The sequence below is a fragment of the Glycine soja genome, chromosome 12 (assembly GCF_004193775.1).
Source record: "Glycine soja cultivar W05 chromosome 12, ASM419377v2, whole genome shotgun sequence".
NCBI lineage: Eukaryota > Viridiplantae > Streptophyta > Magnoliopsida > Fabales > Fabaceae > Glycine > Glycine soja.
In genome coordinates this window covers 14539723-14611811 of record NC_041013.1, presented here as the reverse complement: position 1 = coordinate 14611811, position 72089 = coordinate 14539723, and the positions used below count along the sequence as shown (strand labels likewise).

At 33.0% G+C, this 72089-nt stretch overlaps 3 protein-coding genes and 2 pseudogenes across 3 annotated transcripts; 2 read left to right on the top strand and 3 right to left on the bottom strand.

The window, feature by feature from the left end:
- Window positions 1-27593: 27593 nt before the first annotated feature.
- On the bottom strand, window positions 27594-28212 carry LOC114378798 (annotated as a pseudogene).
- A 457-nt stretch (window positions 28213-28669) lies between these two features.
- Window positions 28670-37612, top strand: LOC114378797 (annotated as a pseudogene).
- LOC114380236 (GABA transporter 1-like) lies at window positions 33365-34231 on the bottom strand. Its single transcript, XM_028339240.1, has 4 exons — window positions 34096-34231; window positions 33860-33990; window positions 33514-33750; window positions 33365-33370 (listed from the first exon to the last, which is right to left on the bottom strand). Exons 1-4 carry the CDS (start codon window positions 34229-34231, stop codon window positions 33365-33367), a joined length of 510 nt encoding a protein of 169 aa, XP_028195041.1.
- Window positions 37613-39597: 1985 nt separating the features above from the next.
- LOC114378052 (chaperone protein dnaJ C76, chloroplastic-like) lies at window positions 39598-44909 on the top strand. The gene is made up of 9 exons (XM_028336561.1): window positions 39598-39944; window positions 40596-40724; window positions 40832-40961; window positions 41297-41417; window positions 42278-42359; window positions 42775-42828; window positions 43251-43289; window positions 44048-44144; window positions 44550-44909. The coding sequence occupies exons 1-9, from the start codon at window positions 39726-39728 to the stop codon at window positions 44675-44677; spliced, it is 999 nt and encodes a 332-aa protein (XP_028192362.1). The 5' UTR covers window positions 39598-39725; the 3' UTR covers window positions 44678-44909.
- Window positions 44910-53943: 9034 nt separating this feature from the next.
- Window positions 53944-54870, bottom strand: LOC114379116. The gene has a single exon (XM_028337698.1). The coding sequence runs from the start codon at window positions 54772-54774 to the stop codon at window positions 54049-54051; it is 726 nt and encodes a 241-aa protein (XP_028193499.1). The 5' UTR covers window positions 54775-54870; the 3' UTR covers window positions 53944-54048.
- Window positions 54871-72089: the final 17219 nt, after the last annotated feature.

The following is a 72089-nucleotide window of genomic DNA, read 5'->3' as shown; positions in this document are numbered from 1 at the left end:
GTGAAGGATTCGACCATCTAAGGTTGGGATGATTCCTCCACCCGGGATTGTACCTGTTGCTGGAGAGGTCATAATTGTTCTATTGTGGCTGATTTTGCTGCTGAGGTTGAGGAGGTCTATTGTAGATGTTTGCAGCATAAGCTTCAGGTTGTTCAATTACTTCAGATTGTTGCACAGAAGGGAAAAGGTCTATGTGGTGGTCGGCAGAGGAGCATAAACCACAGAGTCTGGCGACAGGTGCAGATTTTTGATTCATGGCCAGTTGGGTTACCAGGTTAACCAAGGCATCTAGTTTACCTTCAAGCTTCTTAGTCTCAGCTGATGAAGATGAATTCGTGGCTACTTCATGCACTCCTCTAATGACAATAGCATCACTTCTGGCACTAAATGTCTGGGAGTTTGAAGCCATTTTCTTAATTAAATTTCTGGCTTCAGTAGGAGTCATGTCTCCTAGGGCTCCATCACTGGCAGCATCTATCATACTTCTCTCCATGTTACTAAGCCCTTCATAAAAATATTGGAGAAGGAGCTGCTCAGAAATTTGGTGGTGAGGACAACTGGCACATAGTTTCTTAAATCTCTCCCAGTATTCATATAAGCTCTCTCCACTGAGTTGCCTAATTCCTAAAATATCTTTTCTGATGGTCGTGGTCCTAGAAGCAGGGAAAAACTTTTCTAAGAATACTCTCTTGAGGTCATCCCAGCTCGTGATGGACCTTGGAGAAAGCTAATATAGACAGTCTTTTGCCACTCCCTCTAAAGAATGAGGAAAAGTCTTCAGAAATATGTGATCCTCTTGGACATCTGGGGGTTTCATGGTGGAGCAGACAATATGGAATTCTTTCAGATGTTTGTGCGGGTCTTCACCTGCAAGGCCATGAAACTTTGGAAGCAAATGGATTAGTCCAATTTTAAGAACATATGGGACATCCTCATTAGGGTATTGGATGCACAAGCTTTCGTAGGTGAAATCAGGTGCAGCCATTTCCCTTAGAGTCCTCTCACGGGGTGGAGGTTGTGCCATGTTCTCAGAATGTTCAAAATTCAAATGTTCAAAATTATAATGTTCAAAATCAGGATGCTCAAAAGGTATAAAATGATGTCTAACTAGGATCAAAGGGTTGTAGGTCAGATGGATTGCCTCTAGTCATATACTACATTCAGCATGCATAACTAGTTGCCTTCTTATGCAAGTAACAGTGTAGGTTTAAACTACAGCTACCCTCAAATGATATCCAAAATGACTTGAAATTTTGTGAGCAACACCCTAAAATCATGACAAGATGGATAAAAAATTTTCAGGCAAAAATTCAAAGTCTAACTATGGAAACTACATAAGGAAAGTTTAAACTAGTAAACAGGCGAATTTGGCTAGCCAGAGACCTCATCTGGCCTTTGGCTAGTTGCTACGGTATGGGAAATTCTTTTCTACCCCAAATACATATATAATAATAGTCATTCTGATACCTGGAGCAAAAGTTATGGCCGTTTGAAGTTTTGATAAACACAAGTTCTCAAATTTTTTTGAATCTCTCAAATCTGGCCACAACAAGTGTTCCTGGTATTTTTCACACAAAATATGAGTCAAAAGAACCTACCACACCAAAATTCAGCCAAAAATAACAAACCTAACTAAAAAAGAAATCGCCAATTAAATTGTCAACAGTAGTCATTAATTTAGTTGCTAAGGGATTTGCACTACTACTCTGTTTTCCAGATTAGCAAAAATGGTCGCTAAATCCGTCGCAAAGTACTCTATTCACAGCAAAACACAAAAACTGAAACAGGGGAAGCACTGAACCGAAAAACTAAAACAAAACACCACACTAAACAAAATAACAAGACACTAAACGACACTAAACAACACTAACACAACACGAAAACTTAAAACAACTAAACATAAAACACAAATCACTAGCTATTATGAACCTTTGGACATTGCTCCCCAGCAACGGTGCCAAATTTGATCGAGGTCGTACCGGAATCAAATAAACATTAAAAATGCAGTATCTAGGAAGTGATCCTAGGTCGTCTCCCAACGAGCAATGGTCAACCAATCGTTCATAACAGATAGAAGGAAAATAGTAACGAATTGGGGGGGGGTGTTTGCTTTTGTAAATTAAACAGCTAATAGATGTGAATTAGAAAATGTCAAAATTAAAACACGTTGCTTCCCCTTAATTCACAAGCAAGTCTCTTATCCTAGGTTATGAGAGTTTATCCTTTATCAGTTCAACCACTTAATCCAACCCTAAATTAAATTACTAAGTGAAATTTAACATAAGGCATTCATTATGTGATTAAGCAACACATACACCAATTAATCATAAACGATCATTAAGCATAAACGTAAATTAAGCGCAGAGGCAATTAATCAAGCACTAAGCATGCATGAATTGATAGCAACAAATACAAAGTAATTGGTGAAGAGGAAAAACTGATCAAAATTTAATATTAATAATAGAACCTCAAAGAGAGTTGTGCTTGATCTTCAAGAGAAAACAACGCTGGAGACTTAGCCTTCCATTAATCAATAGAGAACGAAATTTTATTGCTAAAACGAAAAGTAAAAACTGGAATTGCAAAACGAAAAAGTGTCTAAAAAAGAAGAGAAGCCTAACACTAAAAACGAAAGAGGAGAGAGAGAGAAGAGGGGCCTAAACTAGAACCTTGGTGCTGTTATATAGTTTTCCAACCCCAAAGCTTACAAATCTGTTTTAAATCCAAGCCCATAAATAAAATAAAATAAAATCTAGATAAGATAAGATAAGATAAGATCGAGATGAAATAATATCTAGATGAGATCAAATCTAAATAATATCTAGATAAGATAAAGTCTAGATAAGATAAAATTTTGTAGAATAAAATAGTCTGTCCTCTTCAAGTCCAAGCCCAATTCTGGATTCAAGCCCAATGCTTCATTAATTCCTAAAATTAGATTAAAAACATCAAATTAGCTGAATGAGCCCAAATAATAAAACTGCCTAATTAATTTGACAATTAAGACTAATCAATAATTAAAATGGTGCAAAAAGGGTTAAGAAATAGGAGAAAATAATGGCACATCAGGTCCCAAAAGGATCTTCAATTAACACTAACACATAAGGACCCAATATAGTTTGGGTACCTAAGTCACAAACTTGATCATGTAGATATCTTTGAAGAAGAGATGGTACATAGATAGTGGATGCTCAAAACATATGACGGGAGATGCATCAAAATTCACACATATCTCTCCCAAGAAAAGTGGGCATGTAACTTATGGTGACAACAACAAAGGTAGAATTCTTGGAGTTGGAAAAATAGGTATGAATTCTTCAACCTCCATTGAAAATTTTCTACTTGTTGAAGGCCTTAAGCACAGCTTGCTTAGTGTTAGTCAATTATGTGATAAAGGCTATCTAGTATCATTTGATTCTCAAAAATGTCTCGTTGAACATAAACATGATACTAATATAAAGCATATAGGGTTAAGAACCAATAATGTTTACATGATAGATTTGAATAAAAAACCAAATCATAATCAATGCTTTCTTAGTAAGGATGATGATCCATGGTTATGGCATAGAAGGATTGCAAGTATAAACATGGAACATTTAAATAAGTTGATTTCAAAAGATTTAGTTATTGGCCTACCAAAACTAAAATTTGAAAAAGATAGATTATGTGATGCATGTCAAAAGGGAAAACAAGTAAGGGTTTCATTTAAACTTAAGAATATTGTTTCAACAACTCAACCCTTACAATTATTGCATATGAATTTATTTGGCCCCTCTAGAACTATGAGTTTTCGAGGGAATTATTATGCCCTTGTCATAGTTGATGATTACACTAGATATACCTGGACATTATTCATTACTGATAAAAGTGATGCATTCCAAGCATTTAAGAAACTTGCTAAAATTATACAAAACAAGAAAAATCTTAAGATTGCATCTATTAAGAGTGATCAAGGGGGTGAATTTGAAAACAAAGATTTTGAATTATTTTGTGATGAACATGGCATTGAGCATAACTTTTCTGCACCTAAAACCCCTCAACAAAATGGAGTTGTTGAGAGGAAAAATAAGTCATTGGAAGAGATTGCTAGAACTTTACTAAATGATACTCTTCTTCCAAAATATTTTTGGGCTGAAGCCGTTAATACTGCATGTTACATCATGAATAGGGCTTTAATAAGACCCATTTTAAAGAAAACCCCATATGAGTTATATAATGGTAGAAAACCTAACATCTCACATCTTCATGTATTTGGTTGCAAATGTTTTGTGCTAAATAATGGTAAAGATAATTTAGGAAAATTTAATGCTAAGTCTAATGAAGGTATCTTTCTTGGATATTCATTGCAAAGTAAAGCATATAGAATATATAACAAACGAACTATGATTATTGAAGAATCCATTCATGTTTCTTTTGATGAATCTAATGCTATTTTGCCAAGAAAGGATATACTAGATGATATTTCAGAATCATTAGAAGAAATGCATATTCATGGAAAAGATCATAAAGGAAAAGGAGAAAGAAACAATGAAGACTCTCAAGTTGATGAAGTCAAAACAAATGACGATCTTCCAAGAGAATGGAAAACTTCTACATATCATCCTCTTGACAACATCATTGGTGATATATCAAAAGTGGTAACCACTAGTCATTCACTTAAAGATATATGCAATAGTATGGCTTTGGTTTCTTTGATTGAACCTAAAAATCTGAAAGAAACCATAATTGATGAAAATTGGATAATACCTATGCAGGAAGAACTAAACCAATTTGAAAGAAATAATGTTTGGGAGTTAGTTGAGAAACCTGAAAACTACCCAATCATTAGAACAAAATGGGTGTTTAAAAATAAATTAGATGAAAATGTCATAGTTATTAGAAATAAGGATAGATTAGTCGCCAAAGGATATAATCAAGAAGACGGGATAGATTATGAGGAAACATATGCTCTAATTGCTAAATTAGAAGCCATCAGAATGTTATTAGCCTATGCATCCATAATGGACTTTAAACTTTATCAAATGGATGTAAAAAGTGCATTCTTAAATGGCTTTATTCAAGAGGAAGTATATGTAGATCAACCCCCTGGATTTAAAAACTCAGACAAGCCTAATCATGTTTTTAGATTAAAAAAGGCTTTATATGGCTTAAAGCAAGCCCCTAGGGCTTGGTAAGAGCGTCTGAGTAAGTTCCTTTTAGAAAAGGCTTTATATGGTTTAAAGTAGATACTACTCTTTTCATAAAGAGAAAATTACATGATATTTTATTGGTTCAAATTTATGTTGATGATATTATTTTTGGATCTACTAACGAATTATTGTGCAAGGAATTCTCTTATGACATGCAAAGTGAGTTTGAAATGTCAATGATGGGAGAACTTAATTTCTTTCTTGGATTAAAAATTAAACAAACCAAGACTGGAATTTTTGTCAATCAATGCAAGTACTGCAAAGAATTAATTTGCAGATTCTGGATGGAAAATGTTAAGCACATGGCTACACCAATGAGTATTGCTTGCTATTTAGATAAAGATGAAACTGGTCAGTCAATAGATGTTAAGCAATTGATGTGTCATTATTTTCTCCTATTTCTTAACCCTTTTTGCACCATTTTAAGTACTGATTAGTCTTAATTGTCAAATTAATTAGGCAGTTTTATTATTTGGGCCCATTTAGCTAATTTGATGTTTTTAATCTAATTTCAGAAATTAATGAAGCATTGAGCTTGAATCCAGAATTGGGCTTGGACTTGAAGATGACAGACTATTTTATTCTACAAAATTTTATCTTATCTAGACTTTATCTTATCTAGATATTATTTAGATTTGATCTCATTTAGATATTATTTCATCTAGATTTTATCTTATCTAGATTTGATTTTATTTTATTTATGGGCTTGGATTTAAAACAGATTTGTAAGCTTTGGGGGCTGGAAAACTATATAACAGCACTAAGGTTCTAGTTTAGTCCATTCTCTTCTCTCTCTCCTGTTTTCGTTTTTAGTTTTAGGCTTCTCTTCTTTTAGACACTTTTTCGCTTTGCAATTCCTGTTTTTACTTTTCATTTCAGCAATAAAATTTTGTTCTTCAATCCATAATTTCGTTCTCTATTGATTAATGGAAGGCTAAGTCTCCAGCGTTATTTTCTCTTGAGGATCAAGCACGGTTCTCTTTGAGGTTCTATTATTACTATTAAATTCTGTTCAGTTTTTTCTCTTCACTAATTACTCTGAATTTGTTGCTATTAATTCATGCATGCTTAGTGCTTGATTAATTGTCTCTGCACTTAATTTACGTTCATGCTTAATGATCATTTATGATTAATTGGTGTATGTGTTGCTTAATCACATAATGAATGCCTTATGTTAAATTTCGCTTAGTAATTTAATTTAGGGTTGGATTAAGTGGTTGAACTGATAAAGGATAAACTCTCGTAACCTAGGATAAGAGACTTGCTTGTGAATCAAGGGGAAGCAACATGTTTTCATTCTGATATTTTATAATTTCACATTTATTCGTTGTTTAATTTACAAAAGCAAACAACCCCCCCCCCCCCAATTCGTTACTATTTTCCTACTATTTGTTATGAACATTTGGTTTATCATTACTCGTTGGAAAACGACCTAGGATCACTTCTTAGTTACTGCATTTTAATGTTTATTTGATTCGGGTACGGCCTCAATCAGTAATATCGAGGTATGATCGGATCCCTTCTTTATTTATCTGCTAGCAGACCTGATAATAATGTTTAGTGTGTGTATGTGTGCTAGATTTCAATCAAATCCCAAACAGTCACATCTTAGTGTCGTTAAAAGAATCATAAGATATTTGTTATGCACTATGAATATAGGTTTATGGTATCCTAGGAATTCCACATGCACCTTAACAGGATACTTTGATTCAGACTTTGCCGGTTCTAAAATAGATAGAAAGAACACAAGTGGAACTTGTCAATTCATTAGATCTGCTCTAGTCTCTTGGCATAGTAAGAAACAAAATAGTGTTGCTTTATCCACTGTAGAAGCGGAATATATTTCTGCCGGCAGTTGTTATGCACAGATTTTATGGATGAAGCAACAACTCTCTGACTATGGAATCCTTCTTGACCATATACCCATTAGGTGTGATAATACAAGTGCAATCAATCTTTCCATAAATCCAGTTCAACATTCTAGAACCAAGCATATAGAAATTAGGCACCATTTTCTGAGAGATCATGTTCTAAAGGGAGATTGTGTGCTAGAATTTGTTGATACAAAGAATCAGCTTGCTGATATCTTTACAAAACCTCTCCCAGAGGAAACATTCTTTGCCATTAGAAGAGAATTAGGCCTCTTAGATGTTAGTGATTTGGATAAATAAGGATTGATTGGTTGATTGAAACATTTATGTTTAATGATTGATTGATTGTGTTTTTGATTAAGTATGTTATCGTGCTTGATTTTGCTTGAATACTATTAAATTCTTGTTAGTATGATTGATTGATAGAGTTTGATGATGATTTTAGACATAGACTTAGGAATTTTAAGAGAAAAGGCTCATAGAGTATTCTGGTAATCGATTACCACTCTGTGTAATCGATTACAGTAGAACATCAGCCTTGTAATTGATTACCAGTGGTCCTCTCTATAAAAGATGACATGAACCAGTAGTGCTGCGTAGCCACACCTTTCCTCATCGCGCCTCTTCTTCCCCAAACTTCCAAACACCATATCTCACTCGTTTCTTCACCAAATCAACTCCCACAACTTCGAATCTTCTTCTTTTTCGATTCTCTATTGATTCCACTGATCAAAATTCTCAAAACACAATAGAATGGCCGAATCATCCAAGAAAATAAAGGGATCTTCCTCCTCCGCTATGGCATCAAGAACTCAACGTCCCGTAGCCACCAGAGTGTCCCCGACATCAATTCCACCCTCCTTGTCATCCTCTACATTGTTTTCATCTGATGAACAGCGTATTCGGTACTCCTCTCTCTTTTCATCTCGTCAAATTTTTTATCCTAAATATCTCGACCTAGAATTCTTTGATGGGCAAACATTTGATTGCTATCAAATGTTTCAAAACACTAGTCTGATTCCTTTTATGTCATTAAAATTACCATATTATCCTAAGTTAGTACAAGTCTTTTACTCAAATTTGAAAATTCAGGACGGAACTTTAATTTCTGAGGTGCATGGTATCCCTATGATTATTGATGAGTCTCTTTTCTTTTCTCTGACACAACTACCCAGTCAGGGTGCACCTTTTGAGGGCACCATTGTTGATGACTGGAAGTTTGATTACTCCAATCATGATGCCCGCCGCATGGTCTGCATTGACCAGGGGGATATGACCGATAGACTGCTTGCCGGGTCATTGACATTTGATTGTCGCATCATGCACTATATCATTGTTAGAATTTTGATGCCTCGTTCTTCTAATCTAGCTCAAGCCTTTGAGGAGGACTTGATTCTGATGTGGGCTTTCTTGACCGGTCGTCCAATCGACTGGGCCCATTTGATTCATTACCACATGCATAAGGCATTGCGGTCTAGTGCACCTCTACCTTACCCTCAGCTTGTGACTTTATTTCTTCGACATTTTGAAATTCCCTTGAATTCCTTCGGCTACCGTAAGGACATGGATGGGAAATGGTTGAAGAAGGATGCGCAACCTCCGCAAGATGAATGCACTCCCTCTGCTCTGCCTTAGAGAGATGACTCCTCTGCCCTCATGAATGAAGTTCTCTCAGAATTACATGGTCTTCGCACCTATGTTGGTGAGCGCTTTGATTCCTTGGATGGTCGTATCGATACCATTGATACTCGTTTTGCTGGGATGGAAACTCGTATCACACAACTTGAAGATGACATGAGCTTCATCCAGCGTTGCTTTGATCCTCATGTGGATTCATAGATTCTAGTTATTTATGTTATAGTTTCTGCTTTTTCCGTACTTATTTTCTGGCCTTGTATTTTGGCTTTAATTAAGACTTTCGACTTTGGTTGTTTTGCTTAGTTATTTATGTTGTTGGTTAAATGAGAGTTTTCTTTAGAACATTATGTTTGACTAATTCTGGTTGTGACTGAATTATGTTTGATTACGAATAAAGAGTGGCTATGGCTATGTTAGTCTCCATGCACTTTGGCTTTTTGATGTTGCCAAAGGGGGAGAGAAACGGGGCTTAGAAGCTTAGAATTCAAGAGATCATAAATTCCAAAACATAGGGGGAGTATGGGATGATTGAACGTTCTATCTTGTATATATTCTATCTTGTGTCTTGATTTCAGGAATTGTCATCATCAAAAAGGGGGAGATTGTAGAAGCGAAGATATTTTGATGTTTTGATGATGCCAAAGGATCACGCACTTCTCAAGGTTTATTCAAGACTAGAATCCAAGAAAATCAAGATATATGATCAAGATAATCTCTAGTGTCTTAGGAAGGAAATTCCAAGTTGAAACAACAAGAGGATTGGCCAAAGAATTTAAGTTAAAATGTTTTTACCTGAGATTTACTCTCTGGTAATCGATTACCAGAGGATGTAATCAATTACCAGTGGCCAAATTGCTTCCTGAAATGCTTTAAAAAAATTTTTGAAAATTTTGAAAACATGTAATCGATTACAAGCATTTGAAACTATTTATAACAACTATTAGAAATTTGAATTCAAATTTTACAATATGTAATCGATTACACTTGGATGGTAATCGATTACTAGTAGTTATTGAACATTTTATAATAGTTAGAATTCAAATTTTAAGCCTATAATCGATTACACAAGTCTTGTATCGATTACCAGAGGAGATTTTCAAAAAATAATTTCCAAGAGTTACATATGTTCAAATGGTTTTTGAATGGCCATCAAAGGCCTATATATATGTGTCTTGAACTCGAATTTGCTTAGAGTTTTTCTGAACAAAAAGTCTTATCCTCTCAAAAGAAAAATTGTTTTATCCTCTAAAACATTCCTTGGCCAAAATTGTTATTTGAGTGCTTCATTGTACAATCTATCTCTTTCAAGAGAGATTTCTTCTTCTCTTCTTCTTACTTCTGAAAAGGATTAAGAGACCGAGGGTCTCTTGTTGTAAAGCGATCTGAACACAAAGGAAGGGGTGACCTTGTGTGGTTCAGAACTTGTAAAGGGTTTTTACAAGATAGTGGAACTCTCAAGCGGGTTGTTTGGCGACTGGACGTAGGCACAAGGGTGTGGCCGAACCAGTATAAAACTGAGTTTTCACTTTCTCTTCCCTTAAACTCTTTTATTTATTGTTGCTTTACATTTACATTCAAATTGTTTGATTTGAATCATCATTTAGAAATTCATCTTTAAGGGAACTTGGTTGCATTGAAATCAAAGTAGAATTTTAATTGGGGAAATAGTTTGTAATATCTTAATTCAACCCCCCTTCTTAAGATATTTGAGGCCACTTGTCTAACATACATTCATGAAAGGTTAATTGTGTAGATACCATTACTGATATTATAATTTGATGAGAGGTCAAATTATAATTATCAAATTTGGGGTAACCAATGGCAGTTACCAATACAAGAGGTTAGTGACAAAACATAGTGCGTAGTGCATCATTACTATATATATATATATATATCATTTTAACTGTTTAACATTTAAATGAGCTAATTCAATCAAGATATCACTAAAGTGACCTCTCTTGTGTAGATTGTTCATGAGTTGTTATTGAGAAATGTAAACGTGTGTGATTATTTATGTGAATGGTGATTGGCCCAAAGAAAAGTTACCATTTAACTAATTTACATACATACCTATGATGTTAAATGTGTGATAATTATGAGGTTTTGCATGTGAATTATAAGTCACATTAAAAGATGGGCTTGTTATTTGATATGTTTTTATTATCCATGTTTGAACATTACAACAAAGATATCACTAGCAATTAATACCATTGTCTAAAGACTTGATGTTAATGGTGCACTAGATATCTTGAGATGGGATATATCATTATTTAAATGCATTGATGACTGTTATGTGAGCTTATTGTATTATTTGTTTTGATCTTTTCAGTTGTTCTTCTATATCTGCTGATCTGAATTCGGTTCTGATTCTTAATGGTATAAATTTTAAGGACCGGAAAGAGAACATGCAAATTGTTCTTGGTTGCATGGATCTAGACCTTGCATTAAGGATTGAGAAACCCCCTTCTCTTATGGATTCCAGTACCTCTGAAAAGAGGAAACTTCATGAGAAGTGAGATCACTCAAATTGCATAAGTCTTATGATCATTAAGCATGGCATTCCTGATGCCTCTAGGGGTACTGTTTCAGATTATGTAACTAGTGCCAAAGAATTCCTTGCTGAAATTGAAAAGCGCTTTGCAAAAAGCGATAAGGCGAAAACAAGTACTCTTCTTTAGAACTTAATTTCCATGAAGTATCAAGCCAAAGGAAATGTCAGGGAATACATTATGTGAATATCAAATATTGCTTCAAAATTAAGGGTAGTAAAGCTTGAGCTACCAGAAGACTTGCTTATTCATTTAGTGCTAATTTCTCTACCTTCATAGTTTAGTCCGTTTAAGATCTCTGTCAGAAGGAGAAATGGTCTTTTAATGAGCTCATTTCATACTGTGTGCAAGAAGAAGAAAGGCTGAAGCAAGAAAGGACTGAAAGTGCTCATGTTTTGAGTACCTCCAAAGATAAGGGCAAAAGAAAAAGAAATGAGGAGCCCAAGAATGAAGTTGTGCTGCTAAGGGTCTAGCACAAAAGAAACAAAATCAAGGTGACAACTGTTTCTTTTGCAGTAGGCCTAAACATGTAAAGAAGAAATGTACCAAATATCATGCTTGTAGTGCAAAGAAAGGTATGTTTCTTACTTTGATCTGTTATGAGGTCAATTGAGCTTTAGTACCTAGAAACACTTGGTTGTTAGATTCTGGTGCCACTACTAACATCAGTGTTTCAATGCAGGGTTGCCTAAGCTACTAGAAGCCAATTGATTCTGGAAGAGATGGATCTATGTTGGAGATGGTAAATCGGTGGAGGTGGAAGCTATAGGGCATTTTAGATTATTATTATGTACTGGTTTTTATTTGGATTTGAAAGACACTTTTGTTGTACCGTCATTTAGATGGAATTTGGTTTCAGTTTCTTATTTGGACAAATTGGGTTATTAGTGTTCATTTGAAAACAATGTGTTTAGGTTGTCTTTTAATTTAGATATTGTTGGAACTGGTTCACTCTTGGCTTATGATAATCTATATTTACTTGATACTGTAGCTTCCTATGGTAAATCCTTTGATGTGGAATTGCATGGTACTAAGCGTAGAATTGATAATACAAACTTCGGAGCATTATAGCGTAAGCACTTAGGTCACATTTCTAAGAACAGAATTGAATGACTTGTGTCAAATGAAATCTTGGATTCCATTGATTTCACAAGCTTTGATATTTATGTTGAATGCATTAAAGGTAAACAGATCAAAAGCAAGAAATTAAGTGCATATAGAGCTACAGATGTCTTGGAATTGATACATACGGACATTTGTGGGCCATTTCATACACCTTCATGGAATGGTCAACAATATTTTATATCATTCATAGACGATTACTCCATATATGCATACTTGTTTCTTATACATGAAAAGTCACAATCTCTAGATGTGTTCAAAACATTTAAAGTTGAAGTTGAAAATCAACTCAACAAAAGAATCATGAGTGTTAGATCTGACCGTGGTGGTGAATACTATGGCAGATATGACGGTTCAGGAGAACAATGTCCGAGGTCTTTTGCCAGGTACCTAGAGGAATGTTGAATCGTCCCACAATACACCATGTCGGGGTCACCTAGCATGAATGGTGTAGCTGAAAGACGAAACAAAACTCTTAAGGATATGGTAAGAAGCATGATTTGTCATTCTAACTTACCAGAGTCACTCTGGGGAAAGACACTAAAGACTACAACTTACATTTTAAATAAAGTGCCAACCAAGGCAGTTGTTGAAACACCTTATGAGCTTTGGGTTGGGCACAAGCGTAGTCTGAAACATTTTCATGTATAGGGGTGTCCAGCTAAGGCAAGGCCTTATAAGCCAAATGAAAGGAAATTGGACTTCCGAACAGTGAGCAACTACTTTATTGGTTATTCTGAAAGATCCAGGAGCTATAAATTTTATGATCCCAAATTAAAAACAATTTTTGAGACAAAAACTGCCACATTCTTTGAGGATATTGAGTTTGGGGGGAAGAATAAAGTTAGAGACTTTGTCTTAGAGGAAGAATCAGTAACGATTCCATAATCGATTTGTACAATTGCTTTTGATAAAGCAAATTCGGAACCTCTACAAGATATTGTTATTGAATCTCCCACTCAAGATAATTTGGTCGTTCATGAAGAACAAACTCAAGATCCTCAAGAACCCATGCTTCATGAGCCAGTACTTTTGCAAAGATCTACAAGAGAAAGGAGAAGTGCTATTCCAGATGATTATGTGGTATATCTCCAAGAACATGAGAAAAATAATGGTATGATGGAAGATGACCCATTCAACTTCCATCAAGCCATGCAAGATTCCAACTCAGAAAAATGGATTGAAGCTATGAATGAGAAGTATAAGTCCATGCAAGACAATAAGGTTTGGGAACTTGTCCCATTACCAGAAGGTGTGAAACCCATTGGTTGCAAATGGATATTTTAGACCAAGCAGGATTCCAAAGGTAATGTGGAGAGGTATAAGGCTCGTCCTTTGGCGAAGGGCTATACCCAAAAGGAAGGGATTGACTTTAAATAGTCTTTCTCTCCAGTTTCATCCAAAAACTCTTTTAGGAAAATCATGGATCTTGTTGCACATTATGATTTAGAGTTTCATCAAATGGATGTCAAGACAACATTTCTCAATGGCAACATTGATAAGACAATTTATATGGTGCAACCAGAAAACTGTGTCAGGAGACCCAAAGAATATGGTTTGCAAACTGACAAAATCCATATACAGGCTAAAACATGCATCTTGTCAATGGTACCACAAATTTCATCAATTAATTCTCTCATTTGGTTTCGAGATGAATCTTGTTGATGATTATGTGTATCAAAAATTCAATGGGATCAAGTACATTTTCCTGGTCTTATATGTTGATGACATATTACTTGCCATTAATGATATAGGTATGTTGCACGAAACTTCGAAATGAAAGATCTTGTTGATGCCTCCTTTGTAAGGAATTTAGATACACCGAGATCGATCTTGGGGTATTCTAGGATTATCACAAAGGAGTTATACCAAAAAGGTACGTAAAAGGTTTGGCAAGCAGGAATGTAAATTCAAGGATACTTAGTTGCTAAGGGAGACAAGTTCAGTCTCAAACAGTGCCCAAAAGGAAATTTGGAAACTCAAGAAATGCAGAAGATTCCCTATGCATCAACTGTGGGGAGTTTGATGTATGCCCAAGTATGTACACGTCCGAATATAGCATACATAATTGGGGTATTAGGCAGATATTTAAGCAATCCAGGAATAGATCATTGGAAAGCAGCCAAAACGGTTATGAGGTATTTGAAGATAACAAAGTATTATATGCTCACATACAAGAGGTCAGATTAGTTGGAGATCATTGGGTATTCTGACTCAGATTTTTGCAGGATGCCTAGATAATTTGAGATCCACTTCAAGTTACATTTTCATGTTAGTTGTGGTGCGATTTCTTGGTGCAGTGCCAGGCAAACCCTTACTACTTTATCCACTATGGCGACAGAATTTGTGGAATGCTATGAGGCATCAAATCATGAATATGGCTGAGAAATTTTGTCATAAGGCTGAAAATTATGAAAGGAATTGAAAGACCACTTAAGTTATATTGTGACAATAAATCAACTGTATTGTATTCTAACAACAATAGGAGCTCGACCAAGTCAAAGCATATTGACATCAAGTTCCTAGTTGTTAAGGAAAGGGTACAGGGGACAAATTTCCATAGAACACTTAGGGACAAACTCCATGATAGCATATCCTCTTACTAAGGGACTTCCACCCAAGGTCTTTCATGAGCATGTTGCTCACATGGGTGTTTTACAGTTCGAGAAATCTTTGGTTTAGTGGGAGTTAGTCACTTTTATGTATGTTATGTTCTATGTTAGTTTTTATGTATGCATACTATCATACCCTAATTTTTTCCGGGGACTATCATTTGCTCAAGTTTTGATTCTTGCTAGCCGAATTGAGCTCCTTAACACCAATTGTCACGCAATCTGTAAGGTTTTTCGGTGTTTCGGAAGGAAATGAGCAAAATACCAAAAAGGATGGAAAAGGACACTTTTGGGGCATTTTTCAGCCCCTGGGCCCACTAGAAAGCTTAGGGCTGAAGTAAGCAGCTCACCTAGGCGAGAAAGGTTACTTCTGGAGGAAGCAAGGCGAGCTGCTGTGCAACCTCCACCCCTCATTTCCTATAAATAGGCATGAGGGGGCTGAAGGAAAGGGGTCCAGAGGTCCATCATTGAGAAAAAGAAGAGAAAAGAAGAAGGAATAAGAGAAAAAGAAGCTAAATCGCCACCGAATCGCGACTACGATCGATTTCTACATCGTTCTTCGGTAGTTCTTCGTTCGTTCTTCATTCTTCGTCCAATTAGTGTTTGCTTTTAAGAATTTGAACATGATTCATGAACCCCTAGGGGTCTTTTTTATTGTTTTGTGCATCTTCATCTCCTTCTCCTATCATCAGTAATCGCTTTTCTTTTGTAATGTAAGTTTTAACGATCGTTGGTGCCACAATTTATCTTTAAGGGATTGAAGGTTAATAAACAAAAAAAAAGCCAAAATAAAACCAACTCATAAACTTCTTCATTTCATCAAAAATCAAGAGATCGTTTCAAGGTCTAACGCCTTAACGATTCTCTTCGTTTTTCAAACTTGAGAAGATCGTTTCAAGGTTCAATACCTTAACGATTCTTTCCGCTTTTCAAACTTCATTTCAAGTTCCAATGCCTTAAATGGCATTTTTGTTTGCAACTAAAATCAATCTTTCAAAAAGATAAAAATCAATTTAACAAACAAACTTCCAGACTTTAAAGAACTACGCAGGTCTGATTTCCTCATCACACCTAAGGATACGTAGGAGCGAGGGCAATACCCTTGCCTACCCCAAAAAGAAAAAACATAAAAAGGAAAAAATAATAAACATAAAAAGGGAAAATACATAATTTTGAAGTCATGTTTTGCACACTCGATTAGAGGTTGTCGTCCCTTGTGACAGGAGCGTGGGGTGCTAATACCTTCCCCATGCGTAAATAACTCATGAACCCTCATTTTCAAAAATTGTAGACCTTCGTCTTTTTGGTTTTTCTAGCATTTTCCTCAAATAAACGTTGGTGGCGACTTCGCTCATTTTCTCCCTTGGAGACAAACGCTTTGGCCCATGATTTTAGCCTTTTCGCACCCCCGCCGAATGGTAGGTTGCGACACATACATTAACTTTTGGATATATTTGGTTATATATATATATATATGTGGTTTATTATTCAGTTATTACACTTTGTACATTAACGTTATTAAATGATCTCATTAAGGTAAAGTAGGACCAGTTGAAAATAGACGTGTACAGGCCACCTTCACATAATTTTCATGCTACACATTTCATGATGAGTCTATGTCATTTGATTCTGTTAGCATTAGTGATCATTGATGGGTTTAGTTGTGATTGATACAATGAAAACCGCTTTGGTTCTACGTGCGGATGTAATCAATGGACAAGATTTTTGGAAAATGCTCAAGGCATGTAATGGCAAATTTTGAGCTCATAAAGTCTAACACATTCATAAGGATTGTAAACATATATATATTTGTGACCAGTGAGAGATTGTTAGCAATTTTGGGTCATACATACATACATATATATATATATATATATATATATATATATATATATATATATATATATCACACATAATTGAATGAGTTATGGCCATTATTTTATTAGCCAAAATATTAAAGTGGTCTAATCAATATAAAATTATGGTTAAAGACATATATGTCATGAAAGGCTAATTGTTTAGATATCATTAGTAATATTATAATTTGATGAGGGGTCAAATTATAATTATCAAATTTGGGGTAACTGATGGTCATTACCTATACAAGAGGTTATGGTCCCTACTTGATGAGGGGTCAAATTATAATTATCACTCCATTATGGCTAATCCATATGTGTTTCCGCATTTTGTTTTCATCATGATGTTGAGTATGAGAACACAATGGGATTTTATTCATCGTTATGCAGTAATTTCTCTATACATGAATAAAAAACATGTGATTAGAATTGATGATTAACTATTAGAATCAAATTAGTTTAATTGATTGAATTCCCTACATATATAATTAGTTATCTCTGCTAGAAATCACACCTTTTACATCGGTCAAAAATGACAAATCGCTCTTTTTACATCGGTCAAAAATGACATTCAACATCAGCGGTCAACCGTTTTTGAGTATGATGTCGTTGAAAGTTAAAAGTTTCAACATCGGTCCTCAATTGACCGTTGTAGAAATACAATGTTTTCTACATCGGTGTTGTCCTGACCACCAATGTAGAAATTAGACCTTCTACATCGTTGTTGATGTCATAACCGTTGTTGAAATTAGACCTTCTACATCGGTACGGTCCTGACCACCGATGTAGAAATTAGAGCTTCTACATCAGTGTTGTAGTCGTAAACGATGTAAAAATGTGTGTTTTAACATCGTGCTTATGTCACAACCGATGTTAAATGTTAAATAACCTGCAATTAAAATGTAGGCTAATTAATAATCAAAATTTATATTTTCAATATTATCAATATTGATAATAATCAATAAATATTATTATGTAATATTAAAATCAGTATTTATAATTACAATATTATCAATATTGATAATATATAATCAATAAATATTATTATCTAATATTTAAATCAGTATTTATAATTATTGATTATGATATCCTATTATAAGAAACCAAGATAAAAGAATATAAACTCCATATGAAACCTTGAATGAAGTCTCAGTCTTCACATGGCACTGTCTCACATTTTGGATATGCATTCAAAACTGCATCCTCAGTATATGCTCCTGGAAGGCCCTGTATCAAGTAATTCACTAGTTAGGAGAGACAATGATGCTATGTGAAACCACAATAAGAATACAAAGAACTCTGTCGGAAAATATAGCACTGCAGGTTCAATAAGTTTCTGTTAGTGAAACCACAATAAGAATACAAAGAACTTTGGTATTTCGAGCCTTGTGCAATTTCTGTTAGGCATAATTCATAAGAAAGAAGCTTTAATCAAATAGAATCATGCATATGTTTTACTCATGGAAGTTGGACATTAGAAACTCAAATATGTTAATTTTTAAAATAGAAAATAAGAAGAAAAAAAAAGAATTAGAGAGAAAGAGATGAACAAAACATAATACAGAGGTATAAGGAGAACTAGAGAAGTCATGTGATATGAGTATATGCCATATGCATTCCGCATCTAGTCATATACGAATGAACGTAAAAGGTTTGTGGTGAGAAAACAAAATACAATGAAAGAGATGGGAAAATGAAAATAAAAACTTGCTTGGATATTTATTTTAGAAATATTAAGTTAAGTGGGCTTATGGACTTACGGTTAGCTTGGGCTTACAATGTCATCAATCATTAGTATATTAACAATGTATATGAATTTAAGATAAAAGGGTCTGCATGCGATGAAGTGAAGAAAAGGGCTTGAAGTACTATCAAGCTAACAAACTATGCCATGCAAATTTGAAATTTCCACAAACTATGCAAGAGATATTAGAACTAAACGTAAGATCCAGTAGTAGTATACCAATTAAAAAGGAGCATTTTCTATTATAATACTCACATGGCTTAATGTATAAGAAAGTTGCAATGATGAAACCTGCAAAAGATGTATCATGAAGAAAATATATATAATTTTTCTACTCAATTAATATTTACACCAAAAGTCACCTCTTCCAAAAATTCCGGTTGTTCCTCATACATTTGCCTCAGCTCATCCAACTACACAATAACAAAATTATCAAAAGTCCAAAAATTAAAAAATCTCGATCAATAATAAAAGGAGAAATTCAATTAAAACTAGATAAAACATTGAAATAATTTTGTAAATAAGTATTTTTAATTAATGTTGGCTCTAATCAGGTATTGTATTTTGATATCCCACTTAATAAAAGTTTGTGTTAAAAATTAGCATAAGATAAATTTTCTATTTCGGCTAAATAAATACTACATATGATATATATATATATATATATATATATATATATATATATATATATATATATATATATAGAGAGAGAGAGAGAGAGAGAGAGTACTTCACGTGACTGGCAAGTAAGTCATGAGCTTGAACCCTTGCTCGCACATCATGTATGCTGGCTTGTCCATTCTTTCTGCATCTTCAAAAATAAAATTATATGAGTTGATTTTTATCATAAGAAATTCAATATAGTTTGTCTTCTAATTTTCTTCTTATCTAAAAATCATCAACAGAAAAGAAAAAGATAAGAACCTGTCCCTGAATGCCTGCGGACTCAGAGATGAAGTAATAGACCAGGACAACAATAGGGGAAGCCAAGACAGAACAAAAGCCTAAGAATTCCACCAGCCTCAAAGGCCATGAGAGCAAAATAAGGGAAAGAACATGAGTATGGTTCAAAGAAAAATTTAAATAGCACAAGAATTTGTTAACTTAATCACTGCCTTAAAATAAATTTGTCTCATGGTTATAAAAATAAATTTAAATAGCATAAATAATGGTGCTGCTTAAAGTGATATGTTGTAAGTGAGAACTATATAGTATACAGTAAGATTCTAACCTCCAAAGCAATTCAAAGCCATTCGACTTGCATCCCTACTAAATGTCATAATACACACAGAAAGTTAAGCATAGCTCCCCATAATTAATATTTTTACCAATGCGTAATTAGTATACTATGCAGTAACTAAAATGAGTAAATATATATGCATGAAAGAAACAAAAATAAGAAAAAAAATGAAAACATGCCAATTGAGTCCAATCCAAAAAAATGCACTAAAAAAAGACAAGCAAAAACAAAAGCAGGATAAATTGTTTTGGACCAAAAGCCCATATTTCAGCTATTCACAAAACTATTCACACATCTCTAAACATTCGATAAAGAAGCAAAATATACTATTTTGCATTGTCTAGCTGCTATTTTGTCCAAATCTGGTTATGAATCAAGAAAAAAAAACTCAAGTGTATGTAGCTTGCAACTTTACCTGGAATGAATATTTTCTCATATTGAACAATGAACATGCAGTTAAAACTAAGATGAAAGCAAGGATATATAGGCGCAAATCATTAACCAAGAGTTAAGAATTTACTTATGAACAGTCTCTAGGATAGCCATTGATTTCTCTGCAACCCCTTTGAGGACAAAGATACCTACAGTTAATCAATTGAATAATTTCAGTTGAGGAAACACATTTACTTTACGTGAAAAATTCCTAATGCAAGTTACTTACATGAGGTCTCTAACAGACTTGCTTGACCATCTAAAGATGCCATGATGAACATCAGCCTGGAGAAGAAAAAAATCAAACAATGTTCTGAAACATAAAAAGTATTAAGAAATTTATTAGTAAAAGTAAAACCCCACATAGAGAGCTTAACTAGGACTGAGCATACCTAAAGTTAATCCAAAGTGTACGGACCAAGTTCTGCAAATATGGATTGTAAAGAGATACAATAAATGGCAGATCAAGAACATGATAAAATTGCTTCCAATATACGAGGAATTATCAGTAATAGGAGTTAGGACTTAAGAGCACAAAAATTATATAGTAGATCATTCACTATCTTTAAAGTGTAAATTAAATAGGTACTGATCTAAACATGCAAATCAATTTAAATGGCATATTCAGATCAAACAATGGAAATTAAATATTACGAGCGTACCTCTAGCCATTGCAAATCGAACGCGAAGCCGCGCATACACGAACCTGAAGGCAGTTTTGTTCTTCCAAACCCTTACTCACTCTGAATAGATGGTGTATTTTTTTTAATAGAGAAGTGAGTTTGGTGATACAAAACTGAGAGCATCTCATCCTATTTATAGAGTCTGTCCATCACAGAGCTCAACCAACTTGTTATCAAAATATGAGATAGAAGTTATCAGTACGTGAGATAGAGGATGGGTACGTGATTTGTTACTGAAGGTGGTTGCAAATATGTTGCAAAGATATGCGTTGAATGTGGAAGGAAAATGGACCAAATTCAGAAATAACAAAATTTTCCAAAATAATGTAATGGGAATAAAATACAAATATAACATGGAATGTGATCCTGAACGTGGGCCATTCCAACATTATCCCACTTGGTCCATTTAACTCAACATCAACCGTAACAAGAAACATAATATATGAGTCATGGCGATAGGTCCTCTGGTGATGAGTAATATCTTTCATGTACCACAATATATCAAGTCTCTCAACACTAGCTCTCAACTTAATGAATAAACCTTATGTTTATTCTATATCTAAATCGAATGATTTTTCTCAAAATAAATAAATATATGGACAAAATCATATGAGAAAATATCTAACTGAATAAGAGTTTCATTGAAAATGACAAATGTACGTACAATGAAATTACATCATGGAACCAAGTCCCATTCGTACTACATGATCCTTAAAATTCTTTGGTGGCATGCCTTTAGTTAAAGGATCAGCAATCAGCAACTCAGTGTTGACGTGTTCAATGACCACTTTCTTTTCTTAAACACGTTCTCTTATGACTAAGTACTTGATGTCGATGTGCTTACTTCGACTTCCTCTTTTTTGTTTTTAGCCATGAACACCACAGCAAAGTTGTCACAATACAACTTTAATGGCCTAGAAATAGAGTCCACAACTCTAAGGCCAGACATGAAACTCTTCAACCATACACCATGCGAGGTAGCCTCAAAACAGGAAATGAACTTAGCCTCCATAGTGGAAGTAGCAATTAAGGTTTGCTTGGCACTTCTCCAAGATACAGCTCCACCGGCTAACATAAAAATATAACCAGATGTTGATCTTTGTGAATCAACACAACCAGCAAAGTCTGAGTTGGAGTAGCCAATCACTTCCAGACAATCAGTTTGTCTGTACATGAGCATGTAATCCTTTGTTCCTTGAAGATATCTCATCACTTTCTTTGCAGCTTTCCAGTGGTCAATACCTGGATTACTTTGATAGCTTCCCAAGACTCCAACAGCGAACGCAATATCAGGTCTAGTGCAAACCTGAGCATACATAAGGCTTCCAACTGCTGAAGCATATGGAATATTTTTCATGTGTTCCCGCTCAAAATCATTTTTGGGGCACTGACTCAAAGCGAGTTTGTCACCCTTCACAATGGGAGCTACACTTGGTGAACAATCTTTCATGTTAAATCTCTCTAAAACTTTGTTGATATTGGTTTCTTGAGACAAGCCTAAAATGCCTCGAGATCTTTCTCTCTGGATCTTTATGCCTATGACATAAGATGCATCTCCTATATCCTTCATATCAAAGTTCTTTGAGAGAAATTGTTTCACCTCATATAGCATACCCTTATCATTAGTCGCAAGCAGAATATCATCTACGTATAATGCATGGAAACAAATCTTACTCCCACTGACCTTCTGGTATATACAGTGATCCATGGCATTCTCTTCAAAGTTGAATGAAGAAATGACCTCATGAAATTTTAAATACCACTGGCGAGAGGCTTGTTTCTATACATAGATGGACTTATTATGCTTGCAGTCTAAGTGCTCACCAACACTAGATAAAAATCCCTCAGGTTGTTTCATGTAAACCTCTTCTAGACACCATTCAGGAACGTTGTTTTCACATCCATTTGATGCAACTCAAGATCAAAATGAGCTACTAATGCCAAAATTACTCGAAGAGAGTCTTTCTTAGATACAGGGGAAAAGGTCTCTCTGTAATTGGTTCCTTCTCTTTGAGTGAATCCTTTAGCAACAAGTCTTATCTTATGTCTCTCAATGTTGCCTTCTGAGTCTTTCTTTGTTTCGAAGACCCATCTACATCCGATGGCTTTTACACCAACAGGCAATTCAACGAGATCCCAAACTTGGTTAGATGCCGTAGAATCCATCTCATCCCTTATAGCATTATACCACAAATTTGATTCCTCAGAACTCATGGCTTGTGAAAATGTCTCAGGATCATTTTTGGCTCCAATGTTGTAGTCTGATTCTTGTAGGTACTCTACATAATCACTAGGAATTGTTGTCTTTTTTACTCTAGTAGATCTTCTTAATGCTGCTTGGCCATCCTGCTGAGGAACTTGTTCAATCGGTTCTTCACTAGTTTGTTCAATATCATCATGTTGTTCCTCACAAACAACTTGATCTACATGATCACTTTCAACAGCTTGTAGAACTTCAATCACTGGTTGTCTAACACCCATTTTAACTTGACGGGTGGGAATGACTACCAACCTATTACTTGTCCTAGAAGGTTTAACTTCATAGTGATTCCTTTTAGAAGAAATGTTCTGAAATTGATCACTCCCACTGATCAAGTCATTTTCAAGAAACTTTGCATTCCTTGATTCCACAATCCTAGTGTTGTGGGATGGACAATAGAACCTATACCCTTTAGACCTTTCAGCATATCCAATGAAATACCCAATAATAGTCCTAGGGTCTAGTTTCTTCTCTTGTGGATTATAAATTCTTACTTCAAACGGGCATCCCCAAATGCGTATATGTCGCAAACTTGGTTTCAGACCCTTGAATAACTCAAAAGATGTCTTTGAGACAACCTTGGTTGGAACTCGGTTTAATATATACATAACCGTCTTAAGAGCATCAATCCATAAAAATTGAGGAAGCTTTACATTACTCCTGATGCTTCTCACCATGTCTAATAAGGTTCGATTTCTTCGTTCTGCCACACCATTCTGATCCGGAGAACCAGGCATAGTGTATTGGGCAACAATCTCATGTTCTTGAAGAAATTTCGCAAATGAACCTGGTGTTTGTCCATCCTCTATGTATCTACCATAGTACTCACCACCTCTATCTTATCTCACGATCTTAATTTGTTTTCCACATTGTTTCTCAACTTCAGCCTTAAAAACTTTAAAGGCATCTAAAGCTTCATTCTTAGAATGAAGTAAGTAGAGATACATATATCGTGAATAATCATCTATAAAGGTTATGAAGTATTTCAGACTATTTGCATCCATGTCTGGACAACATATGTCTGTATGTATGATTTCTAATAAATTAGAACTCCTCTTTGCACCATTTTTAGACTTGTTAGTTTGCTTACCCTTAATGCAATCTACACAAGTCTCAAAATCAGTTAAATCCAAAGTACTAAGTACTCCTTCATTTACTAATCGCTTAATTCTCTCAATAGAGATATGTCCTAATCTTCGGTGCCACAACATAGAGGATTCTTCATTCACAATACATCGTTTTAACCCAACAGAAACGTGCATAGAATTATAAGTAGCGTCGCTTTTCAATTCAATCGAATAAATACCATCAACCAATTGACCACAACCAATAATTTCAGATTTATTCAGTAAATTAAAACCAAAGTCTGTAAAATTAAAATAAAATCCCAAAGGTGCAAGTTTAGAAACAGAAATTGAGTTTTTACAAAAACTAGGAACATAAAAAACTTTCTCCAAATGTAATTTAAAGCCACTACTTAAAACTAAGACGCATGTTCCAATGACCTCTACATGCGAGCTTATCCTACTCCCTGAGTAAATGCACTGCTCACTTCCCACTGGCTTCCTTAGGCTTTCCATACCCTGCAAGGTATTAGAAACATGGATTGTAGAACCAAAGTCAATCCACCATGTATTATGATTCACATTAATCATATTAGATTCATAACAAACGAAAGTAAATGGTGTACCTTTCTTCTCAAACCAACTTTTAAATTTGGGGCAGTCCTTATTTATGTGTCCTTTCTTTTTACAGAAGAAACACGTTGACTTCTTTTTAATTATTGGTTGAGTCGGAATCCTTCCTTTATTGGTGCCTATAGAATTCTTCCTATCCTTTCCAAAAGTAGAAGTAGTCAAATTTACCTTCTCACCCTCTTCCATTATCAATCTCTCCTCTTCTTGAACACACATGGTCATCAGTTCATTAATAGACCATTTATCCTTATGTGTGTTGTAGGAGATTTTAAAGGGTGTATACTGTTGAGGTAAGGTGCACAAAATGAAATGTACCAAGAAGGATTCAGACATGGTAACTTCCAGGGTTTTCAACTGAGCCAGTATGTCCCTTAGGCACATGATATGTTCACGCACACCTCTTGTTCCAGTAAGCTTAATGGAAGAGAATTGCATAATGAGTGTGCTAGCAAGCGACTTCTCAGAGGTCCTAAACTATTCATCAATGGCTTTCAACATATCTCTGACCTTATCATGTTGGTTAACTGAACCCCGGATACTAGCGGATATGTTGGTTTTTATGAACATAACGAAGAGACGATTATATCTCTCCCACTTTTCATAAAGGTCAACAACATTAGGTTTGCTAGTTTCAGTAATAGCCGATGGCTCATCCTTCCTTATAGCATAGTCAATATCTATCCAGCCCAAATGAAGGAGAATTCTTTCCTTCTAAACCTTATAATTATCACCTTTCAATATGGGAAGGTCACAAGAAATATTCATAGATTGTGAAACTGCAAACAAACACACATGCTCATTAAGAAAATTTGAGACTAAACAAATTTCATGTTTTGCCAAAGCAAATCATGTCTCAATATATGAATCTAGTGACACAAAACTTGCCTGTGGGCTAAAGTCCTACTCAATTAGATTCATCATGCAACTTTACGATAAAACTATTAAATCATGTTCTTTTCCTTAATTCCTGTGGGTAAATTAAGAAATATAATCTAATATTTTATCCTAATTAATCATACAAATACAACAAAATTCATGTGGGTAGATTTCATCACATTACATATGATTAATCACAATTAATATTTCTAATGTGATTATAAATTTAGCATATAATTTTACTCAATTAAAGATGTTGTGGCTACTCTCTAATTTAATAAAATTATATTAACATTCAAAAATAATCTTTGCATAACATAGTTAATAATGCAAACGTGCTCAATATTTAATCATAAAAATTACATGTATACCAATTCAAAATAACATTGTACGTATATCCATTCAACATGTAATAAACTTTAAAGGATCAAATCCAATGCATACCAGTATTTAACATAATATTGCATGTTCATCATAACTTAGAGACACACAATTTTAAACAGTTTGCGCATAAATGATTTATCCTTCAGAAGTTATAAATATACATGAACTACACCTAATAAACAAATAAATCACAATATAGCTTAGTGGCAATGGGAGTTATTCCATTCTGCAGGGCAAGGGTTCAAGATTAGCCCAAGGCATTTTCATTTCATTTATGCGATCAGGTCATGCTTTGTTTAGTATTCTCCGAAATAATATTTATTAACAATTTCATATTAGCAACCAAAAAAACGTGAATGTTTGTCTTCAACCTCCAGCCGGGTCATAAGGATCTGTTTAACACCCGCGAACCCGATTTGGAAAACCCACACCATTATATGCATTTTAGACACCCAAAAACACATTTTTAATCACAAAATATTAGAAAACTTATATTATTCCTAATTTTGACGTAGAAAATAAACTCCGTAAACGCATAATAGGAACAACCCAACAAGCAAGGCAGAGGTACAAAAAGGCTCTGATACCAAATGTAAATTAAATAAGTAATGATCTAAACATGCAAATCAATTTAAATGACATATTCAGATCAAATAGCGGAAATTAAATATTATGAGCGTACCTCCAGCCATTGCAAATCGAATGCGAAGCGGCGCATACACGAACCTGAAGGCAGTTTTGTTCTTCCAGACCCTTACTCGCTCTGAATAGATGGTGTATTTTTCTGAATAGAGAAGTGGGTTTGGTGATACCAAATTGAGAGCACCTCATCCTATTTATAGAGTCTGTCCATCACAGAGCTCAACCAACTTGTTATCAGAATGTGAGATAGAAGTTATCAGTATGTGAGATAAAGGATGGGTACGTGATTTGTTATTGAAGGTGGTTGCAAATATGTTGCAAAGATATGGGTTGAATGTGGAAGGAAAATGGACCAGATTCAAAAATAAAAAAATTTCCAAAATAATGTAATGGGAATAAAATAAAAATAGAACGTGGAATGTGACCCTGAACGTGGCCCATTCCAACATAAAGTACTAGCAATTCCATGCAAGTTAGATATGTTTTCAATTCTTATGTATTTGAACTAATTGTAGAAGATTTATGTCGCCTATAGAACAATGGTTTGGCCTTGCAATGGACGTAATTGAATGCAGAGAATCCACATTTCTTCCTAAAAAATGTCGCACATTAGCTAAAAGATTTCTATTACAGTTGGCAAGCATTTTATCAGCGGAATATTAGAATAAATCTATGAAGGTTTGAAAAGAAAAAGGGAGTAAAAAGGTAAGAAAAAGATGCTAGGACCCATGGGGTGGTTCACAATCAAAGATAAATAAAGCAAGGAAGGCACTGTTAGAGATCGAAAGTAGATTTTAGTTACCCGTTGTGCGTGTCAATGCCTTCAATCTGGCGTAGGGCTATCCAGAGAGAGAAGGTGATAATGTGGCCAGGAACCATGGTGTGCAGGTCCAAGAAAGGAGGGAATCCCGAGGATTAAGATCTCAACCCAGTGGGCATAGGGCACGGCAAATCCAATGGACCCATGCTACTCGTGGTGGACGCCGTGAATCTTTTTGTCCCCCCAATTGTTGTGTAGAAACCTATGGAACCAATAATTGGTGCAATCCTCTACGAGAAAGAAGATAGTGATTAATAAATCAATAAATAAATCTCTTCCCTCGATGAGCACGATGATGGTGACGGTGAGGGGAACAAACATGCGCATGATGTCTTTGTAGCACTTGAAGGTTTCAGGGAGCGACGAGCAAACTTTTGGTTGGATCTTGTGGGAAGAGACGAAGGAGAAGTGCTTGAATTCGTGGAAGACGAGGGGGAGGGGGACGAGGGATAAGACGAGGAAGAGGAATAGAATTTTGTGGCACTAGAGGAAGTAATCGGACTTGGTGGCGAAGTAGTTGAACCAAAGGATCTCTGCGAAGGTGAGGTTGTGGCTCAACACCGCCGCGGCCTCCGAGATGGAAGCATAGGGGAGCATCGTCACCGGAACCCTAGGATTGTTGGTGGCGTTGGATGTGATGTGAGAAAAGGGAGGGGCCAAGGGAGCATGTGATTTTTGTGGACGTGGTGGATGTTGCGCTAATTAAATGTTAATATTTGTGGGAAATTAAAAAGTAGAATATTCAAAGACGGTCAAAAGGATAAACTCATCTTTGTAACTTCATATAACTACGAAGGTCTTTCTCAACACGTTGTAATCATTCATACTCGCTTTCTAAAACGGTTATTTAATAACCGTCGTCGTATGCAATCATTAAAATTACAGGAATGCCACCGCGTATCCTTCAACGACGTTTCTCAGTAACCGTGGTAGTTACTGTGTCGTAAAATGCAATATAAGTAGTAGTGTTTGTGAAAATTATTAATTGATCATAGGCATATAGAGTTTTGCTATTGCATTTGTTGTTGCATTTTTTAAAAAGTTTTTTTTAAGCATGGGTGTGGATTCTCAAGTAAACCAAGGGTAAGGTATCCTTTGGATTATTTAGGATTTTTGTTAGGGTCACAAAGCTCATCAAGTGAGCTTAGGTATCTTGATTGCAGGAAGTGATTTCTAGTGAAAAATCTCATGACGAAGGATTGAATGTAGCTCTCAATCAATGGCGAAGATTAAACTAGCATAGAATCTCTTGTGCAGTCTCTCTAAACCCTGATTCATTCAATTCTTGTGATTGTAGGAAAAAAATTTCTTATAATTTAAAATATAAAAATTTAAAATATTTTTTTTATCAATTATATTTTTTAAAGATAAAACGTTTTTAGAATTAGTTTCCATGAAAAACTAAAAACATCTTGCTACTTCTATATTCTTATATTTTAAGAAACTATCTTTTACTTGATTAATTTACTTTGTGAACGTTACAAGTCTTTAATGTTAAAGAGTGCTACACATTGGTGGTTGGTTGGCTTTATATATGTAACTTCTTCTCAAAAAATAAATAGATGAAAATACAACACACAAAGCAATAAAATATATATAACTCAAATAGTAGATATTTTGTCTATATATCTTTTTTACAAAATTTTGCTATTATTTAAAATATATTTTAAAGTATACTGTTTTTTGATGCGGGGATCCTTCACGGCATATGATCAGTTTGACGGGTTAACATATCTTGGAGAGTGAGAGCATTATAGTGTACTACCCATGCAGTGGGGTGGGGTGTTTTCTCTTTAACAACAACACACAAGGCATTTCAATTCAAGCTTTTTCTAAATTCTCCTCTGTTATTATATTTATTTATTTATTAAGTATCATTATAAAAATTGTTTGTGTATTGATTATATGTGAAATAATACCACTGCTATGTTTTTAATTTTGGTTTCCTAATAATTTTTTCTCACAGTGGTTACTTGTGTTATTCCATTGATTGGGTGATTATCTTGATATCAATCAATTGATTGAATTTGTGAATTACATTGATATATTGATTTTTACATTGATACAGTTTGTGATCATTTGATTCATTGCATTAAAGATAGCTGAGGATCATTATAAAGGATTGGTCACCGTAAACGCAATGAATATTGTGTTAAATAACTTGAATCTAAAACGAAAGGTTAGGACAAGGCTAATAAATATTATTTTATTTCTAGATATAACTTGGGACGGAAATACTAATGGGAGCACACAATAGTCGCTCCGGAAAAATTAAGTAGCCTTTACTTTAGATTTATTTTTGTTTTATTTTCATCATATCATCTGTGTTTCTTAAATTTTATATAAAATCTTATTTTTATTTTATCTTTATTGTTATTTAAATTCAAACTGTGAATCCCATTTTCACCTCATCTTCATTATATAATATTGTATATATTACATGTAACATTGTGTATTTTTCTTGTTATGACTTTGTGTTTTAAGGTATGTTTCATCTTTTTTATTATTATTATTATTATTATTATTATTATTATTATTATAGCAGAAACACAAGTGTAATCGTGCCTATGTGTCTATATTTCTATTATGCTATTGTGTTAAAAATTAATATACTACAATAATTTCTAAATACTATTTTTGAATTATGTTCAATGAATGACATATTCCCAATATAACACAACTAAAACTAAAAATAACTAATTGCAACATGAAAGCCACATTAACCTTGGTTTTGAAAAAATATTGTCTCTCTCTTCTTTCATAAATTATCTCTTTGTTGACAATGACAGTATCCAACTACATATTTCGTGCAAAGTCTTTTAAATTAATTAAAACAACAATTAGTAACAAATAAAAGAAATAAAATATAAAAAAATGTGAATAATGAGTTGGAATAAAAAAATGGGGGTTAGTTCTTTGAGACTGTGTACCGTACTTATGTCATCCGCATCGGTAGAAAAAGTCAATTCTGCAACATAATAATGTCCAAGTGCATATTACATGAAAGACCTTTTAAATTAATTAAAACAATAATTAGTAACAAATAAAAGAAATAAAATATAAAAAGATGCTAAGAATAAATTGAAATAAAAAAATGAGAATAAAAGTTAATTTCTTAGGATTTTATATGGTATTTAAGCTATTTATAATGACAAAAAAAAAGTCAATTCTATATCATAACCGTTCCCCGTGGCAACCCTTCTTCTCGCATCAACCCACTCTTATTTTATTTTCTTTTTTTTTTTTGTCAACCTTGTTTGAAAAAACGAACGATTGAAAAAAAAAATTGTTTGTATCAATTTTCTTGCGTGTAAGATAAACATTTATAACATCAAAAATTTTAAGTTTATTATTACCAAAAAGATCTCTCCAAAATAATGTATATATCTATTCTAAAAATGTATTTTCAAAATTATGATACGGAATTTTAGAAATATATTTCCTGAATAGATATATGTTATTTCAAAAATCTATTTCCAAGAAGAAAAATATGGTTTTAGGGGTGTACTTCTTTAAGAAAAAGGGAATAATTAAGATGTAAACAGGGAGATTAGGGTAAAAATACAAAATAGAAAGGGCCAAATTTGTATTATATTATGCTTGTAGCCCAATAAGACAAAATAGCTAGGATTACAACTTACATCTGCTTAGTTTTAAAATATTTTAATAACAATCAAATTTTAGTTTTATTGTGGACCCCTTAATTTTAAAGAATAGAAATAAAAAATAAGGCTAAAATATGTTTTGGATCCTTGATATATAGTTTTTGACATCCTGTCCCTAATAATTTGTTTTTTCAAATCAGATCCCTAATATTTTAAAAGTTTTGTCCGATCTTGCCATTTATCACGATCCATCCATTAACTACTTACGTAACCGTTAATCGGACACGTTGACATGCAACTTTTGTTGCCTCGTGTACTCGCTCGTTGAATGGGATTACACGTAGGAATTTTATTTAATTCAAAACGACATTGTTTGAGTGTTATCTCTTTTCCCACGGAAAACCTAACTCTTTCTCTTCACCTCTCTCTTCCTTTCTTGCCCAGCCTGACTGTCCTCGTCCTTTGCTTCCTCCGTTGCTACCCCACTCTCTACCACAAATTCCCCCACCCTCACTGGCCCTCTTTCCCTTGCTTTTCCAAGAAACTCTCCCTCCACCAAACCCACCAAAACAACGTCATAAAAAAACTCACCAGACTCCTCATGATGTCCAACTCACGCGCCCTCCCTCTCCACTCCCTCCATTCACTCAAGTGGGATCTCGGCTTACCCGACACCTTCCACAAAAACCCTAGTCCCCTAATTCCCCAACCACTTCCAATTCGTCAAGTCCCCCAACAACGTCATTTTGCTTAAGCTATCCCATTGGCCCGATGAACTCGTGGTTTTTGCACTGCAAAAGCGCAACGAGGGTGAGACCCACTACCGGGAATTCAAGTGGGGACAATCTGCATTGGCTTTTCCGATGAGGTTTCCGAGGGGCTACTGCGCACAAACAAAAGTGAGGATGTGGATGGAGGAGTTTCAGAAGCTTCCTTATGTTTCTCCTTTCGTGGTTTCCATGAAGATTGATCCTAATAGTGATTTGATGGATAAGCGCATGGTTAGGGTTTTGCACGAGATTTTGAGCTTGATTCTGCACAAGAAACATTGGGAATAAATTTGTATGTCCACGATCTAAGTCATCATGTAATCAATTCTAATTTTAATAATAAAGTATTATTTTCATTTTCATTTTCATATTTTAGTATTTGATTAAATGGTTCGTTTGATAATGTCCTTGATTAAAATTAAAGACTTGTTATTATAATAGAGATTATGATACTGAGAAACAAGTTTGTTCTAATTTTAATCTAAATCATTCTTGATCATAGGATTATTATAAATAGGATATCAATAATTCGGATAGATTAATATAAATGTGATAGTATTGATTGGATAAATATTAATAGATCTCATTTATTAATTTGCATATATAGACGAGTCACATGTTGATATGATCATTGAACTAACTTAATTGAAATTTTCTAATGGTTAAAATTTACCATAAACTGTCAATAGAAAATTCTCAAGAAGAGTTATAATAGCTTTCTTTGACTTGCGATTGTCATAATAATTAACAGGTTATTTGTTGTATTTTGATTCTGGACACCTAATGTTTTAAAGCACTTCACAACTAGAAAAATAGAATTCAAAGACGGTGGAAAATGCTTTTCAAAGACGGGGGACACACGTCTTTGAAAGTAACGACGTTGTAGAGGTGAATATTTCTACGACGGTCATAAAAGGACCGTCTTAGAAACACAAGATAAACAAAGTCATGTCTAAGACAACACTGATGTAGAAAGCACTGCTTTCTACATCGGTGTTATTGCAGGAATGACTTCATTTGTCACGTATTCTACGACGGTCGTTTTACGACCAATGTAGTTTGCCACGTGTTCTACAACAGTCCTTTTACGACCGATGTAGAAAGCTTTGAAACAAATTTAAAATTTTTCCATGAGAAAAAAGCATGGAAGGATCGTACCAAGACCCATGAACCGAAAAAAGATCAAAACTTGTAAAAGTGATCTACTGTCAATGTAGTTTTTAGATTGCACAAAAATATGCTTTTAAACAGCAATTAAGGGCACATAATTAAATATTAAGCCCACAAATTTCAAGATAAAAAGAAAAGAAGTGCCAATTGTTTTATGCTTTTAACCCGCAATTAAGCCCACTCATTTTTTATCCTATCTATTTATCAACACTTAGATAATAAAAAAAACACATTATTGAGTATTAAATTTAGTGTACATTCTCTAAACTAATGTATGGTGTGCACAAACTATACCATGATCTAAACATGCAATTAATGTTATAGACTATAGTGGGAATCAGGGTGTTACTTACCACACCATTAGCTAATAATTGAGCTATTGTGCAAATGTTGGGCAAATAAATAAGCCACTTGGGAGCCAAAGGCTTGCTGTAATAATCTACAAAGTTGCTAAAAATGAGGCCTGCAGCTTGATATCCAAATGCCCAATAGCCAGAGATAGCTACGCTAAAGAAACTCAATGCAACTACAACATAACAAACACATAGTCCTTTGAGCATTTTCCCTTCTACCGGGGGTGCTAACGTTGCCTATAATAAAAATGTGTATTTTTCTAATTAGAAGTTAAAATACTTTGATGGTGTGGGTAGCATTAACAAGTTCTATATGTTAGAGTGAACACATTTGATTGTTTCTAACCTGAATTTCTGGAACTATTCCACAACCATAAGTGTTGGCAACGATGGGAATGGCATTAAAGATTCCAAATAAGCGATTTGTTGTGTCACCTATTAAAGAGTAATACTTTTCTGGCCCATTTGATGATTTTCCTGATTCAGTAGACATTTTGAGAAAATTCAGAAAAAAAATGCACTCAATTGCAAGCATAGGTGCTAATTAGTTAATTGGATTATTAATGAGGGGAAAGAAAATACCAATATATATGGAAGCTGCAGTAGCACAAGCACTGTAGGATAAGCACATGACCAAAGACACCAGATTAATATGTGGCATTTGAGCCAAAATCAGCATGAAGTATCCAAATATCACTACAAACTCATAAAGCTTCATAGTTCCATTTGGATTTGACAGCAAGTAAATTGCCTGTAGTGGATGCCATTAGGAAAAGCTCTTAAAATCAATATATTAATATATATTTAATATGCTAATTTGTTGTCCATTTTATAAACATTATATAACTTATTTTTTTATACTCTCTTTTCTTTCCATGTAAAATCTTAACATCAAACATATGTTTAAAATCACATTTAAACTTAACATCCCCTGATGTATAGATTATATATCAGAAAAAAAAAAAAACTATTCACCTCATAGTCATACTACCAGAGAAATGTGAATTATTTAACAAATATGGACAAGTAGGTTTAAATTGAGCAGAACAAGTGCCAACAGACAACAGATTCTCATAGTTTAAATTGAAATCCTCTAAAATGAAAAAACAGAAGGAAAATATCAAGATATGGTAAACACGTGTAGAAGATATTCAAATATGGACACGTGTAGAAGGAAAATATTTGAAGTTTAACTACGTCTACTTTGGGCTCACTCTTGAGCACATCTTTGAGCATGCTGCACAGTTTTTCCTACAAGGAATTCAAAGCAAAGCCTGAGACACTGAGCTTCTACAGAAGGCATGAATTAACAACTATGCATAAGGAAAGTATGATATTCAAAAATATATGATAGTGGGGATCATTGGAACTGGCTTTCAATGCATAACTAATGTGGAAGATGCAATGATGCAAATGTTAAATATAGTATATAGTATATATACAACGCATATACATCACCCAAAACCAAGACAACATTGTTATATACAAAGGCCAAATACATCATAGCATATACCCTCTATCCATCCCATGGTATTTATCACCATGCCTGAAGCTCTAGATTTAGCATTTCCAGTAAATTGCATGTCAATCATCACTGCAAGATCCTTAAGAAGCACTTTATACAATTCTACATTGTTACTGCAAAAAAAAAAAAAAAATCTACATTTAGATAACTAACCATTGGAGTCTACACTCAAAAAGTTGCAATCTCCTCATCAGTGATATCCTCTATTTTTTTTTGTATTACCAATATGTTTGACAGAAAGAATGCACGCAATAGGACGGTTACATTGGCTTACCTCATTAGCAGTATAATCAGTTTCAGTAGCACCATCCATTTCAATGGTTGCACCATACCAAGTAAACACCTGAAAGATAAAAAAAAAAACATTTTTCTTATAAAAAGAAGAAAATAGAGGTGCATCGTTACCAATTTCTATTCTCAGTTTGCTTTCTCTCTCCAATTTGACTTGCTTTATTGTCAATGTCGAACCCGAACCACCTATGGGACCTGCACCATCGTACGCCATGTTTTTTTTCTTCTTCTTTCCCTAAAACTCCAATTTCGCTTCTTTTTGCTTCGAATCAAACTTGGACGAATCGATTCTGAAAATTCAACTTGCTGCGTTGGTCGTTATAGTTTGCGAATGGGAGTAAGCAAGTGAAGGAAAGGGGAAGAGAGTTGAGAAGCAGTGACGACCACAGAGTCAAAGAAGACCTAATGTTGAAGATGAAGCGAAAGAGAAAGGGGCCACCGGAACAAGTGTTTGCGCGTGCGAGACAAAAAGAGAAAAGACATGAGCATGCTTAGGTAACCGAGCTGCGCTGGTGGCGGTTTGCTTCGGATGGCCTCGTTAGCAGACGCCACATGGAGTGAGTCCCTGTCGGCGTCGCTGTAAACGCCACGGTGGCGGTCCCTTGCTCAGCGTCTCCCCTATGCAACAAATCTAAACCCTAATTCTTCTATTCTCCATCGATGCACACAATCCCTTCAGCAAATGAGTTAGGTAGTGCGGGGTAGGGTAGAGTGCGAGTGCGGGCTAGGGTAGTGCAGTTCAATGTTGGTGTGCACTAAACTTGTCGTTGTAATGCGCAGACGACATCGTTTTTAACAAAAACGTTTTTAACAAAAACGTCGTTGACATAAATCTCCTATTTACTAAAATGCCACCGCGTCTAAAACAATGTCATTTTTGAAAGCACCGTCCTTGAAGGCGCGTCCTAGAATAACATATTTGTAGTAGTGCTTGTTAAATGGATACTGGATATGATTAAATACCTGTAGAATTAATTATTAATGAATAAGGAATCCATCAACTCTTGGTAATGAGTTTGAGCTCTATGAATGAAATTATATCCTGGCCAGAAAAATTAAATGAAAGAAGAAATGAGTTTCTTAAGTCATTATGAGTTAACTCAAAAGGGTTTGACAATAATACCATACTCTAGAGTTAACCCATAGTTGTAAAGATGGAAAAAATTATTACACTACTCTTCTAACGGTTCTTGAAAGTAAAATGCTACTTCGTGCTATCTGAACATTAAGGAGTATTGCTAGACGTCTACCTTGATTAATATATTACCGACTTAGTATTGAACCTACGAGGTCACACACAAACGAGTGTTTTAATCTTTGATACAGAAATTATTTTAATATTTGATGATTAATTAAATTAGAGAATTTAATATGATCAAATGATTAATTGATTTCAAAAAGGTGGAATATTATTATATTTTTGCTAGCACTGAAAATATAAATAATATGAAAGATTTGATGAAAGAAGAGAAATAAACATGTATGATTTTGTATTTGGAATTTGGGTTGAAAAGACGGCTAGATACAAGTTTGACTTGGTTAATTATTATTTCAATTTTAATTGCTAAATGGTTAACAATAAAAGGTAACAAGAAATAATATAGCTTAAAAAAGGATACTATCAATAATGATTTTGATTTGATCAGAAATTTAGTATCTTTAGCGTGCTATAAATAGAGCATTAGGTTGCACATTGAAATGATCCCAAAATCACTTCTCTATTCTTATTTTTTCACTTGTCAAAGTTGTTGACAAATAGAGGTCAGTCTCGGTATGGATACACATAGAATCTGTACACTATTGAAGAATTTTTATGGTTCAAGAGCTTATCAACAACTACACTATTTAATATGTCATCTGTTTATAATAAAATTTAAATATAAAATAGATCATTTTATTCCGCAATGTATGTTTTCTGAACATCTTTTATCCTTCAAGAAAACCAAGAGGAACTACTCAAGGGGCTTGAGGGAAGAGTTCAACCTTCCGCATAAGTTTACTTGCATTTTCACTAGGTATCCTAGGATTTTTTACCTCTCCTTGAAGTGTAAAACCACCACGGTTACTCTCAAGGAAGGTTACTAGAGTGGGAAATTAGTGGACCCACATCCTCTTGCTTGGCATAAAGATAAGTTCTACCATGTGATGCAAACGGGGCTGCTTTATTGCGACAACAGATCCTTGAAACCTCGGGAGAACAAGATGGAGAATGATGAGCTAAGGAGTGAGGACTCAGAGGAGGAAGAGGTTGAAATGAGTGACCAACTCTGTGAGATTGAATGAGATTTTGATGCAGAATTGTGTTAGTAAGATACAAGCAACATGATAATTCGTTTTAAAGAAAAATTGTTTCCTCCCCAGGTTAGTAGTTCTATTCCTAACTAGCTTCATGGCACGGTTTGTTTGATTTGTCTTGTCCGGCCATAACAATGAAACATTCGTGGCAGTGGTGTGTGAAGAACTTGTAGAAAATAGGAAGAAGGAGGTGTAGAGAAAGAGTTAGGTTTTCTAGGGAAGAGAGATAACACTCAAATGGTGTCGTTTTGAATTAAAAAAATTAATTTTTTTTTCCTACGTGTAGTCTCACTCAACAGCAAGTACACATGACAACACACTTTGCATGCTAATATGCCCGGTGCCCGTTAACAGTCATATAAGCAGTTAACGAATTTCGATTAACAACAAAGACATCAAACAAAATTGTTAAAATATTAGGAGCCCGATTCAAAGAAAAAAAATATTAGGGACTAGATGTCAAAAACAAATATATATATATATATATATATATATATATATATATATATATGAAGAAATCAAAAATATATTTAAGCGAAATAATAATCTTTAAAGAAATCAAAAATATATTTAAACAAATATATATATATATATATATGAAAAAATCAAAAATATATTTAAACAAATATATATATATATATATATATATATATGAAAAAATCAAAAATATATTTAAGCGAAATAATAATCTTTAAAGTTTTAGCATGACCCTTCTACACGTCATTTCTCAATTCTCACTCACTAATCTGAGTTGCTTGCGCCTCTAACACTTGTTGATAGTATAAATTAATCGTTATTAATTTTGCTTATTAACATGATAAATTTTTGCTTCTTAACTATTTTTTCGGGTTTCATCTTTGGATATAACATTCATTAGATGCCATCTTAATTTTTAGTCTTAGAAGTATTTTTCAATGACATTTGAATAGAATCATGATTATGGATGATCAATCCAGAAACAAACAATAAACTCAAAAGAAAAGCATTTACACTGAATCAAATACGGGATAAATAATGAAAATAATTATATAAGAATAGCTTAATACATCAAATCCTTCAACAAAAATGAAACTATCCTCTCGTTATCATGAAACTAACTCGCAATTTAATGTTTATTATCAGTTTTGTGACCTTAAAATATGAAAAAATATTGTAGATAAAAATTTAAATTGAAGCTGATAATAAATGTATATAAAATATTATTTAATTTTTAAAATAATAGTAAAATAATAAAATACTTAAAATTAGTTGTTTATAGTATTGAAATAATAGAAAAAGCTAAAACATCGTTGGAAGACTTTTCATAATCATTCACCATTATTAACAAGCTTAATCATAAAAATTAAAAACAGATAACATAAGATTTAGAATAACTCACTCGCCTATACTACTAGAGTACGAGCTAGATCTCTTAATACTAAACTTGAACTTGTTTTATGGACCATTTAGTTGGATGGAAGGAAAAATATGAAAGGAAAAAAAAGTTTAAAATTTGAATTGAATCGAAAACAGAAGAAAGAAAAAAAAATTCTTCAAGTCAATTATTCCTTCTATTTTTTTAGTTTTCTCTCTAACCAAACAAAAAAAAAATACTTTGTTAATCTATTTTCTTTTCTCTTTATTTTTTCCTTTTATTTTTTCTCTTACCAAACCAACCATAAAGTGTAATTTGCCAGTGACCAACAACATTTAACAAGTTCAAATTAAGGATACAGGGGGGAATTAAAAATGTAAATAAAAATATCCGTGGCATTGATCTTGTAATGGCAACACGATGCAGCATGTGTGCACAAGATGACACGTGCCACTCTCATGTAAAACACACTTTGCCTCGTTCTCCTCACTCTCCTAGATTCATCTTACGTTCGTCCAGATTCTTTGGATGTAATTGGATGTCACGCTGCCACGTCATCAACACCCCCTTGATATTCTGGGCCGAAATTTCTTCGTCCTTAAAATTTTGAACTTACAATTTTCCATTCAAAAGATTATCAATAATTTTATTTTATTTTATTTTTTTATGTCATTTCATATCTCATTTCAACACTTCAATTCAACTTTCACCTACACAAAATTATTTTCACGGGAATTGGCCATTTGAATGGCACAGTTATTGTCTCCAGTGTACACAGAGCCTCTCAAATCGAATTTAAGTTCCATAAGCTCATGGAGGATACTACCAAAGACTGCAACTCTTTCGAACTTTGTAACACACAATGGCAAACGAAGAGGGTGTGGCAGGGTAAGAGTTGCTGCTGAGGAAAAATCATTTTCTACGAGTGACACTGTTGCAGATGACTACTATGCAGTTTTGGGTCTGGTAATGTATCAATCACACTCTGATTTTTTCTCTGCTTACTAATTCCCGCTAAAAATATTCAGGCATGGTAAAAGAAGAATCATAATAATAAGTTGAAGTCTTGCGGAATGAATAAAAATATGCGTTTTATTAGTTTTGTACAACTTTTAGAACTTTCATCCATGTTTTGGTTGATATTCAAAAGGGTAGCGTAATTACATTTATGGTGGGATTTTCTCATTTGAGTAGCTTTAGAGATAGTAGGGAAATCCAAGATGATAAATTACGTGAGATGTATAAGCCATTATATTTATTCTGTATTGCAATGAATCTTAGGATATTGTGAAAACTGAAAACTACTAAAATTTTCCACTATATGACCCTTACTAATTTTCACACAATTCTCGCACTTATGACCTTAATGTAAAAATGAAGAATTTTATTAGAATACCTAATACTTTCAAACTTTTTTACTTATTCTCAGATTATGGATTGTTATATGATAGAAAATTATCATTTTTTTAAAATAACTAATATGAAAGTTATATCTAGAGTAATTGTGGCAGTTAAAATAATGCTATAATTGAGGGACATGAGAGAACATTATCAAGGTATATATTAGTATCATAGTGTATGTCTAATCACTAATGATTGGTTGTTCCATTTCACCAGCTTCCAGATGCCACTCCAGCGCAGATCAAGAAGGCCTACTACAATTGCATGAAAGCTTGCCACCCAGACTTGAGTGACAATGATCCTGAGGCAACCAATTTCTGCACGTTCATCAATGAAGTCTATGGGGTGGGTTTCATTTTGGATATTATAAATTTTAAAGCTTGTGAAAAATGTTATTCAAGTTTTGTTGGGTTTTTATTTTTATATATAGTAAATTGATTGTTGCAGTGCAGGTGCTAAGTGATCCCATTCAGCGCATGATTTATGATGACATTCATGGGTATTCTTTGACTTCAATCAATCCTTTTCTGGACGATTCTAGTCCAAAGGATCATGTTTTTGTTGATGAATTTAGCTGCATAGGTACTTTCTCTCACTCTAATGAAAACTATAATGTTATCTTATAGTATGATCTTGTCAAGCACTCTTGATGTCACCATCTTTCACCTCTTTTGGAAAAAGAATGATGGTTCTATCTAATAGCACTTCCTTTATAGAAAAAACCGTTATGAATCTACCTAGAGTTGGTAATGCCAAAGAGACAACGTTGACAGCTAAAATTTGCAATGCTATATTTTTAATTGACATGATTTGTGCCTTGATAGGCCTAGATGTTGTTGCTTAAATGTATTTATTAGATCCTCAACTAGAACACTTCCACGGCATGTTATGTAATTGTACTTCAAATCCTTGAACAGGTTGCAAAAATTGTGCCAATGTAGCCTGTGATGTGTTTGGAATAGAAGAAGAATTTGGAAGAGCCAGAGTGTACAGCCAATGCGGGAAGCCTGAATTAGTTCAACAGGCTATTGATAGTTGGTATATCTATAAGCATCACTCTAATCACCCATTTTCTATCCATAGTTTCCATTGATGTATTTAATTTTTAGCATAATAGAAGTTTAATTAAACTCGTTTTCCGCTGTTTAATATTGTCTGACGGTGACCATGTTATGCTTCTAAGTGTCACTGATATATTTTTTGTGGTGATGACATTGCCTTAAGTGTCACTGTTGTTTTATAAAATTCCTTTTCGTACATTTTCCATTTTATTATTTATGATTAGGATTAAATTGTTCTAAGGTCTTTGGCCCTGCGTTTTACCAGGGACACCGGGGGTTTAGTTATGGGTTGCATTACATAAGTATATTGGTTATTCATTGTCATAAGAGTGTTATGGATAACTATAATCAATTGAATTTTCATGAAGTCATGCTGGCTCATATTTATGTTATTCATACACCCTTTGCCAACTGCATACCAAATGTCTCAAATCAGCCAAGGGTTAACTCAAATGATTTTAATTCCACATTAAGAACCCTCCTTAATTAGCATGTTTCTTCGGCTACTGTAATTATTTTTTTAATCCTTTTTTGTGTTAATATTGATGGTTATGATGTACAATTTTTTAAGCCTTTGATTTCTAGCATGCAGAGACGTCTGTTGAGATGGGAGTCAAATATCTAGAAACCCAAAAATAAAAAAAGAAGTTAAAAACTTCGGCTTGTTGTTTTATCATAGATTAATATAGGTTTCTTTCTTCAATACAATCTATATTTTTAACTGGAGCTGTTGCACACTTGAGTTTTTGAACCATTGGTATGACAAAAGCATTGTTTGTGAAGTGAATAGACTAATGGAGATTTCAGAAATTAATTTGACTAATTTTGGCATTTTAGCCCTGTGGACTGCATTCATTGGACATCAGCTGCACAGCTATCATTGCTTGAAGATGAAATGCGCCGCGTAGAAAGAGTCAATGTAAGGCCAAAGTTGCAGAAGTCTATTTCTTCTGGATCATTTCTTTATAATCTCTATTCCTAACATAATGTGGTCACTTTTTTTTCTGTTAGATGACTACTGATAAATGAGAAACAGATTTAACCAAGCAGCATATGGCTAGTTTTCAAACTGTGATATTTCTTGATTGTTTCTGATCATTTTTAGTATAGCATCAATTTAACTAGATATGATTTTTTTTTCAAAAAAAACATGGAACTTTGGGTCTCTCATAGTAATAGTCTTTTTCTTTTTTAGAATGAAGTTTGTCTTTTAGATAACCAATGGGCTAAAGTAAGGTAGTTTTCCTTCTACAAATGGTATACATTATAATTCTATCTAGTTAAGCTTTTTGTATACCATTAATATATCTACTGAGCATCTTAAATATGAGCAGGTTGCCCTAATGCTTTCTGGAATGGGATCAGCAGGAACTGATGTTTTCAGAATGGTAAGAATAACTCAGACTACTGGGTTATTTAAATGTTCAGATATTTCCTTCCGATTTTTTAACTACATTTGTGTATATGTCTTGGGGGTTAATGACCCGGACTTAGTATAAAATACGGTTGATATCATCATATTCTGCATTTCCTACTGCATACCTCCAAGACCTTGAATTTGGAAGCTTCTTCTTTCTGACTGGAAATAATAGTTAAAAAGTCATGATAACATGGATTTTGAAAGCACTTCGTCAAAATGTTTCATAGTAGCACTATGCTTGTTCCATTCTAGTGTTCTTGGCACATAAGTTTCAGGCTTATTTCAGAGAAAATCTTCTAATCAGCATGCCTAAAATTTTAATGTTTTTGCATGTATGTAGTATTTATGTGTCGTCTCCTCTAACATGATCCAACCAACTAATAATGACAGGCAAGTTCCCGATGGGAAAAGAGGCAGGCAAAAGTCTTGGTAACAACTCTTATATTCTCATTCATAATTTTTTTCATACTTTAGTTGGGGAATCTGTCATTTACATGCAGTTAATTGTATGGGAATTATCATGGTTTGTCCTACTAATCTCTGGAAAACGTATAGCTGTATAGGTTCTTAAGGTATTAAAAGTCAAAGCAAAGTACCATTTTGATCACTGAAAAATTGGGTTGACATTAGTTTGGTCTCCTAAAAATTTGAATGACATTAATTTAGTCCTTGAAAGATAGAAAGTGACATCATGTATGTCCTTATGTCATTGACACAATGCCACCATGTCACTTCTTATCTTTCAAGGACTAAATTTATGTCCCCAGTTGTTGAGAAACCAAACTGAACTCAACCCAATCTTTCTGACCAAAAGAGTAGTTCACTCTTAATATGTGCAAGTTTCCTGTCTAAAACATTTAAGATTTCTCATTGGTCCTTGATTTTGATGAGAGGACATCTGCTTGCAGTTTAAGATAATGCAATATTTACGGAATAATACAAAACCATTTTGGAAAAAATTTAGTTCTTAAAGTTTAGACCAAGCTGCTTAAACACGGACAAAGCAACTACTTAATTTTACAATCATGAGGGATGTCTCAAACTAATGTGAATCTTCATTTTGACAAAAAAAATTCACACCAGCTTCAATGTCTCTTTATTGGGTAGAAATTTTGTACCTGTTTGTTAGTTTCACGGCACAAAACATGTTATGCGTATGACTAAACATTGATGAGAGTGTCTTGCAGGAACAAGCAAAATTGAGAATGATGAAGGAGAAGGGTTCTGATAAAACAGATATGTTCTGGAACAATCTATGGGGCAAACCAAAAGACTTAAGTTCAGGTATTGCATGTGAGAACACAAAAGATTTCTAAAAAATGTTGGATATTATAGTTTTCATCTGCCAATGTTTTCCTTTTTCCAATTGTTTTACTTTAGAACTTTATTTCTGCCATTCCTTGATATAGAGGATTTAAATTTGCAATTTCTAGCCTCTAGTAGCTATTAACAAATTTTGAATCCACATCAATAGTATGCTTCAGTAAGCCTGATTATTTGGTTGTGGTAATTGTTAAAAGTTTAAAAAGATTTTTACACTATTAGTCAATCAGAAATTACACTATATAAAACTTTTAAGGTAATTATTACAAAAGTTAATTATTTTTAACGATATAACTATCTATGATTAGATAATAGTGTAAAACATTTTCATTGTTTGCAATCTTTCAAATGATAACCATTATGCAGAGGAGGAAATCAAAGAAAGAGCAAAAAGGGCTGCTGCTGCCGCTAGAAGATGGAGGGAATACTCAAGAAGAGGTGTTGATAAGCCTCCCACATTTAAACTTCCAGAGACAGCCTCCACCAAGGACTAGTGACCAGTATTTTCCCCACAGTCCTTCCTACACCTTCTATAGCTATAGCATCATGTCCCATGTAATTAATTCATCCATAGCCTCTCATAAGTTTATTTCTCATTTAACAATCCACCATTGTATATTCTGCAACACTAATTACTGTAAAAATAATACAGATGATTTGTAGTAAATACAGGGATAAATAAAAGAAGGCTAAATTCAATGTGATGAAATTTCTCTGTTTCAGCTATTTCCATTTGAATTGTTGACTTCAGCATAACTAATTCAAACTAATTAACCAGCCGTGCAGGGATATGTGTTGCCGAAATGAGCAACAATGGAACCTGAGAAATAGACTTTTAGGAAAGCAGTGAATTTCATTTTTTTAAGCCAAACAATCAAAGAAGAAAAAATAGAAGAGGAGAGTGCTTAGGAGAAGAAAATATTAGAAAAGTGAAATAAGCTTCTCCATAAGTTAAAACTTAAAATTATTTTATGTATAAGTTAATTTGTAGAGGTTCTCATATATTAGTTTTTTCCAAAAACATCTGTTAAATTTATGCATAAATTAATTTTAGTTTATAGAGAAGTTTATTTTTTTTTTATTTTATTATCTTATAAGCCCTTATAGAAAAGTTTACTCAAACAAATACTACAAGAAAAATGATCCATACCTACGGACAAAAATCATCACTAGATATTAAAAATATATATGTATAACCTCTAGTCCTCTTTTCACCTAAATCATTCATGGATATGACATTTATCAAATATATATATATATATATATATATATATAGAAAAGTGTATATACTTGCATTGTTAGAAAGATAAAAAAATTATAACTTACCTGTAGTTGAACTTTCACTTGTACTTCCAAGAGAAGTATGAGACTCAACATGATTTTCTTCTTATATGTGTTTTTCTGTTTATGGTTGTTGATTTAGTTAATAAATAATTGTGTTAAAAACAATTCAATGTAAAATAAAGAAATTAAGTTAATAAAATCTTTATACCTCCTTCAAATTGTGTGTTTTCTTCAATTATAGAGTTGTTATTTCGGTTGGCTTCATTAGAGCTTTCAATTGATTGTTCTTTTGCTTGTGATTGACCATTGCTTTGAATGATATTCAACTTTTTACGCTTTCACATAGTATGTTGAATAAATCAGTCCAAATAATAAAATAAAAATTAGATATAGCTACATTATTGGCTATGAATTTCTTAATCACCATGCCAAAAATAAAAGAAAAATAAAGTAGTAATAAGTGGTGTGACTGAAATGCGAATTTAGATTGCTTTTAAGCTTCTTTTTCTCACCAATCTCCAATTACCAAAAATCAAACAACTAAGGAAACAACCAAATAAATTTCGATAGAAAAACAAGCAATTATTTTGTGTTTTACTCTCTTGTTCATTCCCTTGATCTATGCCATTGGATTGTTCATCGCTCATATCATATACATATTTGATTTTAGCATGCATGGCAACAAGTCAATCATTTAGTGTTTTATTCTCCGCATTAGAATACTTTTTTAGCTTCAGAAGCAAAAACAAATGGGTCATCACATATAACATTCCCTATATGTTGCAAATAATTGAAATTCACTGATGTCATATCGAAATTATCAATTTTGCAACCCTTATTTATATCAACCCAATCACACTTGAAAAGTACAACCTTATATATTCCTGAATAATCCAATTGAATTATATATGTTAGTGCACCATAGTAGTTGATTTCTCCTTTCTTTGGGTTTTTATCTCTTGAACCAGCATAACTTAATGTCTTAACAATTACAACAATGTCATTGTTTTGAGTCTTCAAGCACCTTTCACATGTCTTTTTATGAAATCTAATTTCATTAACAATGTATCTACTATATCTTCTCACTATTTCTAGTGGATCACAAGTTAACCACTTGATAGCATTTGTCATTAAAGTGGTGTCTTGCTCTTCCACTCGAGCAACCTATCACAAATTTATTTCAAATGGTTAAAATTTTAAATTAATGCAAAATTTAATATTATTGATGCTTCCTAAACTTACTCGTTCACAAAACCAATCTGGAAATTCTTTACTATGAATTTTGTCAACTTCATATGAAAATAGTTGACCATTTTGTCTCTTGATAAGATCAGTATGTGCTCTATGTAAAAAAGGGATAGAAAAAGTAAGCATTAGAATTAATAGAAAGATATTATACAAAATTTCAATAAATAAATATAAACATGAAAGAAATTGTATTACTTTTGAAATAGATCAGTGTTGTTGCTATTGAAAAGCACACATCTATGTGCTTGCACCTATGTTTTTTTATCAAAGGAAATTCGAGAAGCTTTTTTTCTCTTCTTCACATTGAATCCAACTTGTTTCTTTCTCCCCAATGGTCGTGCTCTAGGATTTAAAACACTTACATTTTCCACAAAACATGAATCATCATTTCAAGTAGATCGATTAAAATGAGTCTCCACCCCAGATAGATATCTTGACCAAAATATCAAGCATTCATGAGCTAAATATCCTTCTACAATATATGATTTTGGATATGGTCGATTACGAACGAATGACTTTAGAGTCAAAAGGAACCTAAAAAGAAAAGTTTGTATTACAAATTAAGATAATATCATTTTACTTTATAACTCTAGAATGTTTTAAAATGATTAAAAATTATTCATACCTTTCAATAGGATACATCAATTGATAATGTACAGGACCTCCAACTCTTGCTTCATGTGCCTAATGGATTGCCAAATGTATCATTACAATGAAAAAAGATGGAGGAAAAATCTATTCTGATTGGCATAATATTTGAGCTACTTGATGCTCTAAGTGCTTTAAATTACACTCATTAAGTACCTTGCCACACAACTCCTTGAAGAAACAACAAAGATTGGATATAGCAAAACTCACTTTGTCTAGCAAACAACCTTTTATAGATATATGAAGAAACTCTTGCATTAAAAGATGACAATCATAATTTTTTAGACCAAATATTTTGTGTTCTTCACTTGCACACATCCTGAAATATTAGAAAAAATATTCATCTAGAACTTTTATTGTTTTGAGAACTTCCAAAAATGTTTTTTCTCCTTTGAAGTTATTTGGTAGCAAGCTCTAGGAAAATATTGTTTGCCTTTTTACTTGGATGCATCTTTGGGTGTAATTGGCTTCTAATTCATATCAACAAGATCATAATGTGTCTTATCATTGTCCTTTGACTTACCTTCTAATTGTAACAATGTCTCAATCATGTTATCACACACGTTCTTTTCTATGTGCATAATGTTCTGCTCTCCTCTGCGATGCTAATCAGCAAGTGTACTGGGTTGCACAAGTAATATAAAAAGGTAAGAACCGAGTATCAAATCACAGGGAACTTGTTTCATTCAGAAAATGTGCGTTCAATGAGCAGACATTTATGTAAAGCAAGTAAATGATAAAAGGGGTTTTTGTCTAAAATTCTAATTAACTACAGATTAAAATATCTAAGAGTGAAAGGTAAAAACAGTCAAGTAAAAACGTTAGGCCATTTTACTGAACTTACTTTGATGTTGTTAAATGTTTTTTCTCTATTTAACGTTGTCTTAGTATTCTTATGCTGAAAAATAAATTACCCAAACCAAGATCCCTCGAGTGAATGAGTCTAACTCTATTTAAACTTCATCCTTAATTCCTCAACAAACTTAGTCTAAACGAGTTGCATTAAGATTACAACATAATAGAAACTAAATCACTGCACTTTGTCCCTAGACATATAGTTTTCTAGCCTGCTTTATCAAGTTATAAGGGTTCAAAGCACTTCCCAATACTAAAAATCCTAACTTTACATACAAATGGATGATCAAGCCATAAGCATGCAAGAAATAAATACAGATAGAAGCAATGAACACATAAAAACAACTTTAAATAGATAGTAAGAGAATATTACATCAAAGGCTTTTTTTTAGATTTTACCTACACCCATCAACCATAGGTATAAGTTTTATGGTTTTTACCTACACTAAATAATTGTAGCCGTAGGTATAAGTTTCAATGTTGATACATTTTTATAAGATTTTACCTACATCAAATAATTATATGTATAAGTTTTAAAATAGTTTATATATCTACATTGAGTATTGTAGTTAAAGTATTTAGTTTTACCTATATCAAATAATTGTAGGTATATATCTCTAAGTTTTACCCATATTAAATATGTGTAGGTAAAAGTAATTTTTTAATTTTACCTACACTAATATATGTCTATAGTTAAAAGTCTCAGTAGGTAAATGACATTTTTTTTTTGTAGTGAAACCCTTTGTAGCAAGTAAAACCAGTAGTTGAATAGTGTATTCATAGGGCTGATGTTAGCAAATATTAGCAGATGGATTATGTCCGTATGCAAAATTCATGAACTAAGAACAAGTATAAAAAAAATTCAAAGATTGAGCGAAAACAAAAGGCTTACATATCAAAATGGTTCATGTAAATTGGTGCTTTTTAATTTTGGTTCCTAAAAATTTATTTTTTTCAATTTTAGTTCCTATACATTGACATTTTTAATTTTAGTGATTGTCGTCAACTATTACTACAAGAGTCGTTAATGAGGATATGATATCATCTTAATGTCATGTTGACATCATTGTATGTCACATATGAAAAAAATAATATCATCACATGTTATGTTAACATAATGTCACATAGTTGATATCATATTAGCAAAAGTGACACATCATCAACCTCATGTTAACAATAATGTTATGTTAACAATTTAGAGAGATGAAAAATGAAAAAAAAAATGAATTCACAGAAACTAAAACTAAAAATAAAAACATAATTACAAGAACTAAAAATAAAAAGAATTTCAAATGTCTGAAAATGAAAAAAGAATTTGTTTGTATCTACAAATGTGTCACTTAAAGTTGTGCATATTCTTGTTTTCAAATATTTATGTGTTGCAAAAAAAGACAATCGTCATATTAAAATTAACTAATGCAAAAAATAATAGTAAAAATATCTAGCAAATTAAATCATTTTTTTTATAAAGTATGAATTCCAAAAGCAAGAGACAGTAAAGCCTAAGACATTACGAGAAAGTCTTTCATAAGTTTCTCTATTATGTGATCAAGAGGAGAGTCACACATTTGTTTCAAAATACGTGAACACATACCCTAACTAGTCAAAGTATGGCCACATGATCAAAATCATGGGGCTTACATGCAAGTGGCATTTGTGCATAAAATAAGCAAAATTCTACCCCGGAAATAGATGGTTGATATAGTAAACATAATTAAGGGACCAATGGGAGTTTCAAAAATTCTATTGCATCTCCATCTCCATGCCCACAAGTCAAGGTGAGGGGTTGAAAATTATCAGCCTTTTTACTGAAAAGGGGTATTTTTTTTCATTTTTTCTAAATGGGGGTTGTTTTTGAATTATTTACCTAAAGGGGGTAAGTTGTATCACCTGTTACGACTTCTGTGTAATTTTTTTTATTCTACGACTTTAAAGTCGTAACCTATTTTTTTTATAAAAAAAAATGGAAGTTGTAAAATTATTTAGGCAAAATTGCATTTTTGGTCCTCCAGTTTATCTCCAGTTTCGGATTTGGTCCCCCAGTAATTTAATTCATGAATTTGGTTCTCCTATTTTGTAAAATCATACAATGTTGATCCCCCATGCCACAATTGGACGTTGACCGTTAACAAGTGATGTTGACTATCACGTGTCACGTTCTTATTGGATGATGACTGTCATGTTTCATGTTCTGATTAGTCAATGAAAACAACAATGCATTTCATCTTTTATGGAGTTGACATCCAATCAGAACATGACACGTGACAGTCATCATCCAATAAGAATGTGACATGTGGCAGTCAACATCACTTGTTAACGGTCAACGTCCAATTATAGCCTGGGGGACCAACAGTGCACGATTTTACAAAATAGGATAATCAATTTTGTGAATTAAATTACTGGGGGACCAAATCTGAAACTGAAGATAAAGTAGGGAACCAAATTTACAATTTTTCCAATTATTTACGACTTCAGTGTAATTTTTTTATTTTACAAAAGTTTTTTTTTTAATATTACGACTTCAAAGTCGCATGATGCAGCACACCTTCTCCTTGGAGCTCTTCTTCCATGATATGGCCATGATGCGGCACATGGAGATCGCCGTGGACTCCCTCTACAAGGTCAAGCTCATTCGCAACTTTTGTCACCTCTATGACGGCCAGGAGGCTGTCCTCGTCAGCATGTGAAGATATAAGAATCTTTGACTATGAAGAATATGTACAACTTTAAAGATATTTTATCATATATAAATTTAATTAATTTATTCTTATTTATTTTATTTATATTAATCTTAAATTAAATTTATATGTGATATTTAAGACTTAAATATTTGTCTGTGATTACAAATATATCATTTTTTGTTTCTGTCCATGTATTTTTTTTTTCATCTTATAAGTTTTTTTTCAATTTTAATTCCAATAAATTCTCTTTATTATTTTTTTAGTCTCCCGTAAGTTTTTTTTTAGTCATTATAAAGGTTTTATTTTTTACTTCTAGTTATTGTATTTTTTTTAAGTTCTATTTTTTTTCATTTTTAATTCTTTGATGCCATTGTATGTACGGTTGATGACGTAACAAGGGTTGGCTAGTGTGATACGGCCAAGCCACCCTCTTTCTCATGTCAACTATTTTTTAAAGGAAATAGACCATGATTAAAATTGGAAAAATATCAATTTATAAAAATTATTAAAAAAATAAACTTGCATAAATTAAAAAAATATTAATTTATAAGGATCAATTTGATATTTAAACCATTATAATACATATTCGATTGTTTATTAATTTGAAGCCTTACACCCAAATAGAATTTTGCGTGTCAAAAGGTTAAGGCAAATATTTAAACAAAAGACCAAAAATACACGTAACTGATGCACACAGCCCATGGACTATATTTTCGTAGCAAATCTTTAGAAGGTTAAGGATTGTTTCTGAGTTTTCTATATTTTATCTTTTTTATACAATGGATTGTTTTTAGAGGTATCAAAGTATCTCCCATTTTAAAATAATCTTTTATAGGAGAATCTTGAATCATGATACTAGAATATTCTTCCTTCGGTAAGTGTCACAACATACGCTTTGTCTTCATCCAAATCATCATAAATGGTTTTTGATACTCGCTGAAATTCGTCCAAATACAAGGAGCAGTGAAAGACTACAAGTTATACCAGAACAAAAACATTGTGAGACCATCACAATCTTATTGCACGTGACTCAATCCTCTCTATATATAAGAATTCCCTTAAATTTATTAATGAACAATGATAAAGATTCTTTATAATATTTGGGCTAGGCTATATACTATAGCAGACACAATAGTACTACTAAACATGTCTAAGGCCCCTAGTATTCTGACCATGCTAAAACAAATAATATAATTAGTCATCAAAACAATGATGTTCATTTGGTAGATTTTTATGCACGATACATTGTTTGAAAAGTAATCAGTGAACAAATTGGCTAGGTGAGTCCGATGTCAATTTCCATTAGAGAACTCTATTAAGTTAACATGGACATGCAGGTCGCCATCATTATAGTCTTTGGTCAGAAATTTCACATACGTACATGCTGTACAGCATATCCAAAAATTGAAATTTCACCTTAACCAAAGAAAAAAAAATTATGTTGCATACATGAAAATTTGTATACATGACATCAAAAACAATGTTTGTAACGTTACAACACATTCAGAATGGGTATTGTACGTGGAAGCAATATTACTATCAAAGCAAACTGCTTTTGTAGTCATGTATAAACGGGTTGTTGCTTCCTTGGCACAGTTGCTAGCTAAAACAACATTATTTTACATTATTAAATTAATTAAAAATAACATATATAATTATTTTAAGTTGTTTGTGACTCATAAAAATATTACTTTGAGATAAAAAATATTATTGGTGGGATGCCTTAGAAGCAACAAAAGAAAGTTGGATCACTGTAGAAATTTATTATTATATTTAAAGTGGTTTGTATTGAAAAAAATAAAAATAAGTGATGTATGCATGAGTTGTTCCAATACATCAAAATTATTTTTTTAAAATGAGAAATTTCAAAAGTAATTACTTGCTTTCATTAAAAGATTGTAGCTTACCCAATTGGTATGGTCGAACAATCTTGATTTAAACATCTTGAATTTTTTTTATTGTTTATTCTTCAATATGTAAATCATCTCTACTTACTACTGTTGGAGTGTGTGTAGAATCAAGGCTCGTAGCATGCCCTGTTTTTAAAATGGAACCATCTTCTTTTACCTATATTTCATATTAACAACAAGAAGAAAAAAAGCCCCTTACTTAACCAAAAATAGTGTCTTTCTTGAACAAATTACCAAAATAAAAGGCATTTTAAACTAAAAATATTGAAAGATCATTATAAATAAGTTTGAATTTAATCATTTTTCAAATATTTTGCCTTTCATTTGTCCGCTTGTCAGATCCGAATTATGGGGAAAAAAGTGTTTGTTTCATCTTGAATTTTAAGTCATGTACGTGAAACTTAGCAACAATTTTCCTGTGGTATGTGAAAATAATTAATTATTTGCGAGTTAGATTCTCTCTCTTCTTTGTGTCTCTTTCACTTGAGCCCCACCATTCTTGTTATTCACTAAGCAACATTATTTAAGTGACTTGGGTTGGTTTAACCCCGTGTCAACTACACCAATATTAGCCTAATGTTCGGCCAATTGTATTGTATATTTGAATTGCTCAATTATTGAGAGCAGAGAAGACAAATTAATGAAAAGTGCGTCTTTATGCAATTGCAGCTTCTTAAAGCACTTGGAATAAATTTATCAAGATTCTCAGAGGAAGAAACAAATTATCCTATGTAGATGGCAAATTCAACCAATAACACAACACCCAGAACACAAAACAAGGCTTACGCTACTATCTATAACATAAGTATCCTTTTCATAAATTACATCTTGCAGGGAGATTGACAAAACTTAAGAGAGAGAGTGAAAAATAATATTGACTACAAGAAAAACTTGTATAATATGTACATTTATTATTATAGCTAGAACCTAATCTAATACTACCTACAATCACTGCATGTCCATTTCCATTAATATGTACATTTAATTAGTGTTATTTTTTTTTAGCTTTTCTTTCTTTTGCTAATTGTAATTTGGATAATTTGTACAAAGTTTAGATGTTATTCCTGAAGCTTTTTTTGGTGTTATTTTCTAATTAGATTTGAAGTTTTATCTTAGTAAGCTATATGATATAAGTTTGCATTAAAAATCAAATAGATTATAGAGGTGAAACTCAAATTCGGATCAAAATCAGTGTCAACTCAAAAAGTACTCAAGATTTGCTTCTAAATTTTTTCCTTCTTATCTTACAATGGATGCAACAGTGTGAGCCCAGAACCTAAGGTTGTCTTTCATGTCAATCTCATTACCCCTAGCTGGTACCCTCCAATTCAGCAAAGGATTTCTCAACTCCCTTTGGTCCAACACATCCCAAGCCTCAGACAAATAAGGCTTATTATTGTCAGAAACCACACTTTGATCATCACACTGCACTTCATCATCTTCTCTTCCCAGTCTTTGCAAGCCAGGTATCAAAGATGCCAATTTTGAGTCCTTGTCCTCCTCAGAGAACACAAACCCCAAATCCATAAACCCTTTTAGCTCCTTAAACTCAAGCTCTGAGAGGCTCCTGCTGGTTCTCACTTGCCTAGGCCTTCTTCCATGACCAAAGCCTTTTTGTTTTCTCTTATTGCTCATACCTTCTTTTCCATGATTTCCACTAGAGAATTCTCTGATTTCCCTCTCAGAAGGGATTGTCCTAAGCCTTTGTGGGGTGAGCACAGAATTTGGTGATGGGGAATAATCACACAAAACACATGTTGTGGAGTCCAAGTTTTGGTCACTATAGGACCTAACTTCAAGGGTTGGAGTTGGAACTAGTAGAAGCTTTGCATCATCAAGAGGAAGCACTTCCTCCACCACCTTGTGATTATGAGAGATAGGATTTGTTGGAGGGATTTTGCTGGAGAGAATTGAAGCCTCAAACCAGAATGAATCTAGCAACCTCAGAACATGTTCTGCAGCCATTATTATTACTGTCACAAAATGAATGAATAGCTTAAATTGAAATTAGATCCTACAAAGATATGATGAGGATAGAGGAGATTATAGAGATAAGATTAAAATGTGTGTCCTATGTGGCTATTTATATTAAGAGTGGCATTACTTAATTGCCAGTGGCTCTATATGCTTTTGTTTTATTCCCCTATTTTATTCGAATATGCAATATGGGAAATTTCAGGAAGCTTTCTTCTTATGTTTGTCTGGTTCTGAGAAAATGATGAAATTAATATCTCAACCTATGATTGTGAAATGCCTTGCGTATTTAATATGTTGGTTTTGCTTTAACTATTATGGTGAATCAGATAAGGTTGAAAATTATTAAATTTAGAAGTTTCTAGTAAAGGAAAATTATTAAAGAATTGGATTCCTGCTCTTTGAATAGTTTGAGTGCCAATTAAGATGATGGGAAAGAAACTATTGATATTTAATATCATAAATAAATAATCAAATAAATGGTGAATATTTATTTTCTGGATTTACTAGTTGAAATCAAATGGTTGTCTTAAACTTTTATTATTTTTTTTAAATATGTTTTGTTCCTTTAAAATTTTGAAAAATATTAATTTATCCATAAAATAATTTATATTAATTTGATCCATCAAAGAATAAAACATTTTTTTTGTCGGTGTTTAGTAGTAATAGATTTAATTATTATTTTATTTTATTTTTTCAAACACATATAAAAGACATTAAAACTCATTATTGCATTATCTTTTTTCCTAACATCATCACAAAAAAATCACATAAAAAGTGACAAAAATTATAATTTTTGAAAATTTTTAGCAGTCAGAAATTTTTTAATTTATTTTGGAGGATTTTTACTATCACTAATTGTTTAATTTATTTTTTAATCAAATTACATTTGTAAGTGTGTTGGCACATAAAATAGCTGTTTAATAAAGCTACCACTTAAAATCAATAAAAATATGTTTTATTTTTAAAAAACTAAATTAATAAAAAAATTAATACTGTTTTACATGTAACCTAAACATGTTTTATCTTTATTTTTTTTATATGTGCTAAAAGTTGGTCAAAATATTTTTAATGTTGTTTCTAGTTATGGAACGGAACGTATTGGAAAATAGTAAAGAATTTTAATTTGCTAGACTTGTAATTTTGTATACTGAAATTTAGTTTTCAATCAGGTACTGAATCAATCAATCAAAATAAACTCATGATAATATGATACTAGTACAATATATTAATATTTAAAAAGAGACGTTCTTTTAGAAAAGTGATTATATCATACAATTATTTTAGAAACTAGTGTTTTTATATTATTAAATTAAAAAACTCTTATTTTTTCTTATTTAATATATATAATTGAAAAATAATTTTTCTTTTGACTAAATATTAAAAACTAGCCTTATAAAACTTACTATAAATGATGAAATTAATATCTCAACTTGCAATTGTGGAAATAACTCTGTATATGTTAAATATTTGTTTTTTCTTTCACTATTATGGTGAATAGGATAAAATTGAAAATTTTAGCTTTGAGAATTAAATGCTGGTAGTTTCTAGTAAAGGAAAATTAATTAATAGTTGAATTTGTGTAATCGTGTTTAAAGTTATCAAACTCGAGAGTTTACATAGACTTTGAAAGTTTCAGAGACTCAACTTGTAGCCTCGTAAGAGTTTACTTTATGTAAAAATAATAAAAAAATATCTATAAATAACACTAATTAAACATTTCAACAATATAATAAAGCAAAACGGTAAATTATAAAGTTCAAAATATTTAAATAACCAAGTCTAGTAATAATACATCACCACTAGACAATAACTTGTAGAGGTTATAGTAATGATAGATCATTCTCATCAATGGTTTGATGTCATCAAGAACAAAGATTTGATATCATTGAATGTGAGAATTTTGTATTTGAGAATAACACACTAAATGAAAGTATCTTAAATGCTAAACAGACAGAAAACAATGAAAAATACTTACATTTTGGTCTAATTTTTTTAACTTGCTAACTCATTTACTCGAGTCTACAGTATTTACTTAGAATTTATAGAGTTTACCCAGAGTCTACTAAAAAGAAGAAGAGTTTACTCAAGAGTCAATTCATAGAGGATAGGTGTACTCGTAAACACGTGTTAACTCGAGAGTTTGATAATCATTATTATGTTGTTTGGATAGTCTAAGTACCAATTAAGATGATGTTTTTTTACCAAACCAATTAAGATGATGTTAAAGAAACTATTAATATAAAATATATTAATAATAAATAGTAAAAAACCATTTTTTTGGATTTATTAATTAAAAATGAGCTGATTGTTAAGAATTATTTGCTTATTTTTGTTATGTGCTAAAAAATAATTCTAATATTTGTAATGTTGTTTCTAGTATTTTTGTTATGGTATCTGTTGTAAAAAAAATTAGAGCAATTAAAAAAAAATGACAAATTAAGAGCACTAATTATTACAGTATAAGAATAATTACTAGATAAGTATTACAAATTTATTCCATCAATAAATATAACTCTTTCGTTATGTTTGACTAATCATTTTAGGTAACTTATAAATTATTTAATTAACTTATTAATTTATTCACTCATATTTTTAACAAAACTTACAAATTAACATTTGTTAATAAAAAATAAAAATAAAAAACTATCAATTTATTTAATGATTTTATTTCCCAAGTTTATAAATTTGCTTGAAATATTACTTTTCGAATCTTGAACTTAGCACTAAATATTTTAATAAAATTATTCCTTTGTTCTTTTTAATTTTGAGAAGAAAAAAAAACATTATCCTTACCTTTATTTACGATACACATTTTTTATCAAGCTATTTGTACACCTTTACCTTAAGTAAATTTTTTTAATTGAATATTTTAAATAAATATTTTTTTTCAAAAAAAATAAATATTATATCCCATAAGACATTTTCTTTAAAAGAAAAAGATATTAATTTTACCCACTTTATTCTTTTAATCTATATTGTTTTCAATTTCTCTAACAACCTTCTAATAAAAGCTTAATTATATTTTTTTTGTCCCAAAAAATATTAGATTATTTTTTCCTCATTAAAACAATTTATGGATCCACAACTTAACACTCATAAAAAAAAAACAGATCTGGTTAAAAATTATAAATTATATTTGTCGAAAACTAAAAAAATCAACAAATCATAAAATATTTATAAAAAAATATAAAAATATTTTTCACGTCACTTTCCATGTGTTATGCAAGTCAACCTGAACCCATCAACTTATAGCATGCCAATCAAACCCAAACATCTGGTTTTGGTCCATCCAACCCAAATATTCTCACTACCAATTGTTTTTTTACACCATTCACGTGTGTTTTAATTTTTTTTCTTTCAAAAATAACCTTTTTCATGGAAACATGATTCTATGAAATTTTTTTACCTCTTTTACACAACATAAATATGGTTATGTTGTGTATTTTACCAAGGAATCATGTTTATGTGAAAAGAGTATTTTCAGTATATATATATATATATATATATATATATAAAGCACACATAAGTAGTGTGAATAGCAGAAGTAAGAGTGTTAATAGTAGCTCGCCTAAGTTAGAACTGCACGATAGGCTTCGCTGTGGTCCATATAAGAAATTGTACAACAGCCGATAAGAGTGGCTACATGGGGAGTTGCTACGTGCACCCAGCAATATTGTCGGGGCACCCAGCAAACAGTGAATGAGCCATTTTGCCCTTCTACGAAGCCTGTATCTGGAAGACCCTCTTTTCTGAAAAATTTCGGAAGACGTAACTCCAAAAAACTCCCGGAAGAACCTTCTTCCGGAAGAAGAAGGTGGTCTTCCGGAAGACCCTTCTTCCGGAATTCCGGAAGACCACCTTCTTCTTCCGGAAGAAGATTCTTTCGGAAGTAATTTTATGTGATTTTTTTAAAATGCAATATTTTTATAATAATTTAATTTTAATAAATAAATTACGTTATAAAATAAATAATATTATTATACATAAATTATTAGTAAACATAATTATGACTAATATTTGTAATTCCTTTTTTATGCGCATTTAAATTTAAATAATAATTTGTGTGACAATTTAGTATAATTTGAATCATAAAAATTAATTAATTTGTATATTTTATAAAAAAATATAAAATATTTATTATGATAACATTTAATTTGTATTACAAAACTTAATATATAATAAAAAATAGTTTTAATTTTATAACAACATGAAGTAAAAATAAATTTCATTTTATAATAATAACTAAAAATATTTAATGGATATTTAATGACGATTTTGCTCCTGTGTTGTTTTCTTTAAATTTACTGCACTGCTTTTCCGTTTTACACCTTTCGATTTCACCTTCTTCCCTGTCTTCTTGCTATTGCTATCCTTTTCCGTAAAAAGCTTTTGAAGATTTGGTGGTCCCTGTAGAAGCAAGGCTTCATGGTGAATGTGATTCAAAGGTGTTTTGATGATAACAATGATGACAACAAAAGATGATGACAAAGGTGATGAACAAAAAGCTCAAAGATCAAAGAACAACTCAAGTGAATCAAAGAACATCTCAAGTGAATCAAGAACAAGTCAAGAGTTCAAGAAAAGAATGAAGAAGAATTCAAGACTCAAGAAGAAAGCCTAGAATCAAGAATCAAGATTCAAGGTTCAAGATCTCAAGAATCAAGATCAAGATTCAAGACTCAAGATTCAAGAATAAAGAAAAGACTCAATCAAGATAAGTATTAAAAAAGTTTTTCAAAACTTTGAATACACATGAGTTTTTGACAAAACCTTTTACCAAAGAGTTTTTACTCTCTGGTAATTGATTACCATATTGTTGTAATCGATTACCAATAGCAAAATGAGTTTGAAAAAGTTTTCAAACTGAATTTACAACGTTCCAATTATTTTCAAAAAGCTGTAATCGATTACAATATTTTGGTAATCGATTACCAGTGCCTTTGAACGTTGAAATTCAAATTCAAATGTGAAGAGTCACATCCTTTCACACAAAAGCTTTGTGTAATCGATTACACTAATTTGGTAATCGATTACCAGTGACTGTTTCTGAATAAATCAAAAGATGTAACTCTTCAAAAGGTTTTTGACTTTTTCAAATTGGTTTTAAGTTTTTCTAAAAGTTATAACTCTTCTAAATGGTCTTCTTGACTAGACACGAAGAGTCTATAAAAGCAAGGCTTTGTTTTGCATTTTTCAATCAATTCATTCAATACTTTTACTTTTCCAATCAATCCTTTAAAAGCCTTGAATCTCTTTGAACTTCTTCTTCTTCTTTGTACCAAAAGCTTTCTGAAGTTTTCTGGTTTTCTAGTTTTCCAAACCTTGAAAACTTGTGCTATTCATCTTTTCATTCTCTTCTCCCTTTGCCAAAAAGAATTTGCCAAGGACTAACCGCCGGAATTCTTTTTATGTCTCTCTTCTCCCTTTTCCAAAAGAACAAAGGACTAACCGCCTGAATTCTTTTGTGTCTCCCTTCTCCCTTGTCAAAAAATTCAAAACGACACAGTCTGAGAATTCTTTTGATTCTTCCTTTTCCCTAATACAAAAGTGTTCAAAGGACTAACCGCCTGAGAAGTCTTTTGTATCCCCATTCACAAAGTATCAAAGGTTTAACAGCCTAAGATCTTTGTCTCAACACATTGGAGGGTACATCCTTTGTAGTACAAGTAGATGGTACATCTACTTGGGTTTGACTGAGAACAAGAGAGGGTACATCTCTTGTGGATTAGTTCTAGTGGAGGGTACATCCACTAGGTTCAAAGAGAATAAGGGAGGGTACATCCCTTGTGGATCTTTGCTTGTAAAAGGATTTTTACAAGGTTGAAAGAAATCTCAAGGATCATAAGTCGCTTGGGGACTGGATGTAGGCACGGGTTGTTGCCGAACCAGTATAAAAACTCTTGTGTGTTTGTTTCCTTCTTCCCTACTCTTTTACTTTCCGTTGTGCATTTAAATTCCGCTTTTACTTTCTGTTAAGTTTCTCTTCTACTCCTCATTCTCTTAACAATTTACTAAAAGCCTTAAAAGAGTAATTTTTTAATCGGTAAAGGTTTAGGAATAATTAATTCAACCCCCCCCTTCTTAATTATTTTGAGGCCACTCGATCCAACAGTCCCGTGAAGTAGTTGTTCTGTATCGGAAGATTTGGTGGTCCCGTGAAGTGGTTGTTCCGTATTTGAAATTGTGTTAGTCGTTGATGTTCCTATTTCGTCGGAGGTACACATTTATCGGTTTTTTTTTTTTTTGCGTTTTCTGGGTAGATTGTTAGAGAAGATGAACAGTAAAAAGCTATTCCCGGAAGAACTTTAAACTACAGGAGGAAGTAGTTCCGGAATAAGAATTATGAATTTCTGGAAGAAGTTCTTCCGGAAGTTAATATGATCAATTCCGAAGGAAGTGGTTCCAGAAATGTCTTTCGGAACCACTTCCTCCGGAATTGATCATATTAACTTCTGGAAGAACTTCTTCCGGAAATTCATAATTCTCATTCCGGAAGAAGTGGTTCCGGAAGTGTCTTCCGGAACCACTTCTTCTGGAATGTTAGTTTATTAACAAATTTTTTTAATTCTGTTTTAAAATTTATATATATATATATATATATATATATATATATATATATATATTATCATTTATAATATCTGTATTTTCAATTGTGGATAATTGGTTTAATTAGGTATAATGATTTTGGTATAATATTAAATGATTTAGGTAACATAATTGTATTTTGTTGTAGTAGAAAAATGTTTTATTAGTTGTTTATTATAGTGTTAAGTTTAGTTTAAGTAAATAATGTAGTTATAAATTTAGAATGTATTTGTATTAGTTGTTAATATGTTTGTTAGTTAATATGTAGTCAATTTTTGGATGTGGTTATATGATAATTTGAATGTACTTGTGTATGATGCATATGTCCTGTTAATATGTTTGTTAGTTAATATGTAGTAAATTTTTGGATGTGGTTATATGATAATTTGAATGTACTTGTGTATGATGCATATGTCCTTAAGATGGACGAATATCAATGGATGTATGACTATACGATGTCACAAGAAGTTCATATGGATTATGATTATGATAATGAAGAAGAATGTGGTGTGAATGAACCACATGTTGATTGTTCAAATGTTTTTAATATGTCTTAGGTAATCATGTTGATTAGTTTGAGTCATTTGGTTGAATAGATGTTTTGTATAAAAATTAATATGTTGGGGTTGCGTTGTAGGTATTTGGTACTCGAGATGATGTTTTGCAGTGGGCTCGAACAGTTGCCCATGAAAATGGATTTGTTGCAGTGATTATAAGGTCTGATACAGATACCGGTAGTAGAGGAAGAAGTTCATTTGTCTTAATTGGGTGTGAAAGGAGTGGTATGTACAAGTGTAGGAATAAAAAATTCGTTAGAAAAGACACTGGGAGTAGGAAATGTGGTTGTCCTTCCAGGCTTCGTGGGAAACCAGTGCATGGAGGGGAAGGTTGGATGGTGAAGTTGATCTGTGGGATTCACAATCATGAATTGGCCAAGTCCTTAGTTGGACATCCATACGCTGGGTGATTGACTAAGGATGAAAAGAAAATTATTGCTGATATGACAAAGTCGATGGTGAAACCAAAAAACATCTTGCTAACGTTGAAGGAACACAATGCCAACAGTTGCACCACGATCAAGCAAATTTACAATGCAAGAAGTGCATATCGTTCTTCAATAAGAGGAGCTGATACCGAAATGCAACATCTGATGAAGCTTCTCAAACGTGATCAATACATTCATTGGCATAGATTGAAGGATGAAGTTGTGGTGCGTGATCTGTTTTGGTGTCACCCAGATGCAGTAAAGTTATGCAATGCATGTCATCTGGTGTTTTTTATAGACAGTACCTAAAAAAAACAAACAGGTACAGACTCCCACTACTTGACTTTGTTGGGGTGACACCAACGGCGATGACATTCTCTGCTGGGTTTGCATATTTGGAGACTGAGCGTGTTAATAATATTGTATGGGCTTTGGAATGATTTCGAGACCTATTTTTAAGAAACGGTCGCCTCCCTGTTGTTATTGTCACTGACAGAGACCTAGCACTGATGAATGCAGTGAAAACTGTGTTCCCGGAGTGTACAAATTTGTTGTGCAGGTTTCATATCGATAAGAATGTGAAGGCAAAGTGCAAATCTTTAATCGGTCAAAAAAATGCCTGGGACTATGTAATGGATAACTGGGGTACTTTGGTTGATTGTCCGTCTGAACACCAGTTCGCTGAGTCACTTCAGAAGTTTCAAATTGCTTGTTCGCCTTGGCCGATGTTCGTTGACTATGTTAACGACACATGGATTATCCCCTACAAGGAAAAATTTATTACAGCATAGACGAATAAGGTCATGCACCTAGGCAACACAACAACAAACAGGTATTAAGAACTGATTTTATTTGTTAGTAAGGATTATTAATAAATGGTATTTAATTGTTGTATATTTTTCATGTTTGTTGTGTATTTTAAATGTAGGGTTGAATCAGCTCATTGGGCTCTAAAAAGAATACTACAAAATAGCCTTGGAGACCTGTGAAGTGTTTGGGATGTCATGAACAACATGATCACGCTGCAACACGTTGAAATTAAAGCATCCTTTGAAACCAGTACGCATGTGGTTGGGCATGTATTTAAAAAAACCTTATACAAGAGACTTCTTGGGATGGTTTCAAGGGACACTTTGAATGAGATTGCTTCTGAGGTTGACCGTCTACGTTATCTCGGCATAAATCACTCTTGTGGTTGTGTGATGAGAAGCACACACGGTCTTCTTTGTGCATGTGAGCTTTCTAGGTATAATGCTGGCAGCATCCCAGTGGAGTCAGTCCATATTTTCTGGAGGAGACTTTGCTTTTCAGACCAAGGGTTATGTGAGGCGGAAGTCAGCATCAAGGAAGAGATTGAGACCATATCTAAAAGGTTTGACGAACTTGATGTGTCTGACAAAGTAACTCTGAAGAGTAAACTTCAAGAAATTGCATACCCTGATCAGAACTCTATGTGCCCTCCTCCGTCAAAGGTCAACACTAAAGGTGCACCGAAGAAACCAATGAAAAGATGTCAAAGATCCACAAAGCGTGATCCGTCTTACTGGGAGTATGTTGATGCTTTTCATTCTGTTCAAAGCAGCAACGCTTCAGTCAAACGTAGTGCATCATGTTCTGAACCGCCTCAGCCTACAAGGATAATCCCGATGTTGGATCAATTTGTGCCATTCATTCAAGGTTTCATTCGTGACGTTGTGGATGTGAAAGCGGACAGTAACTGTGGATATCGGTCCATTGCCGCTTTATTAGGTATGGGGGAAGATTCGTGGCCGTTAGTGCGTAACGAATTGATTAAAGAACTTGGCAGGTGGTCGCATGAGTACATGAACCTCTTCGGTGGCACAGAGAGACTTGAACAATTAAAGTTGTCCCTACTTGTTGATGGGTTTTCCAAGGTATGTTTTTAGGTTAATTTTTTTAATAACAAACTTTAAATTGCTTACATGTGTATGTTTGCTTGATTCAGGTTAGTGTGGACAAGTGGATGGATATAACGGAGATGGGATATGTGATTGCATCACGGTATAACGTAATCCTTGTATCGTTGTCTCGACAACAAAGCATGACATTTTTTCCTCTTAGAAGTCAACCACCACCTGATTCTTTTGGGCACTGCATGATATGTGTCGGCCACATGTTTGGAAATCATTTTGTTCAGGTACATTGAATATAGTTAGTATAACAATTATGCAATGACTTCCCTGGTTTATTTGAGTCTGTCACCGCATGATATAATCTTTGTTCATCTACAACAGGTTTATTTGAATGAACACTGTCCCTTACCGCCCCCAGCGTTGTTGTGGCCAAGCAATTGTTATTCTCAGGCAAAGTAGTGGACAACTCCATATATTAGTAGAATGCAGCAATACACAAGCTTGATGTCATTCAAAAGACACTATGTCGAACTAAATGAAGACTAAGCATGCATTGTTTATGTAATTGTATTCATTATTCGATATAATTTGTTGTAAGCCATTAATAACCAATTAATATTATTAATTACTCGTTTCGTTAAGCAAAAAAATAGTTGGTCCAACAAAAATCATTTACGCGTGTACGATACATCATTGTCATAATTGACAACACATAATGACATGCATGCGTATTAAAGTTTGAGCGCGACACCACATTGACTGACTTGACTACACATTCTGAAGGAAACATAAACACGAAACATGTTCACACGTGTCTATTTTTTTGTAAAAAAAGTGAAGCAATCTGTCGGTGACAACCATGTATATATATGAGACACGGCTAATAAATCACACATTATCTTGGTTTCACATAGTCTCCCAATTGATACACAAAGTATGGCATTTTTAGGAGAAACTAGCAGTCAGACGATTGTCAACTCAAGGTTGGGTTTCATTTTTCCAAATGGATCGATTATTCACAATGATACTGGGGTTTACTTCCAAACTTTGACTTCGGTGCCCATTCGAGTACCAAACAGCTGTGATTTTGCAAGCCTATCATGACGCGATCCTGTATTACAACGGGAAATGGAAGATGCCACCGCAGAACAAATTTGTTGGATGCGCGTTCACAGGAAAAAATCCTAAGAAATTTCAAATTCTTTCAACATGTACCATCGATGAACTGAAGGATTTAATAAAGCAAGTTGCACCTAAAGGGATTTCCCCTCTTGGAATTCACGAATCACAAATGGTAAGAATATTGTTTTTTCGTCAACCAAGTCGCTTTGAGTATTCAGATAAGCTTATAAAATATGAAATTAATAAGCTGAAGACCAACGAAGAACTGCTGAAGGTGTTAGTACAATCTAACTACTAGAAAAATATGGACCAATGGAAATTTTAGCTGTCTTTACTAAATATGTTGTGAAATTCGAAGACGAGATGATTGCGACATCGCTAAACGACTTAATGCAATGTTTATTTTTTTGCTTTTTCGTTGATGTAACCTTTACCTGTTTACAGCATGTTTAAATCCCATAATAAAGTTCAATGTGTTATTTCAATGGTCCAAAGATAATTTTTTTTAATTGTTTGACCTTCAAACCTTACGCATACTTACAAGGGTCTGATTCCTATTTTTTTGGATTTTCTGCCTCTTATTTTAGGTGTTATTTGATGGAATCAGGAAACAAAAATAATTTTTTTGGGTTCTTTGACATCCAAAAATGACAAATAGCGCCCCTCCGATGTCTTACGGCACTCGCACACCCACGAAAAAAATCCCAAACATGGGTACTTAAACATAAAAAAAGGGTTTGATTACTATTTTTTTGAATTTTCTGCCTCTTTTTTTAGGTGTTATTTGATGGAACCAGGGAATGACAATAATTTTTTTAGGTTCTTCGATGTCCAAACATGACAAATAGCGCCCCTCCAATGTCTTACGCCACTCGCACACCCACGAAAAAAAAACCCCAAACATGGGTACTTAAACATAAAAAAAGGGTCTGATTCCTATTTTTTTGGATTTTCTGCCTTTTTTTAGGTGTTATGTGATGGAACCAGGGAACGGCAATAATTTTTTTGGGTTCTTAGACATTCAAACATGACAAATAGTGCCCCTCCGATGTCTTAGGCCACTCGTACACCCACGAAAAAAAACCCCAAACATGGGTACTTAAACATAAAAAAAAGGGTCTGATTCCTAGTTTTTTTGGATTTTCTGCCTCTTTTTTTTAGGTGTTATTTGATGGAACTAGGGAACAGAAATAATTTTTTTGGGTTCTTTGACATCCAAACATGACAAATAGCACCCCTCCGATGTCTTACGACACTCGCACACCCACAAAAAAAAACCCCAAACATGGGTACTTAAACATAAAAAAGGGTCTGATTCCTATTTTTTTGGATTTTCTGCCTCTTTTTTTAGGTGTTATTTGATGGAACCATGGAATGACAATAATTTTTTTGGGTTCTTTGACGTCCCAACATGACAAATAATGCCCCTCCGATATCTTATGCCACTCGCACACCCATAAAAAAACCCCCCAAACATGGGTACTTAAACATAAAAAAAAGGATCTGATTCCTATTTTTTTGGATTTTCTGCCTCTTTTCTAAAAATCATTATTTTTAATATAATTCTTATGAACGAAACACATGATTTTAGCTTCACTTTTTTTTTAAAAAAAAAATTTAAAATAGTCCAGAACTTCGCTTAAGGACCAGGACCAGGATCGGAATCAGAATCGATACGTCAGTTAATATCATAAAATAATAAACTTTGCAAAACAAGTCAACTATATTAAAATAAAAAGTGTAACAAATACAAAAAATCATGTCAACTACAAAACAAAAAATAAATACAATAATCAATGCTTTGTGCACCGTCTCTGTCGAGCCCTGACACTTCCATCTGCACTTGCACCACCTCTGGCGATCATGAGGCAATCCTATATAATATCATATAACTCTGTGTCTGCAATGACCATCCTAAGGTTGAGCACACGCTCCAACCTCTGTGCGGTCGCCTCATAGCCGTCGTAATCATCCTGTGACAGTCATTAAAAATATTTATTATAAAATTTACAATAAATAAAAACTCATCAAACATTAAACGTGCAAATAATCTTACCACTGCATGTGGAGGGGGGTCAAATGCCACTGGAACCTGGGGGCTAGGCGGCTGCATGTACTCCTCAGGGTCTGCGGCAGGTGCATCTCTGGGCTGATCACCTGCCTGGGTCGGTATCATGAATGGGTGAGACGTCTCTGGGCTGCGGCAGGTGCATCTCTGGGCTGCTCCTGTGATTCCCTTCATATGCGCCTTCGACGTCAGCCACTGGGAAACACGTGGAGACGTCTCCTGGTATGCATCATCTGTGACGCACTGATGCACACTAGGAAAATGCTCATAGATCCAACACTACAAAAAAAATGAGGTTAACATAACATAAAAACATGTTTAAATCATAATCGAACGTAACATATTTAAAAACACAAAATTTACCTATAATAGAGTTAGGTACCCTGCAATCTGTCGTGTAGTGGTCCTAGAAGCTTCATCTAACTAGTCATACATATGAACCAGTGCGGCAACTCCCCAAGCATAACCACCACTCTGACCCAGGTCGCGAAAAGCGTCTAGGTGCACCACATGAACATATGTTGCACTCTTATTAGCAAAAAGAGTGCAACCGACCAAGTGCAGCAGATAAGCATGAGCTGCTACAATCCACCGCCGGGCCTGACATCTCATCTCATAGATGTCTCGAACCCATCCCAGTCATACGTATGCCCCACGTGATCGCGATGTCTCGGCTCTAGCCTCCTCAGCAGACACCTCAAGCAACTCGGTCAACAAAAATATCGCATCGTCCGCAAAGAGAGAATGAAAGTTGTGGAATGCGCCAGTGATAGGCAAATGGAGGAGTGACGACACATCATCCAGTGTGATCGTCAACTCTCTTACCGGAAGGTGGAAGGTGCTGGTCTCGCTGTGCCACCTCTCCACAAATGCGAATATAAGTCCAAGATCGCTAGTAACAACTGAACACTCGATCAGTGGACTTAATCCTGTGGCACCAATCAGTCCTTCAATCTCAGGCACTGACCTCCCAATCAATGTCACCTTCCTCCCATGTGACACCAACTTCAACTCAGGATGTTCCTGATTTGAAGTACAAATTATACAATTATAAAAAAAAATTAATGACAAATAAATTAACAATGACAAATAATTAACAAATTAAAATATCTGTCCACTCCAAACGGTGTGTGCAACATGGTCCACAAATGATGTCAGCAGTGATGGGTCACGTGGCCCATCCTAGGAATCCCTCAACATTATCAGCATGTGACCCCTCAACACCATCATCACCCTGTACGTCCCCAGTCATCTCAGGTGCATCCTCAGCCATATCAGGGACATCCTCAGTCATGTCAAGAACATCCTGAGTCATCTGATAAACTCGTTGCCTACAAGCTGATGCAGTAGGCCTACGCCTCTCGAGAACATCAACTGTATCATGGTCATCCTGTCTATCTCTATCTATAACTCTACCTATAGCACGACCTAAACCTCGTGTTCTAGTCATGATCTGCAAATCATGTGGAACACGTATTTTTTTCGGTCAAAACATACACAACTTTCTTTATAAAAAGTAAAACAAGTTTATTTATAAAAAAATAAGACTAATTTAAATAAAATTATTTGAAAACACACACAACATAATTTTAAAAAAAAATAAACAACTTCATTTATATAAAAAAAACACAACTAATGCAAAAATAATTAATTAGTAAACATCCACAACTTAATTTAAAAAAAATAAACAACTTCATTTATAAAAAAAACACAATTAATGCAAAAATAATTAATTAGTAAACATCCACAACTTAATTTAAAAAATAAACAACTTCATTTATAAAAAAAACACAACTAATGTAAAAATAATTAATTAGTAAACATCCATAACTGAATTCAAAAGAAAATAAACAACTTCATTTATAAAAAAAAACACAACTAATGTAAAAATAATTAATTAGTAAACACCCACAACTTAATTTTAAAAAAAATAAACAACTTCATTTATAAAAAAAAAACACAACTAATGTAAAAATAATTAATTAGTAAACATCCACAAATTAATTTATAAAAAAAACAACTTCATTTATAATAAAAAAACACAACTAATTTAAAAATATATAATTAGTAAACATACACAACTAAAATTATATATAAAAATAAAACAAAAATGGGAAAAAAAATTCAAAAGATACACAACTTAATTTATATCATTTATAAAAAAAATAGTATTTAAAAAAAATTCCAAAACACACACAACTTAATTTATAAAAATAAACAACTTCATTTATAAACAAAAAACATAACTAATTTAAAATTCAATAATTAGTAAAATACTCAACTAAAATCATATAAAAAATAAACAAAACCAATTAACAAAAATTCCAAAACATACACAACTTAATTTATACAAATAACCAACTTTATTTATAAATAAAATACACTAATTTAAAAAAAATCACACACACAACATAATTTATAACAATAAACAACTTCATTTATAAACAAAAACACAAATAATTTAAAATTAAATATTTAGTAAACATACACAATTTAAATTATAAAAAAAAAACTTCATTTGTCATGAAAAAAGCCAAACCTCATTTTTTTTTATAAAATTTCAAAAACATACACCTACTTAATTCATAAAAATAAAATAATCATTCATTTAAAAAAACAAAACAATTTTTTTTTTAAAAAAAAAAAACAAACAAACTTTCGGAAGAAGTAGTTCTTCCGGAAATTTTCCGGAAGAAGTGGCTCTTCCGGAAAGTTCTTTCGGAATATTCAAAGGGCATCCGAAAGTACCCTTCTTCCGAAAATTTTCCGGAAGAACTACTTCTTCCGGAAAGTTTCCGGAAGAAGGTGTTCCGGAAGATTTCTGGAAGAAGTGTTCTTCCGGATGACCTTTCGTTACTTCTGGAAGAACCGTTCTTCCGGAAATTTTCCAGAACACCTTCTTCCGGAAGAAGCCTTCGCGGTTCTTCTGGAAGACACCACCGTAACCACTCCTTTCACCATTTTTTCCGGCGTCTTCTATCCTAAGGTTCCACTACCCTAGCCTAAATGTTACAACTATACTGCATAATAAAAGCAATGTCAAGTTAGGGACACCTACCTTGAAGGATTTGCGTCTGATCCAACCACAACAAGCAGTCGGGCTCGCGGAGAAGAAGAAAACAAGCAGCGAAGAAAAGAGAGTGAGAGTGGTTCCGGAAGAGGAGGAAAGCTTTTTTAAATGAAGGGCAATATGGCCCATTCAATAAATTGTTGGGTGCACCTAGCATGTCCCGGCTACATGCCTAGGACGTGCCAATAAGAAACAGGGAATTGCTATGAACACCATTCATTTTGCTGGTACACCCAGCACAACATATGTAATTCCCATATTGCCCTTCCGTAATTGGTTTACATATCCACAATCCATAAGCCAATTACGAGATCCGCAAGCCAATTACAGATCAGCTCAATCCGTATGTGGCCTATATGATTTGTTTTAAAAAAATGTTTTACGGAGTTATTAGCACAACACTCTAACCAATTGAGCTAATAAGTTAATTATGTTATAAAATAATTAATGTCGATATATATAAGACTAAAACTTTTAATGTATATTTAATGCACATGTAAATTTACACAATAAATTTTATGACAATTAATTTTAATCTAATAATTAATTTGTTTACATATATAAATTATAAATATAAATCATAGGTTTAATAAAAAATATTATATATGTAAAAAAATACATTATTAACATAAATCTACTAGGATATTTTTTTTATCTTATTACAATTAATTTTGATCTAATAATGTATTTTTTATATATATAAATTTTAAATAAAAATTATAGGTTTCATTTATAATTCATATATGTAAACAAATTAATTATTAGATCAAAATTAATTGTCACAAAATTTATTATGTATATTGACATGTGCATTAAATATATACATTAGAAATTTTAGTGTTATATATATTGACATTAATTATTTTATAACATTATTGGCCTATGAGCTCAGTTGGTTAGAGCGTTGTGTTAATAACGGGAAAGTCACACATTTGATTCTTACTTTATATGGCATACGGATTGATGATCCCTAATTGGCTTACAGATTGTGGTCCGTAAACCAATTATGGAAGGGCAATATGGGAATTACATATGTTGTGCTGGGTGTACAAAAAAATGAATGAGGCACGTAGCAATTCTCTAAGAAACATTGATGGTCATGTATTGTAATACTATGCATATAAGGCCCAAGAGCAAAAACACTTATGTAATATTATGCATAAAAGAAATGCTAACTCATTCTTTTAACTATAATATTTATTATCATCTGAATTTTATTAAAATTATAAAATTTGGTGAGTCTTATTTTTTATTAAAAAACTCTACTCGTAATTTTATAATTTTTTTTAGAACATAATTATCATTCATTAGAGGTAATTCTATGTTCGAACATGATATGATCATTACGGACAATAAAATACAAACCCAAGACCTTTAGTTAATATGAAACAATTCCACATCACTTGGTGGTCATAATTTTCTAATTTCTAATGAAATTTAACTAATAATCAAGAATTTATTAAAAAAATTCAAGAAATATATATGTTGTTACCATTATTTATTACTCTGGTGGTCTGATGAAACAAACACATATGAATGAAATAAGGTTAAAATATCTTGTTTTATCTTCACAAAATTGGTGAAGTTCAGTCTTCTTAT

Coding starts and splice junctions, on each gene's coding strand:
- LOC114380236 (XM_028339240.1), bottom strand. CDS start 34,231: ATGAAGCTTTATGAGTTTGTAGTGATATTTGGATACTTCATGCTGATT. Junction 33,991..34,095: donor TGCAGCTTCCATATATATTG/GTATTTTCTTTC, acceptor CTACTGAATCAG/GAAAATCATCAAATGGGCCA. Junction 33,751..33,859: donor GAATAGTTCCAGAAATTCAG/GTTAGAAACAAT, acceptor TTTTTATTATAG/GCAACGTTAGCACCCCCGGT.
- LOC114378052 (XM_028336561.1), top strand. CDS start 39,726: ATGGCACAGTTATTGTCTCCAGTGTACACAGAGCCTCTCAAATCGAAT. Junction 42,829..43,250: donor GAACTGATGTTTTCAGAATG/GTAAGAATAACT, acceptor TAATAATGACAG/GCAAGTTCCCGATGGGAAAA. Junction 44,145..44,549: donor ACCAAAAGACTTAAGTTCAG/GTATTGCATGTG, acceptor ACCATTATGCAG/AGGAGGAAATCAAAGAAAGA.
- LOC114379116 (XM_028337698.1), bottom strand. CDS start 54,774: ATGGCTGCAGAACATGTTCTGAGGTTGCTAGATTCATTCTGGTTTGAG.